General features: G+C 37.7%; 3 protein-coding genes across 3 annotated transcripts; 1 reads left to right on the forward strand and 2 right to left on the reverse strand.

Annotated features, from left to right (window-relative positions):
• Positions 1-21,523: 21,523 nt before the first annotated feature.
• LOC107822598 (putative serine/threonine-protein kinase PBL7) lies at positions 21,524-27,926 on the reverse strand. The gene is made up of 5 exons (XM_016649145.2): positions 27,716-27,926; positions 25,850-26,016; positions 24,067-24,256; positions 23,152-23,543; positions 21,524-22,278 (listed from the first exon to the last, which is right to left on the reverse strand). The coding sequence occupies exons 1-5, from the start codon at positions 27,798-27,800 to the stop codon at positions 22,015-22,017; spliced, it is 1,098 nt and encodes a 365-aa protein (XP_016504631.1). The 5' UTR covers positions 27,801-27,926; the 3' UTR covers positions 21,524-22,014.
• An 18,275-nt stretch (positions 27,927-46,201) lies between these two features.
• On the reverse strand, positions 46,202-46,708 carry LOC142168231 (uncharacterized). The gene has a single exon (XM_075228889.1). It carries the CDS (start codon positions 46,706-46,708, stop codon positions 46,202-46,204), a length of 507 nt encoding a protein of 168 aa, XP_075084990.1.
• A 15,497-nt stretch (positions 46,709-62,205) lies between these two features.
• On the forward strand, positions 62,206-66,407 carry LOC107759753 (elongator complex protein 6). The gene is made up of 5 exons (XM_016577752.2): positions 62,206-62,576; positions 64,258-64,330; positions 64,789-64,997; positions 65,115-65,261; positions 65,758-66,407. The coding sequence occupies exons 1-5, from the start codon at positions 62,340-62,342 to the stop codon at positions 65,878-65,880; spliced, it is 789 nt and encodes a 262-aa protein (XP_016433238.1). The 5' UTR covers positions 62,206-62,339; the 3' UTR covers positions 65,881-66,407.
• Positions 66,408-72,089: the final 5,682 nt, after the last annotated feature.

Consider the following 72,089-nt stretch of genomic DNA (forward strand, 5'->3'; position numbering starts at 1 on the left):
ATATGGAATACGCGATGCAGCAAATCAAAAAGTTCAAAAGCTGTTGGTACGAAGTATTGATCCCTCACCACCAAGGCGGAATTGTTTCCCCCTTGCTTTTGGCACCTTATGTAACGACCCGACCGGTCGTTTTATTTTCTAGATCCATGTTCTCCTAAATAAGACTCCCTATATGTGATATTATTATTTTATGACTTGCGGGGATGGTTAGTTCGGGAATTGAAAGCGTTCGGGTTGAAATCGGAACACTTGGTTCCTTAAGGTTGGTTAAAAAGGGCTAAGTTTGACTTGAGTCAACATTTTGAGTAAACGACCTCGAAACCGTGATTTGATGGTTCCAATAGGTTCGTATAATAATTTTATACTTAGACTTATGTTCGGATCGGATTTTGGATGACCCGGGAGCGTTTCGGCGCTTAATATTGGAAGTTGGAACCTTGAAGGTTTTAAAGTTATTTAAATTTGGTTTGGAGTAGGTTTTTATGTTATCGAGGTCCGTTTGGTATTTTGAGTCTAGAAATAGTTACGTATGGTAATTTAAGACTTGCATACAAAATTTGAAGTCATTCCAAGTAGTTTAAGTATGTTTCGGCATGTTCGGAGTAAGTTGGAAGAATTTGAAGTTCATAAGTTGATTCTATTGGTTTTGGGTTGCGATTCTTAGTTTTAATGTTGTTTTCCGCATTTCGAGGGTGAGAGCGAGTCCGCTTTATGATTTCAAACCTGTTGGTATATTTGGACGGGGCCTCGGGGGCCCCGGACGTCACTCGGACGATGCGTAGAGGTTGTTTAGCCTTGGGTGAATAGCTGAAGCACCCAGCTTCTGGTGCAATCGCACCTGCAGAGGGCCAGCCGCAGGTGCAAGCCCGCAGAAGCGAGCCAGAAGCCGCAGAAGCGGCCTAGAATGGGCAGCGCAGAAACTGCAGATGCGGGACTTGGCGCGCACCTACGACCGCGCAGGTGCGATGGAAGCAACCGCAGAAGCGGCCAAAGATGCAGGTGTGACACTCACATCGCAGAAGCGGCCCAGTGGTCCGTAGATACGGATGTAGGCCAAGTGGAGAAGGGCCGCATCTGCGATGATATTTCCGCAGATGCGGCTGCCCCTCCGCAGAAGCGATAATCATTGAAGGCAGAATAGTCCATTTAATGCGGGACTTAGGTTATTTTGGCTCATTTTCTTTCATCTCTTCGGCGATTTTGGAGCTCTTGGAAGGGGTTTTCACCTAGCACTTTGAGGTAAGTAACTTCTATACAATATGAGTTTAAAATATATATTAAGGATAGATTTTAACATGTAAATTATAAAATTATGGGTTTAGATGAATAACCCTAGGTTTTGATAAAAATAGGATTTACCCACGAAAATGATTATGGGATTGAGTGAAAATTATATATTTGAGTTCGTGAGGTTATGGGTAACAACGTTCTTCGAATATTTTTGCAATTTGGACACGTGGGCTCCGGAGGTGAATTTTAGAAATCCTTTAATTGAGGTTGAGTAATCACTCTAATAGTTATAATATGGATGTTTGAACATGTATTGATTAATTTATACAACCTTTGAATAGTTTCGGATTGTTCGGCACCGAGTTGAGGCTTTAGAGTAAATTGGAGGCTGGAAAGCGAGCTTTGAGATAAGGTAAGTCTCTTGCCTAACTTTGTAAGAGAGAATTTACCCCATAGGTGAATTAAATTAATATTTGCTTCTAATTGTGGGGGCTACGTACGCACGAGGTGACAAGAGTACGTGCATAGCTACTAATTGTGCTTATGGTTGGGTAGTTTAGGACCCAAATCATAAAATACTTGTCGTGTTTGCACTCTACTTGTTATTTAAATTGTCTAAATTATATTGGAACTCGATAAAAGAATTGCAAAAGACCGAATTTCACTTACTTGAGTTTTGGCGGGTTACTTGACCGCTAATGAAAATTGTGCTTCTTTGTGTATTAGCCTCGTAATAACTTTTAAATCGGATGTTCATAAAGTATCCTCTCTTCTTGTGGAACGGGCCGAACGCCTCGATAGTAGAATAGATTCATTTATGGTTCGTGCCGCATGACCCTCGTCAGTGTACACGTTATTCTGGATCGGGTCGTACGACCTCGGCATAAATCGTGCTTAATAACACTCACAGCCTAACTATACTTGATATTATTTTATGGCTTGTGATGTTTGATTATTAATGATAGGAAATTGACTTGGAAATTACTTAATGTGAAAGAATTATTCATCCCTGCTTGTCATTGAGTTGTTATTATTATTTACATAACTCATGCTTATTTAGAATCTCTTTATTATTATTGTTATCCCATAGTATGTGTCGATGTCGACCCCTCTTCACTACTTCTTCGAGGTTAGACTAGATACTTACTGGGTACATGTTGTTTATGTACTCATGCCACACTTCGGCACTAATCGTGCAGGATCTAAGGCAGGTGCATCTGGCGGTCCTACCGGCGTGCATCCCAGATATCTTGAGGCCTAGTGGTGAGCTGCTTCATGAGCCGTCCTGCAGCCCCTAGAGCCTCTCTTTTGTATTTTTATTCTGTCTATTTTTTTTTCGGACAGTAGATAGAGTTTTGTATATTCTACTAGTTGCTCATACACTTGTGACACTAGGTCCTGGCACACAAACTAGTAGACTTTATGATTTTGGAGGACTTATATTATTATGATTGCTCCTCAGTGGTCTTTGTTTCCTTTATTGAATTTTTCACTCCCTAATTTCTTATTAAACAGAATTTATTTACTTGAAAACTTATTAAAAGAGAATTGACATGGTTTAATTCACTGTTGGTTTGGCTAGCGGTGGCATTGGGTTCTATCACGGCCCATAGTAGAATTTGGGTCGTGACAACATGGAATCAGAGCACTAGGTTCACGTAGGTCTCACAAGTTATGAGCAGGCCTAATAGAGTCTTGCGGATTCGTGCGGAGACGTCCGTGCTTATCTTCGAGAGCCTATAAGGGGTTAGTAAAATACTCTTTCTGTATCTCCTATCGTGCAGTCGATGTGGTACTAAGTATCTTTCTCTTATTCTCTCACGCATGGTGAGAACGTGCGCAATGTTCCAGACCATGGAGGAGTTGCTCCCCCTGTTGCTAGAGGCTGAGGCAGAGGACGAGGGGGGCTCCAGTCCGTGGTAGAGGACGAGGACATCCCAGAGTTGCTCCAGCTATTCCACCAGTGGATTAAGTAGAGGATCTTATTATTGAGGAGTAGGGTGAGGTGCCTGCAGCAGAGCCAGCCCCGATGGATTTCATGTCCGCGCGGGGATTCCAGGAGGTCATGGGCCGTATGCTGCGGTTCATGGATTCTATAACCCAAGCTGGTTTATTTCTAGCAAACCCAGTCATATCTCATGCGGGAGAGGGAGCACAGACCCCTACAGCTCAGGTTCCAGAGCACGCAGCTGTCGTATATCAGACCCCGGGCGCACAACCCGTGGGCGAAGCTCAGCCAGTTGCAGCAGCTATGCCTGAGCCTAGACCAGTTGCGGTCGGCGATCCGTAGAAACTATTGGACAGATGGACTAGGCTACATCCTCATGTCTTTAGGGTGAGTGACATGAGGACCCCTAGGACATTATTGATCAGTGCAGGTTTAGACTACACAACATAAGGATATTGGAGTCCCATGGGGTCGATTTTTATACTTTCCAGCTAGAGGGAACGGCCTGTAGGTGGTGGCAGTCATATCTTCTCGGCAGACCAGCAGATTCTCCTCCCATGGCTTGGGACCGGTTCACCCGTATCTTTCAGGATAGGTATATTCCACCCTCTCAGAGGGAAGAGTTATGGTTTCAGTTCGAGCAGCTCTAGCAGGGTCAGATGTCAATCACTGACTATGAGGCGAGATTATCTAAGTTGTCTTGCCATGAACTTATGATACTTTCTACTGATGTAGAGAGAGTGCAGAGGTTCATTCCGGGTTTGCATACAGGTATCCAGACGACCATGGCCCGAGAGGTTGAGATGGGGACTTCTTACGAGCTAGTTGTAGAGATAGCTCGGAGGATCGATGGAGTACGTCAGCGTAGCTGAGAGCAGGTTACGATGGATAAGCGATTTCGATATTCTAGAGAGTTCAGAGGTGCCCGGCTGGGGGCAGGGGTTAGTTTGTGAGGGATCAGTCTAGCAGGCCCACCTATCCAGCACCACCGCCTCCTCGGGGTGCTCCGGTGCGATCTTATTTCAGCGCCATGCCAGAGAGTTCCTATCCTCCACCAGTTATTCAGGGTTCCTCCAGTGGGTATTCAGGCCATCAGGGTCAGACTTTAGGTCAGCAGTCCACCGTACCGAGAGGTTGTTTCGAGTGCAGGGATCTCAGTCATGTGCAGAGGCTCTACCTAGTGCAGCAAGGTCAGCAGCCTATGATTCCAGCACCAGTTGTTCCACCAGTCATTCGACCACCCATAGGCGGAGGGCAAGTGAGTAGGGGCCATCCTAGAGATGGAGACCAGTCAGGTGGAGGCCAGTCAGGTGGCGCTCCAGCTAGGTTCTATACTTTTTCGGCCAGACCGGATGCAGTGGCCTTAGATGTCGTGATCACAAGTATTATTTCTATCTGCGGTAGGGATGCTTCAGTACTATTTGATCTAGGGTCTATATATTCATATGTTTCATCTCTATTTGCTCATTTCTTGGGAGTTCCTCGCCAGTCCTTGGGTGCTCCTATTTATGTGTCCACCCAAGTGGGCGATTCTGTAGTTGTGGATCGAAACTATTGGTACTGCATTGTTAGTTTCTGTGGTTATGAGACCCGAGCGGATCTTCTGTTGCTCGATATGACTGACTTTGAGGTCATCCTAGGCATGGATTGGTTGTCTCCATATCACGCCATCCTTGATTGCTAAACCAAGAGTGTTACCTTGGCAATGCTAGAGTTGCCTAAATTGGAGTGGAAGGGTTCGCCTGTCAGTACATCTAGTCGGGTTATCCATTTTTTGAAGGCTCGACACATGGTCGAGAAGGGTTTTTTGGCTTATTTAGCTTATGTTCAGGATACTACTACAGAGACTTCGGCGATTGATTCAGTGCCCATAGTCAGGGAGTTCTCTGATGTGTTCCCTTTTGATCTCCCAGGCATGCCACCAGATCGTGAAATTGATTTCTATATGGATTTGGCTCCAGTTACCCACCCTATCTCTATTCCACCGTACCGTATGGCTCCGAAAAAGAGTTGAAGGAACACCTTGAGGAGTTACTAGCAAAGGGGTTCGTCAGACCGAGTGTATCACCTTGGGGTGCACCAGTGTTATTTGTGAAGAAGAAGGATGAGACTATGCGGATATGGATTGATTACCACCAGTTGAACAAAGTTACCATTAAGAACAAGTACCCGTTGCTGCATATTGATGATTTGTTTGACCAGTTGCAGGGAGACAAGGTGTTCTCTAAGATCGACTTGAGATCGGGGTACAATCAGTTGAAGATTCGGGATTCGGATATTCCGAAGATGGCTTTCCGGACTAGATATGGCCATTATGAGTTTTTAGTGATGTCATTTGGCTTGACTAACGCCCCGGCGGCGTTTATGGAATTGATGAATCGGGTGTCCATGCCATATATTGATTCGTTTGTCATTGTCATTATTGATGACATTTTGATCTACTCACGTAGCATGGAGGAGCACGAGCATCATTTGAGAGTGGTGCTTCAGACCTTGCGGGAACAGAAGCTATACGCTAAGTTCTCCAAGTGTGAGTTCTAGTTGGATTCTGTGGCATTCTTAGGGCATGTTGCATCAGGCGAGGTATTAAGGTAGACCCCAAGAAGATCGAGACAGTTTAGAGTTGGCCTCGTCCTACCACAGCGGCTGAGATCAGGAGCTTCCTAGGGTTAGCAGGTTATTATCGTCGGTTTGTGGAGGGCTTCTCATCTATTGCGAAACCCTTGACTGGATTGACCAAGAAGGGTGCTTCATTCCGATGGTCCGACGATTGCAAGACGAGCTTCCAGAAGCTCAAGATCGCATTGACTTTAGCACCGGTGTTAGTGCTGCCTTCCGGTTCAGGGATGTATACTATGTACTACGACGCTTCACGCGTTGGTTTGGGTTGTGTGTTGATGCAGGAGGGGCGAGTTATTGCATATGCTTCGCATCAGCTGAAGCCCCATGAGAAGAATTATCATGTATACAAATTGGAGTTGGCCGCGATTGTTCATGCTCTTAAAATCTGGAGGCATTATATTTATGGAGTGTAATATAAGGTTTACACCGATCGTCGCAGCTTGCAGCATTTGTTCAGGCAGACGGATCTCAATATGAGGCAGTGCAGGTGGCTTGAGATACTAAAGGATTATGATATTACCATCCTTTATCATCCGGGCAAGGCGAATGTAGTTGCTGACTCCTTGAGCAGATATGCGAAGAGTATGGGTAGTTTGGCATTCATTTCAGCAGAGGTGAGGCCACTAGCTTTGGACATTCAGTCTTTGGCTAACAGACTTGTGAGGTTGGATATTTCATAGCCCAGCTGAGTTATTGCATGCGTCGTCGCTCAGTCTTCACTATTCGAGCAGATCAAGGCTCGCCAATTTGATGATCCGCACTTGTTGGTTCTCAGAGAGAGGGTACTATAGGGTGGTGCCAAGGAGGTTACTCTTGGTGAGGATGGTGTTCTGCGACTCCATGGTCGCCTATGTGTTCCTAATGCTGATGGCTTGAGGGGGAAGATCCTAGAGGAGGCATACAGTTCTCGGTATTCTATTCATCCAGGTGATACGAAGATGTATCGCGACCTGAGGCAGCATTATTTATGGCGGCGGATGAAGAATGACATGGTTGAGTATGTAGCGAGGTGCCTAAATTTCCAGCAGGTTAAGTGTGAGCATCAGAGGCCAGGTGGCCTACTCCAACAGATGGTTATACCCGAGTGGAAATATGAGCGCATTACTATGGAATTCGTAGTTGGGTTGCTGCGGACCTTGCAGAAGTTTGATATTGTTTGGGTCATTGTCGATAGGTTGACCAAGTCAGCACACTTTATTCCGGTTGTGACCACGTATTCTTCAGAGAGGTTGGCCCAGATTTATATTCAGGATATTGTTCGATTGCATGGTGCGCCTGTTTCCATCATAACAGATAGAGGCCCTCAGTTTACTTTGCATTTCTGGTGAGCATTACAGAGCGAGTTGGGGACCCGCATAGAGATCAGCACAGCCTTTCACATGCAGACCGACGGGCAGTCGGAGCGGATAGTTCAGATCTTTGAGGATATGCTCAAAGCATGTGTGATTGTCTTCAGAGGGCAGTGGGATCGATTCTTGCCTTTGGTCGAGTTTTCTTACAACAACAATTATCAGTCCAGCATCAAGATGGTTCCATTTGAGGCTTTATATGGTCGGCGATATAGTTATCTCATCGGATGGTTTGAGCCCGGCGAGGCAAAGTTATATGGTACTGATTTGGTGATAGATGCCTTGGAAAAGGTAAAGTTGATTCAGGAGCGACTTCGCACAGCACAGTCCAGACAGAAGAGTTACGCGGAGCACAAGGCACGTGATTTATCATTTATGGTGGGCGAGAAGGTTCTCTTGAAAGTCTCGTTGATGAAAGGAATCATGAGGTTCGGGAATAAGGGCAAGTTGAGCCCAAGATTTATAGGCCCATTTGAGGTGTTGAGACGAGTTGGGGAGGTTGCTTATGAGCTTTCTTTGCCTCCCAGTCTATCGGGAGTTCATACGGTTTACCATGTGTCTATGCTCCAAAGGTATCATACCGACAAGTCACATGTGTTAGACTTCAGCATGGTTCAGTTAGACGAGAGCATGGGTTATGAAGAAGAGCCAATTGCCATTGTTGATAGGCAGGTTCGCTAGCTGAGGTCCAAGAATATTTCTGCAGTAAAATTTTGGTGGAGGGGCCAACCAGTTGAGGAGGAGACTTAGGAGGTCGAGGAAGACATGCAGAGCAGATATCCATACTTATTCAGCACTCCATGTATGATTCTAGACCGTTCGAGGACGAGCGTTTGTTTAAGAGGCGGAGAATGTAACGACCCGATCGGTCGTTTTGCTTTCTAGAACCCCGTTCCCCTAAATAAGACTCCTTGTATGTGCTATTATTGTTTTATGACTTGCGGGGATGGTTAGCTCGGGAATTGGAAGGGTTCGGGTTGAAATCGGAACACTTGGTTCCTTATGGTTGGTTAAAAAGGGCTAAGTTTGACTTGAGTCGACATTTTGACTAAAAGACCTCGGAACCGGGATTTGACTATTTCAATAGGTTCATATGATGATTTTGGACCTGGGCGTATGTTCGGATCGGGTTTTGGATGACCCGAGAGCGTTTTGGCGCTTAATATTGAAAGTTGGCACCTGAAGGGTTTTAAAGTTCTTTAAATTTGGTTTGAAGTAGGTTTTTATGTTATCGAGGTCCTTTTGGGATTCCGAGCCTGGGAATAGTTCCGTATGGTGATTTAAGCCTTGCATACAAAATTTAAAGTCATTCCGAGTAGTTTAAGTATGTTTCAGAGTAACTTGGAAGAATTTGAAGTTCATAAGTTGATTCTATTAGTTTTGGGTTATAATTCTTAGTATTAATGTTGTTTTCCGCGTTCTAAGGGTGCGAGCGAGTCCGTTTTATGATTTCAAACTTGTTGGTATGTTTGGACGGGGTCTCGGGGGGGCCGGACGTCATTTTGACGATGCGCAGAGGTCGTTTAGCCTTGGGTGCATAGCTGAAGCATCCAGTTTCGGGTGCAATCGCACCAGCAGAGGGCCAGCTGCAGGTGCACGCTCGCAGAAGTGAACTAGTAGCCGCAGAAGCAGCCCAGCATGGGCAGCCCAGAAACCGCAGATGCAGGACTTGGTGCGCACCTGCGAGCGCGCAGGTGCGATGTAAGCAACCGCAGAAGCGGCCAAAGATGTAGGTGCGACACTCGCATCGCAGAAGCGGTCCCGTAGAATCGGGCCAGTGGTACGCATATGTGGTTATAGGCCAACTAGGGAAGTGCCGTATCTGCGATGATATATCCGCAGATGCGGAGCCGCAGAAGCAGTTGCCCCTCTGCAGAAGCGAAAATCACTGAAGGTAGAATGGTCCATTTAATGCGGGACTTGGGTTATTTTGGCTCATTTTCTTTCATCTCTTAGGCGATTTTGGAGCTCTTGGAAGGGGGTTTTCACCTAGCACTTTGAGGTAAGTTACGTCTATACAATATGAGTTTACAATATAGATTATTGGTAGATTTTAACATGTAAAATTATGAAATTATGGGTTTAGATGAATAACCCTAGGTTTTGATAAAAATGGGATTTACCCACGAAAATGATTATGGGATTGAGTGAAAATTATATACTTGAGTTCGTGAGGTTATGGGTAACAACTTTCTTCTAAAATTTTCGGAATCTGGACACGTGGGCTCTGGGGGTGAATTTTATGAATCCTTCAATTGGGGTTGGGTAATCACTCTAATAGTTAGAATATGGACTTTTGAACATATATTGATTAATTTATACAATCTTTGAATAGTTTCGTATTGTTCGACACCGAATTGAGGCTTTAGAGTAAATTTGAAGCCGGAAAGCGAGCTCTGAGATAAGGTAAGTCTCTTGCCTAACCTTGTAAGAGTGAATTTACCCCGTAGGTAACTTAAATTAATATTTGCTTCTAATTGTGGGGGCTACATACGCACGAGGTGACGAGAGTACGTGCGTAGCTACTAATTATGCTTATGTACGGGTAGTTTAGGACCCCAAATCATGAAATACCTGTCAGGTTTGCACTCTACTTGTTAATTAAATTGCCTAAATTATATTGGAACTTGATAAAAGAATTGCAAAAGCCCGAATTTCACTTACTTGAGTTTTGGCGGGTTACTTGACCGCTAATATAAATTGTGCTTCTTTGTGTATTAGCCTCATAATAACTTTTAAATAGGATGTTCATAAAGTATCCTCTCTTCTTATGGAGCGGGCCGAACGCCTAGGCAGTAGAATAGATGCATCTATGGTTCGTGTCGCACGACCCTCGGTAGTCTACACGTTATTCTGGATTGGGTTGTACGATCTCGGCATAAATCGTGCGTAATAACACTCAAAGCCTAACTATACTTGATATTATTTTATGGCTTGTGAGGTTTGATTATTAATGCCAGGAAATTGACTTGGAAATTACTAAATGTGAAAGAATTATTCATTCTTGCTTGTCATTGAGTTGTTATTATTATTTACATAACTCATGCTTATTTAGAATCTCTTAATTATTATTGTTAGCCCATAGTAAATGTCGATGTCGACCCGTCGTCACTACTTCTTCGAGCTTAGACTAAATACTTACTGGGTACATGTTATTTATGTACTCACGCTACACTTCTGTACTAACCGTGCAGGATCTGAGGCAGGTGCATCTGGAGGTCCTACCGGCGCGCATCCCAGATATCCCGAGGCCAAGTGGTGAGCTGCTTCCTGAGCCGTCCTGCAGCCCCTAGAGCCTCTCTTTTGTATTTTTATTCTGTCTACTTTATTTCGGACAGTAGTTATAGTTTTGTATATTCTACTAGTTACTCATACACTTGTGACACGAGGTCCTGGCACACACACTAGTATATGATTTAGGAGCACTTATATTACTATGATTTTCCCGTAGTGGTCTTTTCATTTATTGAATTTTCCACTCCTTAATTTCTTATTAAACATAATTTAATTACTTGAAAACTTATTAAAAGAGAATTGACATGGTTTAATTCACTGTTGGTTTGCCTAACAGTAACGTTGGGCGCCATCACGGCCCATAGTAGAATTTGGGTCGTGATAACATGGTATCAGAGCACTAGGTTCAAGTAGGTCTCACAAGTTATGAGTAGGCCTAATAGAGTCTTGCAGATCGATGTGGAGACATCCGTGCTTATCTTCGAGAGGCTATAGGGTGTTAGGAAACTATTCTTTCTTTATCTCCTATCGTGTAGTTGATGTGGTACTAAGTACCTTTCTCTTATTTTCTCACGGATGGTGAGAACGTGCACAACGGATGTTCCAGACCATGGAGGAGCTGCTCCTCCTATTGCTAAAGGTCGAGGGAGGGCTCCAGCCCGTGGTAGAGGATGAAGACATCCCAGAGTTGCTCCAGCTATTCCACCAGTGGATCCAGTAGAGGATCATATTATTGAGGAGCAGGGCGAGGTGCCTGCAGCAGAGCTAGTCCCGGTGGATTTCATGTTCGCGCCGGGATTCTAGGAGGTCATGGGTTGTATGTTGCGGTTCATAGATTCTATTACCCGGGTTGGTTTATTTCCAGCAGACCCAGCCATATCTCAGGTGGAAAGGGGAGCACATACCCCTACCACTCAGGCACCAGGGCTTGAAGATGTCGTATATTAGACCCCGGGCGCACTACCCGTGGGCTGAGCTCAGCCAGTTGCAGCAACTATACCTGAGCCCAGACCAGCTGTGGCAAGCGATCCACAGAAGTTATTGGAGAGATAGACTAGGCTACATCCTCCTGTCTTTGGGGGTGAGTGTCATGAGGACCCCCGGGACTTTATTGATCGATGCAGGAACAAAATGCACAACATAAGGATATTGGAGTCCCATGGGGTGGATTTTTCTACTTTCCAGCTGGAAGTCAAGGCCCGTAGGTGGTGGCAGTCATATCTTCTCGGCAGACCAGCAGATTCTCCTCCCATGACTTGGGACCGGTTCACCCGTATCTTTCTGGATAGGTATATTCCACCCTCTCAGAGGGAAGAGTTACGGTTTCAGTTCGAGCAGCTCCAGCAGGGTCAGATGTCAATGACGGACTATGAAGCAAGATTCTCTAAGTTGTCTTGCCATGCACTTATGATACTTCCTACTGATGCAAAGAGAGTGCAGAAGTTCATTCTGTGTTTGCATTCAGGTATCCAGGCCACCATGGACCGAGAGGTTGAGATGGGAACTTCTTACGAGCTAGTTGTTGAGATAGCTCGGAGGATCAAGGGAGTACGTCAGCGTAGCCGAGAGTAGGTTACGAGGGATGAGCAGTTTCGATATTTTGGAGAGTTCATAGAAGCTCCTGCTGGGGGCAGAGGTCTGTTTGTGAGGGGTCAGTCTAGCAGGCCCACCTATCCAGCACCACCGCCTCCTTGGGGTGCTCCGGTGTGACATTATTTCAGTGCCATGCCAGATAGTTCCTACCATCCACCAGCTATTCACGGTTCCTCTAGTGGGCATTCAGGCCATCAGGCTCAGACTTCAGGTCAGTAGTCCACCTTACCGATAGGTTATTTTGAGTGCGGGGATCTCAGTCATGTGCAAAGGCTCTGCCCCAGACTTCGGTGCGAGGCAAAGCAGCAGGGTCAGCAACCTATAATTCCAGCACCAGCTATTCCACCAGTCGTCCGACCGCTCAGAGGCGGAGGGCAGGTGGGTTGGGGTCGTCCTAGAGGTGGAGGCTAGTCAGGTGGCGCTCCAGCTAGGTTCTATGCTTTTCCGGCCAGACCAGATGTAGTGGCCTCAATTGCTGTGATCACAGGTATTATTTATGTCTGTGGTAGGGATGCTTCAGTACTATTTGATCCAGGGTCTACATATTCATATGTTTCATCTCTGTTTGCTCATTTCCTGGGAGTTCCTCGCAAGTCCTTGGGTACTCTTGTTTATGTGTCCATCCCAGTGGGCGATTTTGTAGTTGTGGATCGGATCTATCGGTCCTACATTATTACTTTCTGTGGTTTTGAGACCCGCACAAATATTTTGTTTCTCGATATGACCGACTTTAAGGTCATCCTAGGCATGGATTGGTTGTCTCCATATCATTCCATCCTTGATTGCCATGCCAAGACCGTTACCTTAGCAATGCTAGAGTTTCCTAGATTGGAGTAGAAGGGTTCGTCTGTCAGTACATCTAGTCGGGTTATCTCTTTTTTGAAGTCTCGACATATGGTCGAGAATGGTTGTTTGGCTTATTTATCCTATGTTCGGGATACTACTACAGAGACTCCAACGATTGATTCAGTGCCCGTAGTAAGGGAGTTATCCGATGTGTTCCCTTCTTATCTCCTAGGCATGCCACCAGATCGTGAAATTAATTTATGTATTGATTTGGCTTCAGGTGCCCAACCTATCTCTATTCCACCGTAACGTATGGCTCCAAAAAAGAGTTGAAGGAACACCTTGAGGAGTTGCTACCAAAGGGGTTCGTCAGACCAAGTGTATCACCTTGGGGTACACCGGTGTTATTTGTGAAGAAGAAGGATGGGACTATGCTGATGTGCATTGATTACCGCCAGTTGAACAAAGTTACCATTAATAACAAATACATGTTGCCGCGTATTAATGATTTATTTGACCAGTTGCATGGTGCCAGGGTGTTCTCTAAGATCGACTTGAGATCGGGGTATCATTAGTTGAAGATTCGAGATTCATATGTTCTGAAGACAGCTTTCCGGAATAGAGATGGCCACTATGAGTTTCTAATGATGTCCTTTGGCTTGACTAACTCCCCGTCGGCGTTTATGGATTTGATGAACCGGGTGTTTAGGCCATATATTGATTCATTTCTCATTGTCTTAATTGATAACATTTTTATCTACTCACATAGCATGGAGGAGCACGAGCAGCATTTGAGAGTGGTGCTTCAGACCTTGCAGGAACAGAAGTTATATGCTAAGTTCTCCAAGTATGAGTTCTGGTTGGATTCTATGGCATTCTTAGGGCATGTTTTATCGGGCGAGGGTATTAAGGTAGACCCTAAGAAGATCGAGGCAGTTCAGAGGTGGCCTCGTCCTACCATGAGATTAGGAGCTTCTTGGGGTTAACAGGTTATTCGTCGGTTTGTGGAGGGCTTCTCATCTATTGCGGAACCCTTGACTAGATTGACCCAAAAGGGTGCTCTGTTTCGATGGTCCGACGATTGCGAGACAAGATTCCAAAAGCTCAAGACCGCATTGACTTCAGCACCGGTGTTAGTGCTGCCTTCCGGTTAAGGGATGTACATTGTTTACTGCGACACTTCGTGCATTGGTTTGGGTTATGTGTTGATGGAGGAGGGGCGAGTTATTGCATAAGCTTCGCGTCAGTTGAATCCCCATGAGAAGAATTACCATGTACATGATATGGAGCCGCGATTGTTCATGCTCTTAAGATTTGGAGGCATTATCTTTATGGAGTGTCCTGTAAGATTTACACCGATCATCACAGCTTGCAATATTTGTTCAAGCATAGGGATCTCAATTTGAGGCAGCGCAGGTGGATTGAGTTACTAAAGGATTATGATATTACCATCCTTTATCATCCGGGCAAGGCGAATGTAGTTGCGGGCGCCTTGAGTAGAAAGGCGGAGAGTATGGGTAGTTTGGCATTCATTTCAGCAGAGGTGAGGCCACTAGCTTTGGACATTCAGTCCTTGGCTAACATACTTGTGAGGTTGGATATTTCAGAGCCCAACCGAGTTATTGCATGGGTAGTCGCTCAGTCTTCATTATTTGAGCAGATCAAGGCTCGCCAGTTTGATGATCCGCACTTGTTGGTTCTCAGAGAGATGGCAACTACAAGGTGGTTCCAAGGGGTTACTCTCGGTGAGGATGGTGTCATGCGACTCCAGGGTTGCCTATGTGTTCCTAATGCTAATGGATTGAGGGAGAATATCCTAGAGTAGGCACACAGTTCTCGGTATTTCATTCATCCAGGTGCTACGAAGATGTATCGCGACCTAAAGCAGCATTATTGGTGGCGGCGTATGAAGAAGGACGTGGTTGAGTATGTAGCGAGGTGCCTAAATTGCCAGCGGGTTAAGTGTGAGCATCATAGGCAAGGTGGCCTACTCCAGCAGATGGTTATACCCGAGTGGCAATGGGAGCGCATTACTATGGACTTCGTAGTTGGGTTGCCACGGACCATGCGGAAGTTTGATACAGTTTGGGTCAATGTCGACAGGTTGACCAAGTCGGCACACTTCATTCCGGTTGTGACCACGTATTCTTCAGAGAGGTTGGCCCAGATTTATATTCAGGAGATTGTTTGATTCCATGGTGTTCTTGTTTCCATCATATCAGATAGAGGCCCTCAGTTTACTTTGCATTTCTGGTGAGCACTACAGAGTGAGTAGGGGACCCGCGTAGAGCTCAGCACAGCCTTTTACTCGCAGACCGACGGGCAGTCGGAGCGGACAGTTCAGATCTTGGAGGATATGCTCGGAGCATGTGTGATTAACTTCGGAGGGTAGTGGGATCGATTCTTGCCTTTGGCCGAGTTTGCTTACAACAACAGTTATCAATACAGCATCGAGATGGCTCCATTTGAGGCTTTATATGGTCGGCGAAGTGGTTCTCCCATCGGATGGTTTGAGCCCGGCGAGGCAAAGTTATATGGTACTGATTTGTTGAAGGATGTCTTGGAAAAGGTAAAGTTGATTTAGGATCGACTTCGCACAGCACAGTCCAGAAAGAAGAGTTACGCCGATCAGAAGCCGCGTGATTTATCATTTATGGTGGGCGAGAAGTTTCTCTTGAATGTCTCGCAGATGAAGGGAATCATGAGGTTCGGGAAGAAGGGAAAGTTGAGCCTACTCTATTACATGGGAACTAAATTTACCCACTTAATTCTTTTACAATATAATGGGTACAATCATCCTTGATAACATTATCAATAATATAATATAATACGTAGTCAAAGATTTCATCTTTTTCACTAATTTAAACCTTCATTATCAATTTATCTCTTTACCACTCAAACCTTAACTCCTGTTTGCAACTAAAATAACGATCTCAATAATAGAATAAATAATTTAATATGATAGAAGTGAGGAAAAACTAAAAGGAAGAAGGAATTTTTACGGTTTGTTTGGAAAGAATGGAAGCAGCGAAAAGGAAAAACTTTATGCTGCCTTAAGCATTGGCGAAAAGAGAATTGTTGTACCCAATTCCTAATGTTTCATTGTAAAGCTTTTCTTTAATTGTTTCATTCTATATGTATCACGTGACTATACACGTGAATAGTCCAATTCTTTTTTTTTTTTTGTAAATTTTCATTCTTATATCTTTTTTTTGGTCTTTATCAGTTTATCATTTCACACCACTACTAATTCATATAATATACACAGTGATATGCTTCAATTGCATTATTTAATTCTTTTTTTCTTATATAAATATATTATAGGCCCATTTGAGGTGTTGAGACGAGTTGAGGAAGTTGCTTATGAGCTTGCTTTGCCTCCCAGTCTATCATGAGTTCATCCGATTTTCCACGTATCTATGCTCCGGAGGTATCATGCCGACAGGTCACATGTGTTAGACTTCAGCACGGTTCAGTTAGATGAGAGCATGGGTTACAAGGAAAAGCCAGTTGCCATTGTTGATAGGCAGGTTTGCCAGTTGAGGTCCAAGAAGATTTCTGTGGTAAAGGTTCGGTGGAGGGGACAACTAGTTGAAGAGGCGACTTGGGAGGTTGAGGAGGACATGCGGAGCAGATATCCACACTTATTCAGCACTTCAAGTATGATTCTAGATCGTTCGAGGACGAATATTTGTTTAAGAGGTGGAGAATATAACGACCCGATCGGTCGTTTTACTTTCTAGATCTCCATTTTCCTAAATAAGACTCCCCGTATGTGATATTATTATTTTATGACTTGCGGGGATGGTTAGTTCGGGAATTGAAAGGGTTCGGGATTAAATCGGAATACTTGGTTCCCTAAGGTTGGTTAAAAGGGGCTAAGTTTGACTTGAGTCAACATTTTGTGTAAACAATCTCATAATCTGAATTTGATGGTTCCAATAGGTTCGTATGATGATTTTGCACTTGGGCGTATGTTCGGATCGGGTTTTGGATGATTCGGGAGCGTTTCGACGCGTAATATTGGAAGTTGGCACCTTGAGGGTTTTAAATTTCTTTAAATTTGGTTTGGACTAGGTTTTTATTTTATCGAGGTCCGTTTGGAATTTTGAGCCTGGAAATAGTTCTATATGGTGATTTAAGACTTGCATGCAAAATTTAAAGTCATTGAGAAAGTTGGAAAAAATTGAAAATCATAAGTTGATTCTATTGGTTTTGGGTTGTGATTAATAGTTTTAATGTTTTTTTCCGCATTCCGAGGGTGCGAGCAAGTCCGTTTTATGATTTCAAACTTGTCGGTATGTTTGGACAGGATCTCGGAGGGCCCGGACACCATTTGGACGATGCGCGGAGGTCTTTTAGCCTTAGGTGAATGGCTGAAGCACCCAGCTTCTGGTGTAATCGCACCTGCGGAGGGCCAGTCGCAGGTGCGAGCTCGCAAAAGCGGGCCAGTAGCCGCAGAAGCGGCCCAGCATGAGCAACCCAGAAATCATAGATGCGGGACTTGGCGCGCACCTGCGACCGCGCAGGTGCGATGGAAGCAACCGTAGAAGCGGCCAAAGACGTAGGTGCGACACTTGCATCGCAGAAGCGGTCCCGCAAAAGCGGGCCAGTGGTCCGCAGATACGGATGTAGGCCAAGTGGGGAAGGGCCGCATCTGCGATGATATTTTCGCAGAAGCGGCTACCCCTCCGCAAAAGCGAAAATCGCTGAAGGTAGAGTGGTCCATTTAATGCGGGACTTAGGTTATTTTGGCTCATTTTCTTTCATCTTTTGGGCGATTTTGGAGCTCTTGGAAGGGGGTTTCACCTAACACTTTGAGGTAAGTAACTTCTATACAATATGAGTTTAAAACATAGATTATGGGTAGATTTTAACATGTAAAATTTTGAAATTATGGGTTTAGATAAATAACCCTAGGTTTTGATAAAAATGAGATTTACCCAAGAAAATAATTATGGATTGAGTGAAAATTATATATTTGAGTTCGTGAGATGGGTAACAACTTTCTTCAAAAAATTTCGGAATCCGGACACGTGGACCTGGATGGTGAATTTTAGGAATCCTTTAATTGGGGTTGGGTAATCACTCTAATAGTTAGAAGATGGACTTTTGAACATGTATTTATTAATTTATACAACCTTTGAATAGTTTCGGATTGTTCGGTACCGAGTTGAGACTTTAGAGTAAATTTGAGACCGGAAAGCGAGCTTTGAGATAAGGTAAGTCTCTTGCCTAACCTTATAAGAGGAAATTTACCCCATATGTGAATTAAATTAATATTTGCTTCTAATTGTGGGGGCTACATACGCACGAGGTGAGGAGAGTCTGTGCGTAGCTACTAATTATGCTTATGTCTGGGTAGTTTAGGACCCAAATCATGAAATACTTATCATGTTTGCACTCTACTTGTTAATTAAATTGCCTAAATTATATTGGAACTTGATAAAAGAATTGAAAAAGCCCGAATTTTACTTACTTGAGTTTTGACGGGTTACTTGACCGCTAATATAAATTGTGCTTCTTTGTGTATTAGCCTCATAATAACTTTTAAATAGGATGTTCATAAAGTATCCTCTCTTCTAGTGGAGCGGGCCGAACGCCTCGGCAGTAAAATAGATGCATCTATGGTTCGTGTCGCACGACCCTCGGCAGTGTACACGTTATTCTGGATTGGGCCGTACGACCTCGGCATAAATCGTGCTTAATAACACTCAAAGCCTAACTATACTTGATATTATTTTATGGCTTGTGAGGTTTGATTATTAATGACAGGAAATTGACTTGGAAATTACTAAATGTGAAAGAATTATTCATTCCTGCTTGTCATTGAGTTGTTATTATTATTTACATAACTCATGCTTATTTAGAATCTCTTTATTATTATGGTTAGCCCATAGTAAATGTCGATGTTGACTCCTCGTCACTACTTCTTCGAGGTAAGATTAGATACTTATTGGGTATATGGTTTTTATGTACTCACGCTACACTTCTGCACTAACCGTGCAGGATATGAGGCAGGTGTATCTGACGGTCCTGCCGGCGCGCATCTCAGATATCTCGAGGCCAAGTGGTGAGCTGCTTCCTGAGCCGTCTTGCAGCCCCTAGAGCCTCTCTTTTGTATTTTTATTCTGTCTACTTTATTTCGGACAGTAGTTAGAGTTTTGTATATTCTACTAGTTGCTCATACACTTGTGACACCACGTCCTGGCACACACACTAGTATATAGTTTTGGAGCACTTATATTACTATATTGCCCCTCAGTGGTCTTTTCATTTATTGAATTTTTCACTCCTTAATTTCTTATTAAACAGAATTTAATTACTTGAAAACTTATTAAAAGAGAATTGACATGGTTTAATTCATTGTTGGTTTGCCTAGGGTGACGTTGGGCGCCATCACGGCCCATAGTAGAATTTGGGTCGTGACACCTTGACATTTTTTGTTACTCCGATTGGCAAGTGAAATATTTATAGGATTTTGTACATGTATGTACATATATATATTTAACGTTTCGATGGAAACTTGTGGGTGGCTTGCCACCCCTTCGAACCTTAGTAGATCCGCCCTTGTTGAGGGATAGAGTGATACAAATTTTGAATTACCGGATTAACTGAAATTAAATCCCATAAGTGGATATGTTTTTACCGTGGCAGAAATGCTCTGGACCCTCTAAACTTGGCAACTTTTGTTTAGTTTCTCCTTAAATTTTATGTGGTCTTTAATACCCCTCTGAACTTAGCATTTGGATAGCCCCCCAACTTGAAAATTTGATAGTCTTGACCCCCTTAGATGCTGATGTGGCAAAGATTTAGGAGCGTGGGAGGGGGAAAAAAAAAATAAAATCAGATTTCAAATGGGGTATTTTTCAAATATTAATTACCACATAATCAAATATAATGATTTATTTTATTCCAATTGTATTTCTCGTTGTTTCTTCTAAATATACATTGCATATTTTATCCCAATTGTATTTTTTAGATATAATGAATATATGTTTCAACTATGTATTTCTTATCTTTTTTTTCGGTCCAAATCTATAAAAGTTAGTTGAAACTCCATTTATTTTAGCCAGGTAAAAAGATGTGGCCAAAGTAATGAAGTTCAAATGCTGTATTTTCTACAAAAAAGAATATTGTATATTTTTATTTTTATTTTTATTTTTATACAATGACTATTAATTTAAACTATGCATTTTTCTTTTTTTGAGTCAAATTCGTAAATATTTGGTCGAAATTTTACTATTTTTAACTAAAATATTTAATAAGGAGTTCCAACAAAGTATTTTTTTTTTTTTAGGTGCAATGATAATGTGTTCTAACTGTATATTTCTTTTTTTAACAAATATGTAAAATTAACTTGATTAAAATATTATTATCTTCTGTCAAAAAAATTATAATCAAAATAACGTTGTTTCAAGATAGTTGGTGGACATAAAAATATAAAAATATATATTCTATTATAAAAAATGCCACATGGACAAAAATAATCCATGTGACAGCGCGTGTGTCACACTCCCATGGATTGTCAGCGTCCAGGGGGAGTCGAGGCTATAAAATTACCAAGTTCAGGGGGGAGGGTGGGTATTAAAGACCACGTAAAGTTTAAGTGGGAACTAAATAAAAATTACTAAGTTTAGGGGAATCCCCAACTATTCTGCCTTTTTATCGTTGGTGGACGAGTAATGTCTTGGAAGTCGTCCAAGCAGATATGCATCGCCCGCTCTACAATAGAGTCTGAGTTCATATCTTTAGACAAAGCTAGTGAAGAAGCTGAATAGCTCCGAAATTTCTTAGAAGACATTTCATTTTTGCCCAAATAGTTGGCACCTATATGCATACATTGCGAGAGTCAAGTGGCAATAAGAAGGGCTGAAATCGTTAGATAACTACTCTCTAGTGAAATTATTACAACTCACAATGTAAAGTCAAAAGATAATTTATCGCATCCACTTACAAAAGGCATAAGAGGTTGTTGAGATATTATCAAGAGGAATGAGACTACGGACGAGGAGAAGTCATCATGGCGGTGACTCTACCTAGAAGACTGGAGATTACAACAAGATCTAAACTCAATCTGATTTAGAAAAAAAAATTATGATTGACGGTTCAATTTTGTCAAATAAGATTTTGCTTCATTCTTGTGATGAGACAATGTTCAGTGATGATGATAAGGCATAAGGTTGTTTTAATAATCTTTAAGTTTGATATGAGATTATCAAATAGTGTATCTACGAGATTACACGTTTAGGAATGACCTATATAATTGAAAAGTGTTAGCCGATTCAAGGAGAATTTTATAATGTCATTTCTCTACGCACTTATGAAACTAGGCAGTGTTCATGGCTGAAACGAATACAACAATGAGAACGTGTTACTTATGTTTTCTAGGTATACATCAAAGCTCGATAGTTCAAAGATATTAAATCTACGACTGACCGAGTATATTCGATATATTCACTATGAAAAGTTCAAAGGAAAACTTACTTATCTAGATGCAGTTAGTCTTTACTTGTAAATCACATATTTTTTCACGCATGTTTCCATCATATAGTCATTCCCCATTCATACGGGAGATTATTAGATTTTAAAGTGTGGATAGAAAAGTCACATTTTGGATGGTACCTCTGTTTCTCACTCTTTCATTGCCTATAAATTCAAAAGCTTGGCCTCAATTTTAAATTACTAAACACACTAGAGAGTAGAGAAGCAGCATAAATCAACAAAGAAAACGAAAACGCAGGCGTGAACCACTTGAATAAACTAAAAACAGTGTCTTTCCTGCTTTTCTTGTTTTAAAAAATTATCATCTGAGAGGACGGGACGCTAGATACAAGCTTTCATCATTACTGTCCAACTGCCAAATGGCTTTCTAATTTACATAATCAGAGAAAAAGAAAAGCAAAGAAAGGAAGAAGAACCTAAAAGAATTCCTAAGAGAAAACTAAAAGCAAAGTCAAGAAGTGAGAGCTAAATTGTTTTTTCTTTTTCTTTTCTGGGCATTCAACCTATTCTCTTATCTTCTTGCTTCGCTTCTGTAAGACATGAAGAAAGATTTATATACTGGCAGTGGAATGCAACCATCTGCTGCAAATGGTATGATAAACAGGCATCATCTGTTTGGAGCAAAAGAAAGAGCCAACTCCACATCATGGAAATTGCATCTATCCTAATCCGGCACTTTGCTGAAAAGGGCTAAAACCATGTAGTTGTCTAATTCCAATATTTGAAGTTTATCATCCACTGCAACAATCACAAATCCCTTCTTGGTCTCGGAGTCGACGCGCCTGAGTGAGGCCTTTGGACTGGTTGAGTTCCAGGGTCATAATTTTGGGAAGCAAGATAGTTTAGGGCTGTAACTACGTCAGCTATGAGAGGGCGCATGTTGGGCTGCTCCTGGACACACATTGCGGCTACTGCAAGAGCTTGATACAAGCCTCTAACTGGATACTGACCTTGAAGCATTGGATCAGCCATTTGTGAGAACTTTCTACGGTCTTTGAACAATGGTCGAGCCTGCAAATATTGAAATGTAGCTCCGAGTATAAATTTCTTACCCATAAGTAGCCATTGACCAACTAAGAGTTTCGAACAAAAAGGCTCTTAACAACGCATCTGTAACAAAACTCTTCCACGCAATTGAGCAGCATATTATATGACATGATTTAGAGCTAAATAATTAGCAACGCAATGACACTTCTAGAGCTATCTCTTCTAAAAGCTTTCTAACAATCTCGAGAGAAGCAAGAACTGGATGAAACTAAATGTACTTTAGGTTGGTATGCATGGGATTTCGAAAAGCAAATAACTGGATAGGGCACCTTTACAACTAATTCATTATAGAAATGTAGATGACTTAATACTAAATGACACTGAGACTGCACAAAATTGCAGCGATGAGGTTCCGACTAGTAAGAAGATTGGTGTGTTTCCTAGGGAATTGTATCTTTTGTAGGTTCTCTAATACTTTGTATTACTAGTATGCAGGAGTAGTTCCCAACATTAAATAAATGATTATTTACCTTATCATAAAATAAAATAATAAGATATGCAAACATGCTGTAATGACTTAAAGACAAGCTGCCCCGTCATTGCATATGGAAACATGCTGTAATGACTTAAAGACAGCCTAGAGGTTCAAAATAATGGAGAACAGCAAGAAATGCCCAGAAACCAAAAGACGACACGGTATATTCAAGTCCAGGTGAAGCATTTGAGTGATTGATTCTCGAAAGCAGGCAAAAAAGATATTTCTGAAACCTTAGGACATACTGAAAATCACAACAGGTAAGGTAGTTCAACTTAATAAGATATATCAACTAGTTGAAGATTTATGAAAAGACACAAATTCCGCAGCTTAACTTTAATAGCAAATTTTTTTTATCTTACCCATGCAACCAGATTCTGCTCCCCAGCAGCTCTTGACGTGTCAATTGCCCTTCTACCAGTAATAATTTCTAGAAGAACAACTCCAAAACTGTAAACATCAGATTTAAGTGTAAGCTGCCCCGTCATTGCATATTCTGGTGCACAATAACCATAGGTTCCCATGACTCTTGTGGAAACATGGGTTTTGTCGCCTACAGGACCCAGCTTAGCCAACCCAAAATCAGATAGCTTCGGGTTATAATCTTCATCAAGCAAAATATTGGAGCATTTTAAATCCCTGTATATAACAGGTGGATTCGCTTTATCATGCAAGTACTCTAGCCCCTTGGCAGCACCGGCCGCAATTTTCATTCTTGTATTCCAGTCTAGTCGTCTTTTTTCGGGTGAAAGCTCTGGATCATTTAAGCAAATACATGACATATTAAATGCCAAAGAAAAGATAACTCAGATATAATGACACATCATTTTTTTAATTAAACAGGCTTAATTAAGGGAAAGACAAACTTCATAAGATTAACGAGAAAAGCCTACCAACTAAGATACTGTATGCCACAATTGAAATCGCAAGTCATATTTTCCATTGGCTTCAAGTTTCTTTACCTTAACAAGCATCTGGAAATGCTTGGGAACACAAACAACTAGCTTCAAGTCCTGGCAGATATCAATTTGTATAAAAAAGGAAACTATGTAATAATATCTCCTTTTGGTTCCGCAAGATTTGATATCAATCCCTTGGATCACTAAGGACTTGACAAACTAACTAGAACTGTCGTCAAATAAATTCCAGATGAAAATGTCATTATCACCTTCTTTGGGTGAATAATGACTTAAGGTGGAAGTCACGCAATTGCCATTTGCATCTTAAGAATGCATTTTTTTTTTTGGAGATCCAGAATACGCAACCATTAAACATACCATGTAGATGGTCTTCCAGTGATCCTAACGGCATGTACTCGTAAACTAGAAGTCTCTGATCTCCATCAGCACAATATCCAATCAAGTTGACAAGGTGTGGATGGTGAAGTAGGCTTAACATCAGGACCTCAACAAGGAATTCCCTGTTTCCTTGCAATCCATTTTGGTCAAGTTGCTTGATGGCCACGATCTACAAAATAAAGCACTTTCAGGTCTCACAAACAATGTAAACAGTACATGAAAAAATCAATTGATTATACTGATCAATGGAAACAGAAGTATTCTACGACCAAGCACGGTATGGAGAGATCGAAGGGAATGACCCTGTGACACATGGAACGTATTAGGTGGATGAGCCTTGTTTTTCTTGAGGCTAGTAAGCTCTAGTATCTTTTCCCACTGATAGTACAGAAGTATAGACAAAAGCTAGTTATGCACAGAGGAAAAATCAATTCAAAGGAGGCAAAACTAAAATGTTGTAATCTAGAAGCACCCTAGTTATGTACAGAGGAAAATCAATTCAAAGGAGGCAAAACTAAAATGTTATATTCTAGTCGTGCTTCTAAAACTTATGCTGTTGATGTAATAATTAGCCTCACAAGAGTGAGAGAGTTGCAGAAATATTCTTTTTTTTAAATGAGAAGAGGATTAGAGGCAGGAGGATAGCATGAAAAAAAAGTGCAGGTAACGAAGATGTTCAATTAAAGCACTATCAGCCGAAGGACAGGAGACGAGGTATCGTGGCACAACATTCTAAGGGTGTAAACCTCAGAGGCAAAATATAAGAGGCAAATCATAAAGGCTTTTCTTCCTCAAAGTCATCGGGAATGGACTTTTGGTGTGAACAGGAATTAGGTGTTGCAAGGACTTTTGGTGCGAACAGGAAGCTCTTCAGCAGTAATATCCATTCCCACCCCCATAAAGAAATTATGCTCTATTGAAAACTGGAATCCAATAACAGAACTTTTGAATTGTTGAACTTGGTCAAGATTTTAGAGGGTGAGGGCTGGTGAAGCTAGTGCAGACGGCAGATAAGAAAGAAGCAGATTGGACTGTTTCATCTCACTAGACTTAACCCTGGAAGCAATTTAGGGGGCTTACAACAGCAGTGTTTGTTAGCATAAAGCTAGTAGGATGAACTAGCTGCTGCTTATTTCTTCTTTAAAATTGCTGCTATTTAATGAAAAAAAATGGCCTACACTGAAATAACTTCTCCTTAAGCTGCTTCTTATAACAAGCAGATGATAACAAGAGATTGGCACGACCTTGAGGTGGAAGTCCATTATGATCATTTAAAATCTTCTATTTGTGCCGAGTTTTGATGAGGGTGCCGATTCCCTTTGTGTCAGTTTTATTAGTCTACCTATAAATGAGAAAAATTAAAAGGTTCTAGCTCTAAATCAAGAACCTGAAACTAGATTAGTTCTCTTCCATTAGTCGGAGTGAGTGGTTTCACAATAGTTGAGCTAAACCGAAGTTGGAGTCACATTTTAAAGACAAACCTTGCATCATCACTTCAAATTAAAGATAGAATATCAAAATCTACCGTACGTGCAGTGAAATCCATGCTGCTGCTTAGAAAGTCAAAACTCTTCCACTATTTTTAAAGGCTTTGCACTTTCCTCTCCAAAAGGAAGGAAGCAAGAAATAGTATAGCATGAGATTGGAGAGTTCCAACTCAAAATTAACTAATAAGAACAAAATATGTTTGAACACATTGATTACAAAAGGCAGGTCACACTCGTAATTCCATTTTAAGAGTTAATTTATGAGCTAAACCAACCTGATTGGTTCTCTCTAACCGCCCTTTATATACTCTACCAAAGCCTCCTTCTCCCAAGAGATAATCTGCCCTGAAATTTTTGGTTGCAGCAGCTAATTCACGAAATGTAAATGTATGTGCTGCGATATGTCCAGATCCACCATTTTTGGAGCTATCCTTCAGTTTTTCTGAAACAAGAAAAGTGAAAATTGTTAATGTTTCTGAGAAGTGAATGTCCGGAAGGCTAATGTTACTTCCAAGCAGCGTCTCATTGCTGAAAGGAAGAGAATTCTGCCTTCACTAACCATTTAGGAGACCGAAAACAAAACAAAACAAACAGAGGTGGGGTGCTTTCTGATCATACATAAAAGCGAAATGCCTATCAGCAGTAATAGTACGTTGTGCTTACTAGATTTATAGTGTCCATAAACATTGCCAGACAAGCAACAAAAACTTAGTACTCCCTCCGTCCCAATTTGTGGCACTGTTTGAATTTCTAGAGTCAAATGGGCTTTTCTTTGACCAGAATTTTTCATGTGCTTTTTTAATATTTTGAATTGTTAATTATTGTGACTCATAGTACTTGTTACATCGTTTTCAAATATGTAATTTATTTCCAAAAACTTAAAGATTCTATGTCCAAATAATTCACGGTCAAAATTAAGAAGTTAGATACTCGAAATCCGAACAGTGCCACATAAATTGGGACAGAGGAAGTGATAAATATAACAGATGCATTGATACTACATTTATTTTACAATTTGACAATCTGATAAGACAATTGAAAAGTCCCAATGTTAACAGCATTCGGTGGCAAAATGAAAAATGATTCATTTGCAGTGAAACATTCTAGTAGAACTTAATTGGCCCTAGTCTCGAGGTGTTATCAATTCACCTCGACACAATAGCTCCAAACAACTTCAACCCCTTTTGAAGAGTGAACTCTTGTGCTCAAAACTTAAAAGCAGCTTGAGCAACATCACTCGAGGATTACAAGTCAGCATTCCGAGAAGGCCAACTTCGTCTGACCAAATTAACTGGACAAGCAGCCAAAACTAGAGAAACACGTTGCATTTAACCAAAAAGACCATTAAGACTTCATTTTTATACAATATCTCAATGTTTCCCTAAATATTTCCTTCAATAGCATTGGCTCGATTCCAGTATAAGTTGAAACCACAGAAGGCATGCACTGCAACAAAAAGCTCCTATTGTGAAAGTTTAGCCGCTTTGTACTATAATCTTGACTCAAAGTCTCGAATTACCTAATACCTATATTAAGTTTAGTACTCCATCTGCCCCATTTTATGTGCACGCTTTCCTTTTAGCCTGTCCCCAAAAAAAGACACTTTTTTATATTTAGAAACAATATAAATTTAAACTTTCTAATTTATATTTCCATCTTATGTGTGCAACTTATTTTAGACCACAAGTTTCGAAAGCCTTTATTTCTTTAGTAACCAGTATGTTACATAAATTATTTCGAGGGGATAGGGTAAAACTCGAAAATGACAACCTCAACAAAGGGAACGACCAAAAAGAAACACATAATAGAATGGAACAAGGCATCTCATAAACTATACTACAAACAAAAATCAGCAAAATAGGACCATTTCCAAGCAAAATTAGTACCAAAAACCAAAAGCAGATTATGCCTCCTGAAAAGCTGATTAAGGTAGCTATGCAAGTGGGTATTTTGCGATGTGCCAAAAGGTGAAAATTCCAAAGAATCAACAAAAGAAATCACCAGAAAAAAAGGGGGGGAACTTTTAAATACTAAGATAGAAGATGGTAATTAAAAAGAAATAAAAAAAAAGATTATAACTTTGGATACTGATAATGAAATGCCTTCATAGTTTACAATTGTACTAAAGAATTTAACAGTACCTAAAGAGGATGGGATCTGATCAGCAGACTTGCTAATTTCTTGCTTCTTTTCTAATTTCTTGTTTGAACAAAGGAAGCATCCCATTTCTTCTTCTTCTTCTGCCTATATATTTTTTTCTCAGAGAAACAGAAGGGAGAGACAACCCTTTGAGAAAAGGGAAAGCAAGAAAGGGCCGACCAAACAGGATTTCTGACAGTGTAGAGAGAGTGAGAGATTAAATTCGGACAAATGTCTCGGGTATAAACCTTTTTGTTTGTGAATCATTTTGCTTAACTGCCCTTTGTTTCTTTGTTTTTATTAAATAGATCCAATATTCTCTATTAAGTGAAATAAAGCTAATATTTCATTATTTCTAATAATGAAGTTCATTATTTGCAAATGTTTGTTAGGCTATCATTATTTGCAAATAATGAACTACTTTATTTGAAATATTGATAAAATGTTGAAAAGCTTGTTTGAGAAGTGTTTCAAGTGAAGTGATGAGGCCTACTATGTTGTATGGAGCCGAGTGATGGTCAGTCAAGAAGATGAAAGTAGCAAAGATCAGAATGTGGCATACCAGGAAAGACTAGATTAGGAATGAAGTTATTAGGTACAAGGTGGGTGTGGCCCCCGTGAAAGATAAGTTGCGGGAATCGAGGTTGAGATGGTTAGGAGAGACACCGATGTCCCTGTGAGGGGGATGCGAGAGGTTGACCATAGCAGGGCAGAAGAGAAGTAGAGGAAGACCTAGGAAGTACTGGGGAAAGATGATTAGGCAGGACATGGCACTACTTCAACTTATCGATGACATGACCCTCGATAGGGAGGTGTGGAGGTCGAGGATTAGGGTTGTGGGTTGACAGGTAGTCAAGAGTCTCTTCTAGTCGTACTGGTGGTAGTAGTACTAGTCTTGTATTCTCTTATTCCGAGTTCTTTGTTGTTAGACGATATGGCATTATTGCCGGTAGTTTTCACACGTCTCTTGTAGTTTCGTATTCCTAGTTCCTTTGTTATAACATGGCATGCTATTTATTTATGTTATCTTATTTCCTTGCCATTGTTACTGTTTATTTATTGTGTCTTTTTCACTGTTCTTGAGCCGAGGGTTTATCGGAAACAATCTGTCTTCCTTCATAAGATAGGGGTAAAGTCTGCGTACATGTTATCCTCTCCAGACCCACTATGTGGGATTGCATTGGATTTATTATTGTTGTTATTGTTTCAAGTGAAGTAATAATTTTACTCATAAGTAACTAACTTCTATCTAAATGAAATTCATCTTCAATCGCAATTGAACTTCCAAATATTATTTTTTAACATTACTTTAAATATTTTCTTATATCCATCAATTATATTGTCTAAAACCTGCCAACTTTTTGAGGAGAAAAAAGTTAAAGTGTTGACAAAATTGCAACTCTTACTTTTGTTGTATTTATGATTCATATTGTAAATTTTATAATTTAAATCTCTAAATTTATTGAAAATTATAATGAAAGTGTGGTTTTACGAATATTATTGGAATTTTAAATTGTGTCATTATTAATGCAATTGAGTGACGAGAATTCGGTCTTCACAAACTTGTGAAACTTTTCCTTAAGCTACTCCAACTACTGTTTACTATAGTCACCCGGATCGTGCTGACTCTGTTAGCAAACATTAATTAAATCATCTCCCGATTTGTTGATCTATTAAGTTGAGACAGCTCTGCATATAGTATTTTAGACTAATACTTCATTATCGCCTGATCCTTGCTATTTTAAAATGCACAGGTCCAATAAAAAGTTATAGTTGTTAAATATGAATGTTATATCAAGCAAAATAATATAATTGATGAAATAATTCTTAACTTATAAGTATAATTTTGTATCTTATTTGTAACAGAATCAAATTCGACACATACATGCATAATAAGATAAAACAATTTAGATGTACACTAAAAACTCTAATAAGATAAGAAATAATTTTATATGAGTGAAAAATCTTTTAAAACAGGCCATAAATTTATAGTCGAATAAAAAGGAGAATAATTGTTTAACTCTATTCAAAGACCAAAAATAGCATATTGACTAAACAAATACTATAACACTTTTTATAATTTTGTATTGTTTGTAACAAAATCAAATTTGATGCATACATGCATAATGCGATAAAATAATTTAAATGTATACTCAAACATTTAGTAAGACAAGAAATAATGTTATATGAGTGAAAACTTTTAAAATGGGCGATAAATTTATAGTTGTATAAAAAGAAAATAATTATTTAAATCTATTCAAAGACCAAATAACATAATGACTAAACAAATACTATAACACCTTTTTTTTTTAATTATATAATAGCAAAAGCAAAACATGATGATCCAAAAGATAAATTTAATACTTTACACAAAATAGATAAAACAATTTATAACTTGAGTCATATTTTTCAAGAAAAAATGCTATTTAGAAGGAAAAACATATGTTATCATCAGACCAAAGAAATATTGAAATGAGGTAGACAAAAGTTATCTTAAATTCATAATTTTTTTTATTGAAATGGTTGCCTACGATATTAAACAACAAGTAACTTGAGAGAAGGGCGTAAAGGTGTAAAAAAAAAAAAAAAAAAAAAAAAAAAAAAAACATGAGAACTTGGGAGTGCATAGTTCAATGAATTAAAAGAATAGTAATAAGCTAAAAGTTACAGGGTAGAAATCGTAAATATGTAAAAGATGAGTACTACAATCCATTTAATTCCTCTTGTCGTCCTTTAATATTTTTAAAAATTGGTCCGCGGAAATCACTCTGTCACTGCCCCAAGTGACAAATTGATAATCGTGGAACCCTCTCCGTACTTTATTGTTGGGCACCTTAGACCATGTCAAAATGACAAATTTAACCTTGTAATTTCTTTTTCATTACTACTCGCATTAAATAGGAGGAAGTTATGCATACAAACTATCCTTTCTTTAGACGGAGATGGCGGCTTGGGAAGAGTTTCTAAATAAGTATTCAATTACTCCAACCTTTATTCTTTTAAAAACTATTCACATTTATTATCTTCTAAACTTTACTCTTTGTCAACAATTTATCTTACACCCTCTGTCATAAATTTTCTTTAAACCGTTGCAGATGATGGTAGTATACTAAAAAAAAAATCAATTATATTGCATTATGCAAATTTTAAATGGGATTCACGTTGAACAATAGGCATTTCAAATGTTATCTTAATTTTAGCGTCATAAACATTTATGAAAAATTAGTTTGGAAGTTAAAGTATGATTCATCAATGGTAGTAATACTGCCAGAGAAACTATTATATGATTGCGGCTGTGTATATCCAAAATTTTACTATCAAAAGGTAACGTTTATCGTTTTCTATCTAGAATTCTCCTACTTAATTCCCCCCACCCTCCACCCTCCCACAAAAGTACATCATGATAGTGGAAATTTAGGTTATACCCCAATCTTTAGATAATCATAAAAGATAAGTACAGGGAGGAGAGTATAAACCATAGCTTTCAAAACATGATAGAGAATGATAGTACTCATTCTTTTGTACATCTAATCAATAAGACATTGCCTAACTTTGGTGGTTACATACTTTACAGTATTAGTACATCGAGCTTCACAAAAAGATGTTATGAGCATAGTTGTAAAAACTATACAAACATCATCACTATCTAAGGTTAGCATCGTTAATTATGAAATAGTTCTTTCTTGGTCTAAATCTGAAGTTTGAAATGCTCTGCTGATCCAATTTCACAATTACCTTCACATAATCTGGTAAGGAGCTCTGATTATCAAAGATAATTATTTCTCCCCTTTTCACCCATGTTTGCTAATTGATCCGCAGCCATATTACCCTTTCTGAATGTATGGACAAAACAAAAATTACCATTACTTACGAGAAAAATAATCTGGTCTATGATATATTGAATGTGCCAAGGAACCTTCATTTTGTTATTAATCATGTCTACTATCAATTGGGAATCACCTTCAACTATTACATTGGAGTATCGACCAGTAATGCACATTTTTATACCCTGAAGCATAGCTTTGGCCTCATCCATGTTGTTATTACAAGTACCATAATAATCAGCAAATGCGAAAATGCAAGCACCTTGACTGTTTCTAAGTATTCCCCCTCCGCCAGAGTTTTCTGGATTCCCTTTACTACAACCATCCATGTTTAATTTTCCTCATCCATCTCATGTTTATACCATCTTAACAATTGGCTGGTAATGACATGTCTAGCCATCTCCATTGTTGTGCATAAAGCATGCCAAGGATGATGAAGAGTAACTTTGGGGAATTGAATATTTTAAAAAAAAGTCATATATTTAGACACTTGCTGAATTATGAACCTTTCGGACATGTGAGTATTTTTAAATCTGGAAGTACACCTACTCTTCCCAATCTCATAACAGATAACTAATGGTAGGCATTGTAACAAAGTAACATGAATTTTATTCTTTATTTTTGCTAGCCACCAACACATTAGAATATGTCTAATATTTTCCATTCTCAAGGTGATACCACTATATCTATCAAAGAATAGCCAAACTTGTGTAGCAATTTGGCTTTTGCAAAAGAGATGAGTGACTGTCTCCTCATTTTGTGATTAGTACAGCAGGAGCACATGGATGGAACCATTCTACCAAAATTCTGAATCATTTCATCAGTAGGAATTCTGGACAGAATCATCCTCAACATAAAAAAATGAGATTTTGAAAAGAATTCTATTGTGCGATATAATAGATGCAGTGAAAGATCTGGCCATTTGTTTTCTCATATTTTCCCATGCCGATTTACATGTAAAGACTCCATTTGAATCAATTGACCAAACTGGTAAATCCTCGCTGCCCCCATAAATCTCAATCTCCAGAATATTGCTAATGCAACTATCATGGATGCAATATGGCTATTATTTTGGCTAATGAAGTCCATATCACATAAGCATAAGTATCTTTGCAAAGTGTAGACTTTGTTGGAAATATTCTTTGGGACCCCAAAAATATTGCATTGTGTGTTGGACATCATTTACACAAGTTGTATCTCTTCTTTTACACCTAAGAGGCCAAGACTTTTTTGCTTATAAAAGGGAAGGTCATTAGTTCATTTTAGACACACCAACAAGACTTGAGTCTTCATTTCTTGTTTCTTCCTTTCTTCCTTTATTAAGAGTGTTTTGTATGAGAGTTAAGTGTTGGGAAACACTTGTATGAACCCTTTCTTTGGAGTGATCTTGTGAGGTTATTCATTTAGGGTATTTGGGATTAATTAGAGTATTTACTCTAATTTTGTACTCTCTTTTGTACTCTTATTGTTATAGTAAATTGCTCCTCTCTGCTTGTGGACGTAGGCCACTTCGACCGAACCACGTTAAATTTGTGTCTTCTTTATCTACTTTAATTATCGTTGTTATCAACTTCAATTATCATTATACCGTTATTTGGTTAAATTCTGCACTACCCGGGTTCCCGATCCTAACAAATTGGTATCAGAGTCGGATCTAACCGGGTTAGTTTCAATAGCCAAAATGACTCTAACAAAGACCTATGTTGAGAAATTTGACCGAAGTGCAAACTTAGGATTGTGGCAATTAAAGATGGAAGCTATCCTAATTCAAGATGGCTTAAACTTGGCGTTGCAAGGAAAGGAGAAGAAGCTGGATAAAATGACGGACGAGGAGTTTGCCATCATAGACAAAAAGACAAAAGCAAGTATCATTTTAAATCTCTCAAATGAGGTTTTAAGTGAAGTTTTTATAGAAACCACAGCTAAAGGGATGTGGAAAAAATTAAAAATCTTATATATGAAGAGGATGGTGGAAAATAGACTTTACCTGAAGTAGAAGCTTTATACAATTTGTATGGGTGAAGGTACCTCTATTCTCTCTCATCTTGACACCTTTGATTCCATTCTTATGGATTTGAGTAATATAGAGGCTGAAATTAAAGATGAGGATCAAACTGTGTTACTGCTTTGTTCTCTACCCCCATCTTTTAAGCATATAAGGGATACTATGCTTTATGCAAAGGATAATATCTCTTATAAGGATATTAAATCTATCTTAAAATCAAAAAGAATAGATAAATAGTGATATTACTGGGGAAGCTAATGGAACTCAAGCGGAAGTTGGCTTGTTTGTTAGGAGAAAATACGACTCCATATCCAGATACAATAATTTACAGTGTCGCTATTGTCATAAGAAAGGTCACAATATCTTCGAATGCTATAAGCTGTAAAATAAAAAAAAGCATAAGGAAAGGAAAATGAGCACAAAAATACTAACATTGCCGAAGCAAGTATAGCTGCTGATGAGACTGAGGGAACTATTTTTTAGCAACTAATAATAGTTTCAAATCTAACAATGAGTTAATTTTAGATTCGGGTTGTTCTTATCATATGTGTCACAATCGGTATTTATTTACCACATATAAATCTATTGGAGGTGGAGTTATCTTGATGGCAACAATGCTGCATGTAAATTTTTGGGAAAAAGGTACAGTCCGAATCAAAATACACGATGTTGTGGTGAGAATTCTCACTGATGTTAGACATGTTCCTGACTTGAAGAAAAATCTCATCTCTTTGGGTACTCTAAAATCTCTTGGGTGCAAGTACACAGGTGAAGGTGGAGTTCTGAAAGTTTCTCATGGTGCTCTTGTGATCATGAAAGCACACATATCTGGTTCGTTGTATGCTTTATTGGGATCCATTGTTATAGGCCTTACTACAGTTTCGGTATCAGACAACTTGTCTGATTTTGATGACATTAAATTTTGACATATGCCCATTGGGGCTTTTGCGGAGAAGGTGGAGAAAATTTACTATATCATCCAAATTTAGGCCAAGGTGGAGATTTATAATATGGCAATTATTTTGGCTAATAGAGTCCATATCACATAAGCATAAGTATCTTTGCAAAGTGTAGACTTTGTTGGCAATATTCTTTGGGACCCAAAAATATTGCATTGTGTGTTGGATATCATTTGCACAAGTTATATCTCTTCTTTTACACTTAAGAAGCCAAGACTTTTTTGTCTATAAAAGGGAAGGCCATTAGTTCATTTTCGACACACCAACAAGACTTGAGTCTTCATTTCTTGTTTCTTCCTTTCTTCCTTTATTAAGAATGTTTTGTATGAGAGTTAAGTGTTGGGAAGCACTTGTGTGAACCCTTTCTTTGGAGTGATCTTGTGAGGTTATTCTCTTAGGGTATTTGGGATTAATTAGAGTATTTACTCTAATTTTGTACTCTCTTTTGTACTCTTATTGTTATAGTAGATTGCTCATTTCCGCTTGTGGACGTAGGTCACTTTGACCGAACCACGTTAAATTTGTGTCTTCTTTATATACTTTAATTATCGTTGTTATCAACTTCAATTGTCTTTGTTATTGTCATTATACCGTTGTTTGGCTAAATTTTGCACTACCCGGGTTCCCGATCCTAACAAATTGGTATCAGATTCGTATCTAACCGGGTTAATTTCAATAGCCAAAATGACTCTAACAAAGACCTATGTTGAGAAATTTGACCGAAGTGCAAACTTCGGAATGTGGCAATTAAAGATGGAAGCTATCCTAATTCAGGATGGCTTAGACTTGACGTTGCAAGTAAATGAGAAGAAGCCGGATAAAATGACGGACAGGGAGTTTGCCATCATAGACAAAAAGGCAAAAACAAGTATCGTTTTAAATCTCTCAAATGAGGTTTTACGTGAAGGTTTTTATAGAAACTACAGCTAAAGGCATGTGGAAAAAATTAAAAACCTTATATATGAAGAGGACGGTGGAAAATAGACTTTACCTGAAGTAGAAGCTTTATACAGTTCGTATGGGTGAAAGTACTTCTATTCTCTCTCATTTTGACACATTTGATTCCATTCTTATGGATTTGAGTAATATAGAGGCTGAAATTAAAGATGAGGATCAAACCGTGTTACTTCTTTCTTCTCTACCCCCATCTTTTAAGCATATACGAGATACTATGCTTTATGTAAAGGATAATATCTCTTATAAGGATATTAAATCTATCTTAAAATCAAAAGAACAAATAGATAGTGATATTACTGGGGAAGTTAATGGAACTCAAGCAGAGGTTGGCTTGTTTGTTAGGGAAAAATCCGACTCCATATCCAGATACAATAATTTACAGTGTCGCTATTGTCATAAGTGACCTCCGAATGCTATAAGCTGAAAAATAAAGGAAAGCATAAGGAAAGGAAAAATAAGCACAAAAATACTGACATTGCCGAAGCAAGTGTAGCTGCTGATGAGACTGAGGGAACTATTTTTTAGCAACTAATAATAGTTTCAAATCTAACAATGAGTTAACTTTAGATTCGGGTTGTTCTTATCATATGTGTCAAAATTGGTATTTATTTATCACATATGAATCTATTGGAGGTGAAGTTATCTTGATGGGCAACAATGCTGCCTACAAAGTTTTTGGAAAAGGTACAGTCCAAATCAAAATACACGATGTTGTGGTGAGAATTCTCACTGATGTTAGACATGTTCCTGACTTGAAGAAAAATCTCATCTCTTTGGGTACTCTAGAATCTCTTGGGTGTAAGTACACAGGTGAAGGTGGAGTTCTGAAAGTTTCTCATGGTGCTCTTGTGATCATGAAAGCACACATATCTGGTTCGTTGTATACTTTATTGGGATCCATTGTTATAGGCCTTACTACAGTTTCGGTATCAGACAACTTGTCTGATTTTGATGGCATTAAATTTTGACATATGCCCATTGGGGCTTTTGCGGAGAAGGTGGAGAAAATTTACTATATCATTCAAAATTAGGCCAAGGTGAAGATTTATAATATGACCATTATTTTGGCTAATAGAGTCCATATCACATAAGCATAAGTATCTTTGCAAAGTGTAGACTTTGTTGGCAATATTCTTTGGGATCCAAAAATATTGCATTGTGTGTTGGACATCATTTGCACAAGTTGTATCTCTTCTTTTACACATAAGAGGCCAAGACTTTTTTGTTTATAAAAGGGAAGGCCATTAGTTCATTTTAGACACACCAACAAGACTTGAGTCTTCATTTCTTGTTTCTTCCTTTCTTCCTTTATTAAGAGTATTTTGTATGAGAGTTAAGTGTTGGGAAGCATTTGTGTGAACTCTTTCTTTGGAGTGATCTTGTGAGGTTATTCTCTTAGGGTATTTGGGATTAATTAGAGTATTTACTCTAATTTTGTACTCTCTTTTGTACTCTTATTGTTATAGTAAATTGCTCATTTCCGCTTGTGGACGTAGGCCACTTTGATCGAACCACGTTAAATTTGTGTCTTCTTTATCTACTTTAATTGTCGTTGTTATCAACTTCAATTGTCTTTGTTATTGTCATTATACCGTTGTTTGGCTAAATTCCACACTACTCGGGTTCCCGATCCTAACAAGGGAAGAGTTCCTTAAGCTTGGTCACATTCCGTCTTCCCTCTTCAATGAAATTCAGGACCTTAGTATGTCTAGATGCATTAGGTAGTTGCTTGAGCTTAGCCAGCGTACCTCTGCCAATCTAATTATCCCACCAAAATGACACATTTCCTTTGCCTATCTTCCATAAAATGACCTTTTCAGCATCTTCCTTGATATCCATGAGCCTTTTCCTGGTGTGAGATTGACCATATGACCACTTTCTAGCTATTGGGTGTTTTCTGACCACTTTGCAACCTCTAGAAAATCCTTTAGCAATCCCATTTTGGTTTTAAAATTCCACCAAACTTTAGCTGAGAGGGTTCTACAAGTGTCATGTAGAGACCTAAAAACAACTCCTCCTTCAATGATGGGATAACATAAATGAGCCAATGATATCTAGTGCACCTTGTTTCTATCTTCAATCTTCCCCAAAAGAAATTAGAGATTATCCTCTCAGTCTGGTATAAGACCGTTTTGAGGATACAGGACATATAGAAGATGGAGTGGGAGAGATGAAGAACATATTTTATTAGAACCGCTTTACCTTACTTCCAAAGGAAAGAAGTTTCCCTTGCCAACCTTGCATTTTTTTCAAAGACTTTAGCTACAATATTGTTGAAGTGGACAATTTTCTTCCTTTCCAAGTAAATAGGACAATCTAAATATTGTACGGAGAACTGAAGGTGTGGAAAGCCACTAATATATTTGACATCATTGACATTATCTTCGTCAAACTGCTCCAACTTAAATTTTGGAGGGAATCTAGGGTATTTGTCACAGGAAAGCGTGGTCCACCTAATATGTCACCAAGGTTTCAGGCAATGAGTACTTTTTCAATTAAAGAATTTGCAGTTTGATTATTAACAATTATAATTGTGATGATCTTGTCTTATGGGTACTGAATTTTCTCTAATATATGACTCTTTGTTTCTTCCCTTTGACAATATCTTTACTTTCTCCCTGAATTATTGATCCCAAGAACGGGAAAAGTAATGATTAGAAAATCAAAATTGTAAAGAAACAAAAGTGAGGGAAGTTTTTGTAATTCTTTAAAGGAATAAGAATACTCCTTTCGCTTCAATTTAGTTGTCACATTTTAATTGATGATAAGCTGTTAAAAAGAATTACTAAATTGTGAAGGAATGATAGAAAAAATGAATATAATATTTGGACTGTCTAAAACGAAATGGCTTTTAAATGGGGTCGATGCAGTGCATAATTGCAAAGGTGATATTTATATTCTTTTAAACTTAAATTGTCAAAATTTAAAATATTTCTAAAAGGCTATTGGAGTATCGTAAATAAATAAATAAATAAATTTTACTAAAACAATACCAATTGAGACGAAGCTATTCATATTTTACTCAAACGGGCAAATTTATATCCTGATATATGGGTAGATAAACTTATGGTCTCTCCACCGAACTATATTTTATATATCATATCAATATACTATATTATAAGTGTGAAAACTTTTAGGTTAAGTCATTTTACTAAAATATCTTTCAAAAACTAAATGACTAAATTACCCTCTACTTAATGATTTATTTATTAATTTAATTTATTATTATTATTATATATGCAATATTATGAAGAACTCAATAGTCATTTTTTTTCTTTTTTCCATTGTCTAATATATCAATAGTTACTTCTTTAATACTATTTCTTAATTAGCCTCCCACTCTTCCTCCTCTTTAATTTTCTTAATTAGCTTCCATAACCCATCAAATTCTTACGTCCATAGTACTTCAACATTTGCACGTAGCAACAAATGGGTATGCAAGGAACAAAGATCAAATAATGAAAGCGGAGAATTGGACGATCGATAACATTTCATATATGAGATACAAAGTGTTTTTAAGGTATCTGAAACCCAAAACATGAAATGGAGTCTTCAAACGTTTGTATTGTTTATGGGTTTGTTGTACTTCTTTTGCACTATTTTTTAGTATTTTAAATTTTCTCTGAATGTTTAATTCATGAATATCCACTCTTTCTGATGATGATCTTGGACTAGACGCAATATTTGATCTTGGTATGTTTATCATGGCTAACATTTACAAAGTCGTACTAACAACCAGCCTTTGCAGTTATTATAAAATATTGATTGTTAAGACTGAATTGCTCACAAACTGCATGCATCTTCATGTCATCATTGCTTGTGTAGAAAACAATTATATGAAATTTAAAAATATAAATATCATGGGATGGGAAAACGTTTATTCTGTCCTATTTCTCCCCCATCAGTAGCTAGCATTTTTTGTTTGTTAATTATATTTTAGGTTGACGTTGACGCATATTTTTCTTTCTTATCCGATGTTCAAGTTGTTATTTCCCCAAGCACTATGTTTGTTTATATCATTTTTTTCTATTGACGTTTATTTGAGATCAATCGTTTTATTTTTAAACTAAGACAAATCACAATAAACCATTTCAAATTGAGTATAGAATTATATGAAATTTGAATTTATCCCTCTAAGTTACCCAGCAAGAGTTATAAACAGTTTATGCTGTTTTTGTTCTTAATATATGTGGATATCACATTTTGATGTTTAATATTCTTTTATGAAGGTTTGGTTTTCTTTGTTTTTTGGTACAAAATCTTCCAGTTTATATTGTTTGTATTTATTGACGTGGGATACACATACAACATTGTTCTTAATATCTAATATATATATATATATATATATATATATATATATATATATATATTATAATTGATCTAATATTATCTACTGGCACCTATGCTCCAAAGAGGTTAAATGGTGCACTTAATTGAATGTTCAGTTATTTACCTAGAGGAGTAGTGATCAATTCCCGCTTAATACTTTTTTTAAGTGTTGCACCCATGTTATAAAATCCTAGATCCACCTCTGTCTACTCAAAAATACACCGTTGCTCCCAAATGCACACACAAATATACGTGCTCAACAAGTAATAAGTGATGAGAAAGAATATCGAACTCATAGTGACTTGTCGTTAACTATCTAATAAATCAACTAAAATTGTTATTTAACTAAGAAGATCAATGGTTGAGTTCTTTTTTTGGCTAGTGTGTGCGCTATACTATGGATGCAAAAGTAAAACGAGAAATTATACTAGGAATGCAGAGAATTATCATTTGGAGTTACTTTATTAGAGATGAAGATTTCAGGGTTGTGATAAGTTCCTCAGTCCTACTGATTTCTAGCTAATTCTCCTTCCATTCGAATCGCTTATGGTTGCTATTTGACTGGATTATATGTACTCGTAGTATTCTTTCAAATTACTACTCGCATGCCCAAGATAGTTTTAATGCATATATTTCTATGGAATTAATCTACCACGAATGCATTAAGATCACAATATTCAATTAATCATGGTAACTAGGTATAATTTTATCTTAACCACAAATTCGCCTCCTAACCTTATAGATACGATCATGCTTTCTTCAACTCTTCTATTTTCTAAAAACGTCTTTTTCAAGCATAATCTAGATAGTTAATTTATAACTTAACTGTTGGCTAAACAATCAAACAATTTAGTACCGAGTAAAAAAAAAATAGCAATATGGAGTAATAGCAATTCTTATTAAAGGCGAAAATAGCAATCAAACATCAATATTCATGGCTAAGCATAATCATATAATAAAGGAGCTTAGCCACACATAATTATTATAATAATTTCACAAATTTCTGAATGATTAAAGTACTAAGAAAAGATGAACGGTAGAAGAGCTCTACAATCCTTGCTCCAACTTGCTCCCAACGTGTGTTTTTCTCTAAAAAGTCTCGTGTCCCCCTCAAAATTATTTTTAGAAACTCTTTTATACGAGTTTGTGGTGCGTAGGAACGAAATAACCTTGTCACATATAAAAATAATTTTTTTTTTGAATAGAGGATCTGGCCAGCGTGCCGCCCTAGGCTGGGCACTAGACCTCCCTGTAGCTTTTGCTCATCTGTCCCTAGAGTTACAGGCAGCACCTACTGGCCTAGGAGAGCAGGTCTTGTACCTCGTCCAGTTTTCTTCTTTTTTCCACTTCAACTCGTGCATATTCATTCCATTTCGTTCTCGAACGATTCCTAGATATATGAACATCAAAATTAAGATCAATTAATCACTAACACGCATGTAAATACACGAGATTGAAATAAAATATGAGGGGATGTGCATACAATACACATATTTTTAACCGAGTATCAAGTACAAAGGAGTTTAAAACGAGAACTATCAAGAAATAAAACACTCGTCAAAGAGCTTTTAGATGCTACAATTCATGATTTGATTACCAAGTTAGAACATGTCTGCATAGTCATTAGAGTCAAAATACTTCTCTTTTGCAGAAGTTATTGTGCTTAATGTAAAAATGAGCTTGCTAGCTAGATATTGAACATTTTTTCAACTTGCAGAGCTCCTCATCTAAGACTTCATTTTCTTTTATCTAGCTAGTTTCTTTGCAATTGGATTTGAACGAGTTTCCTGAGATTTGCAAGCAAATTAAACACTCTCTTCAACTGCTACGGCCTCTTCAAATATCCGGGTTGTATCTAAACCAAGGATGAAGGATACCATCAGAAGAACCACCCGATTTAACCCCTATGAATCAAGATAAGATCCACCAATCTAACTATCCTTTAAACAATAGATACACTATACTATGCCGACGACTTGCATATGGAAAAAGACTTCAGCGATAACGTCGATGATAACGACACCATCCCTCTAACCATTGATGATTGCTCGGAAATTTTCTATTATTATATGTAGTTTCACCCATAAGGGGTGCTAATTAACCCATTAGTTCATTAGTATGTCCTTCTCCTAAACTCTACGTATGTGTATATATATATATCGCGCACACTGGGTGTTGAAAAAGATACGCTTTTCCCATCAATATATGATGGATAAGAGTTTTTATGAGAAAATCTTCTCTGCATTGTAAAAAGGATTAGTAGGTTGTGGAAAAAGGAAATTCATGTGCTTCACGAGGATTCTCAACGACCAATGATACAGTTATTGTAGATCTACTTTTATTAAGGAGAAACCCGTAAGTCTCTTAATTATCAAATCATTCGGAAAGCGAATGGGCTACCGATATTTAAAATCCAAAATTGAAAGATCTATGAAAGGTTTTAGAAGAATTATTTCATAGTCAAACTTCTCAAGGAATAAAGTTTGCAAAATGCCCTGGGCCCTAATTCATCAATGATTTCTTTCTATCAATTAAAAAATGGTACCCTAACTTCATATATCGCTTTTGAGACAAAAGTTACCTACTTAGCAATTTGGGTTCGTTTATTAGAAATTTCTACTGAATAAATACTATGATACTGTCATTTTATCAATGATACTTGTCCATCTGCAACTCTAAGGGACAAATATGCTCGTATATATGTTGAGGTTCCAATTAAAAACCCACATCGATATAGGTAGCGGATAACATGAGGCTAGTGAAAGATGGTAAAATTACTAAAACTACTACTGTTCTTGCTCGCGTTGGTAGTTATGTTCTAAATAGTAAAAGAGATTAAAAAACATAGGATATACTCTCCTTTTGATAATGTGTCACAAGCAAATATAACCACTCCCTTATACCGAATCTGTTTGAAAATTAATTTTTCACCCCAGTAATCCTCATAGATCTTCCTATACAAACTACACCTAACTCCACCGTTATTAGTAAATCGAGTTAATTCCAAAACAACAAATATTAAATATTTTTCCTACGAGTTATAATTTTGAATTTAAACTTGAAAATTCAACTAATACTATTGCTAATAGACGACTCTTTCTATCTTGTTAAAACAATCACCTATTCATAACCCTATGATACTCACAATCAGATGGAGTGATGAAACTTGATCAACCTTCTCCATCCTCTTCAACCTATAATCCTTCAAATAATTCCAATGATCCTGATACCTAAAGAATCTCCGAGAAGAATAGTTCTTAACTTGTATCTCTATTGTTCAAGTTACAGGTATTTATAGCACAAGGTATATGCAGTTACAAAGATATAACTGAATTTATATCAGATAGAATTTACAGATATATGCAGTTACAAAGACATAACTGAATCTATGTCAGATTTGAATTTGAATCTGTTGGATAGGATTATCCTTAACACCCCCCCCCGCAAGATTGAGGATCCATCCAGGAGGTCGTGACACTTGTTGAGCTGAAACTGATGCTTGGACAAGGGCTTACTAAAAAGATTAGTTATTTGATTTTTTGAAGAGATGTGAGATATTCAAAGAGCACCTTTTTGAACTAAATCTCTGACAAAATGGATGTCAATTTCCAGATGCTTCATTTTAGAGTGAAGAACGAGATTTTGACATGTATACATGGTAGATATATTATCACAATATATTTTGGAAGGTGGTATCCAGTATCCAAGTTCTTGAAGAAGAGATTTAACCCATTGAACTTCAGCAGTTGTTGCAGCAACCGCCCTGTACTCGACTTCTGTGGACGATCTAGCAAGTGTCTTTTGCTTCTTTGAACTCCAACTAATTGGAACATGACCAAAATACAGTAAGTATCCAGAAGTAGTTGTTGTCAGATGGATCACCGGCCCAGTCAGCATCATAAAATGCATGAAACTTCAAGAAGGATTGTGGAGTAATATGGAGACCAAAGGCAATGGTACACTTGAGTAGGGGAGATGTTGGGGGTCCTTTAATGAGAACTGTGCTCCAAGAGCTCGGATAAATCGCTGAATTAAGGAGGAATTGTTACCTGTCACAATAAGATCATCCACATACACCAAGTAATAGCAACAAGTGGTACCTTGACAATATATGAACAGAGAGTGATCACTTTGGGATTGACAGAAGCCAAACTTCAAAGTAAATGAACGTAAGGCTTGATACCAGGCTCTAGGGGCTTGCTTGAGCCCGTAAAGAGCTTTGACTAATTTACATACATGGTGTGGTTTGGCACGATCACTGAATCCCGATGGTTGTTTCATGAAAACGTCTTCTTCTATAGGGCCATGTAAGAAGGCGTTGTTCACATCTAATTGAATCAGAGGCCAGGACTGTGTAACAACTAAAATAAGAACCACACAAATTTTGACTGGCTTTACCACTGGGCTGAATGTCTCACCAAAATCAATTCCTGGTTGCTGGCTATATCCCTTCACAACCAGTCGAGCCGTATACTTTTGAAGTGAGCCATCTGCATTTCTTTTTACCCTGAAAATCCACTTACAACCAACTAAATTCTGATTAGAATTAGGAGGAACAAGAACCCAAGTACCATTTTTAATTAATGCATTGAATTCATCTGACATGGCAGAGCGCCACTCTAGATGTAATAGAGCTTGCGCAACTGTCGTTGGTTCTGGTACTTCAAGGAAAAGGATGTTTAGTGACATGGTGTATAGTTTTAGGTTTGTGGATGTTAGTTTTAGAACGAGTGATCATGTAATGAGTATTTTGCAGTGAAGCGGAAGGAGTGTTGTTTTATGTTGAAGAAGGAGGATCACTGTTTGTCATCGACGGGCATGGATAAGAGGGTAACGATGATTGTGCAATAGGTTGACTGGCAGATGGAGACGTCGGAGGAAAGGAATTAGTTTGAAAGGGAATTAGAGTGAGAGAGGAATCAGTAGAAGGAATAGAATACCAATTTGAAATGAAAAAATATGAAGAATGACGAGATTGATATGGAAAGATATGTTCAAGAAAGACAACATGACGTGAGGTAAAGTACTTCTTAGATTTAAAATCATAACATAAATAGGCACTTTGATGCAAGGAGTAATCAAGAAAGACACAGGGAACTGATTTGAGATCAAATTTGGATTTTGTATACTGAGGAAGGCAAGGATAACAGAGACAACCAAAGACACGCAAGGATTCATAATTGGGAGAACGACTAAAGAGCTTTTGATAAGGAGAGGAGAATTGAAGAACTAGTGTAGGAAGACGATTAATGAGGTATGTGGCAGTTTGGAATGCAAATGACCAAAAGGAAGAAGGGAGGTAAGTTGTTTCAGTAACGTGAGGCCAGTTTCTACTAAATGGCGATTGACGACGTTCGGCAGCCCCGTTGTGTTGTGGAGTGTGAGGTGGTGTTTGCAGGTGATTTTATGCTGACATCAAAGGTATTCTCAACAAATTTTTGGAATGTTGGAAAATTTTTATACACATCAGATTTTGCTTTCAAAGGAAAGAGCCAGATGTACTTTGTGTAATGATCCACAAATATGATATAATAAAGGAACCCATCAATTGATTGCACTGGGGCAGGACCCCATAAATCAGAATATAAAAGTTCAAGAGGTCTACTGCTACTTAGAGAAGAAACGCCAAACGATTGACGATGACTTTGATTGCATTGACATGGATTACATAGAGATGCTTTAACAGAAGATACAGGTAATTGAAACTTGGACAAAATAAAATTAAAATCCTAGCGCTAGGATGGCCAAGGCGTTGATGCCAGGAGGCTGATGAAACTCGAATGTTGAAGCAGACGCGATTATGAGAAAATGAAGATGACAGAAGCTTGTATAAGGATTGATCAAGTTGGCCTTTGAACAGAATCTCCCCCGTGAATTGATCCTTCACAAGAAATAGTCAGAAAAGAATTTGATTGACACTTGGTTAGAGTTACAAAACTGAGATACAGATATGAGATTGGTTTTAGCAGAAGGAACACATAAAACATTAGAAAGATGGAACTTTTTAGTGGGAAGAGAGATCGTACCAGATATTGGGAAACGTAAGGAAAAAAATATGTAAAAGAGAAAAGCAACAAACTGTACAAGACAAGACAAGACAAGACAAGACAAGATTTACATGGTTTGGTGCAATTCATCGCTGCCATCATATGGTGAATGAAGAGAAAGGTTACACAGGTCATTAGTGATGTGATGAGATGCTCCAGTGTCTAGCAACCATTGTTGATCAGATCGAGAATTTGCATTAGAGTGTACTTGAGGATTCCGTGAAAATAAGTCCCTGAAATAATCGCGTGCTCAAAAACATTGTTTGACATGGTGCCCAAATTTGTCGCATAATTGACATTGGATTTTGGCTTGAGATCCTGAGCCTCGAGAATATTGTCTCGGTACAAACTTCTGAGACTTATATGATTAGGAATTCACTGGAAAACCAATACTTTCATGGTCAGATTGAAAAGATTGATTTGTCTTTCCAGAATTGCCTTGCCATTGCTGAAAAGAAGATTTAGTGTTTGTGCCCTTGCGAACATGATTTGTTGTGATGGGAGCGGTGTCAAATGTGGGATCTATTTGTTTCAAATACAATTCATGAGCTAGTAACTTGTCTTGGAGTTCATCGAATGATATGACAGTATCTCTAGCACGAACAACTGCAGCAATATCTCGAAATTTAGGGCCAACACCACTAAGAATGTGGACTATAAGATCCACATCGCTAACAGGACTTCCACATAGAGAGAGTTCCTCAGCAATTGACTTGATAAATTGAAGATATTCAGCAACTAGGCGTGAATCTCTCCTTGCTTTAGACAACTTATCATGCAAGGATAGGATTCGAGTGGCTGATTTATTTGCAAATGCCATTTGAAACTTGGTCCATGCCTCCGCTGAGGTTTTGGCATCTGCAGTGGTGTTCATTACTACAAAGGATACTGAAGCAATAATGGCTTCCAAGATTAGTTGATCTTGACAATCCCAAAATTCATAACCATAAGATTATGGCCTCTGAGTAAATGGGTAATTTGGGTTCTCCAAGTGGGATAGTTTTGAGCATTAAGCTTCAAAGGGAGTTGAGAGCCATTGATAGCAATTAACGTTTTTCCTAAAGGGTAAGCAAGTTTGTTTGTGCTAGAGGAAGCCATGAGTAAATTAGGAATTACTGCTTCGGTACCATAAAGAATCTCAGAGAAGAATAGTTCTCAACTTGTATTTCTATGTTTCCAGTTACAGGTATTTATGGTACAAGGTATATGCAGTTACAAAGATATAACTGAATCTATATCAGATAGAATTTACAGATATATGCAGTTACAAAGACATAACTGAATCTATGTCATAGTTGAATTTGAATTCTGTTGGATAGGATTATCCTTAACAATACCATTTCCCACTTCAAACCAACGATACTCATAAAGTCCATAACAAATCAGACGCTATCAATAAGCGATCAACCAAGCGGACTAGTAGGGAAATGATTGTCGCTGGCACCAAACACCAGTAGCGACCCTAAAACTAGGGATAAACATGCGGGAACAAATCATCAAGCTATGACCAAATGGTTCCAAGCAACCTAAACTTTTCTCATACCAATGAACCTATTCTGGCATTACCAACTCCCATATGAGCACAAGGGAGTCAATTTTGGACCTTAATACAATAATATACCCATGAATTCTAAGAAACCGTAACCAACTCTGAACTCACTTAATGAATCACGTTATCTGGAACGCTAAGGGTCTAACTATGGGGAGTTCATATGGTAGTAGAAGTTAATGTTAGTAATTCACAAACCAGAATTGATCGCTCTATTGACAATCAAAAGGGATTATTAGAATGACCTTGTAGAGGAATTAAATTTTACAAACTGCATAGAAATCCCTGCCTCATGCAGCTTATAGAAAAATTCTCTTTCACACCAAGATCAATTCATTGTGTGATTAGGCCAGTACAAGAAAAGAATTTGATCTTACCAATCTGTCACAAGTAGCAGCTCAGTCCAATACCCTGCCGACGTAAGAATACTGATATAAGCGTTTATATCATAAGAATGTCGATGTATTCTCTTACATCATATTTTCATCTCTTTTTGTCTTTTCTTTCTTTTGTTTTGTCCACTTTTCTTTCTTTTACATACAACAACATGTTTTCTTCTATCAATCTCCCCCTAAAACCTATGTTACATCAAGAAAGAAATTTAAAAAAAAGGTTTGCTATTCTCTGGCGGCGCCTTCACACTATCGGCCTTGAAGGCTAACTAAGGCAGTGCACAACCTCAGTTTATCAACACTGATAGCTTTGGTCAACATGTTTGATGGTTCTTTGATCTTGTTATCTTCTACAAGGAAAAGGTTTCTTCACTTATCAACTCTCGGATATGATGATACCTCAACTGGATATGCTTCGATCTTGCATGAAACACTAGATTCTTGGCAAGATGAATTGCACTCTGGCTATCACTGAAAAACTCACAATTGTCCTAGTCTTTACCTAGCTCTTTAAGAAAATTCTTGAGCTAAATCATCTCTTTTCCAGCTTCTGAGATTGACATGTACTCTGCTTCATTGGTAGATAGAGCAACACTTTTCTGAAGTCTGGATATCCAGCTAACAACAGTACTAACCAAGGTGAACACATAGCCCGTGGTAATTTTTTGACTATCTAGATCGCCGCCTAAATTTGCATCAGCAAAACCTTGTAAGATAATATTGTTCTTTTTAAAAACAAAGTGGCATACTTGAGGTGCCTTTGAGATATCGCAATATCCATTTTACACCTTCCCAATGTTCCTTTCCTGGATCTGACATATATCTACTAACAACTCCAACTGTATGGGCTATGTCAGGTCTAGTGCAAACCATAACATCTGTCTTGCAATTTCTCATACCAAAAATTCATAATCGGTGTTAGGAACCAATTCACAATTTATTTCAATGGTGGTTGGAGGTGATCTGGTGTCACTGTTGACATAACCCAAAAGATTATGGCCTCTGAGTAAAGGGGTAATTTGGGCTCTCCAAGTGGGATAGTTTTGAGCATTAAGCTTCAAAGGGAGTTGAGAGCCATTGATACAATTAACGTTTTCCCTAAAGGGTAAGTAAGATTGTTTATGCTAGAGGAATCCATGAGTAAATTAGAAATTACTGCTTCGATATTGTCACGACCCAATTTCTCTGGTAGGTCGTGATGATGCCCAACGTCGCCGCTAGACAAGCCAACGGTGAACTAGCCATGTGTTTATTCTTTTTAAGAATTCCAAAATGGTTGATTTTTCCTTATTTATTAAGCAAGCAAGAGGTGAAAATTTAATAAAATAAAGTGAAGCTAATTTGAGAGCAAGTATGGTGAATTAATTACTCAAAGCCATCAAATGCCTACTAGTATAATTCCAAGACCCGGTGTTACAAGTATATGAGCTACTAGTAGAATATATAAAAATACTAAACTACTGTCTGAAATAGAGTAGACAAAAAGTAATGCAAAAGAGAGACTTTGGGTGCTGCCGAACAGACTCAGAAGAGCAGCTCACCACTAGGCCTCGGGGTATCGGGGGTGCGCGCCGGTAAGACTGCCAGATGCACCTGCCTCAGATCCTTCACGATTAGTACAGAAGTGTAGCGTGAGTACATAAACACCATGTACCCAGTAAGTATCCAGTCTAATCTCGAAAAAGTAGTGATGAGGGGTCGACATTTACACTTAATATGGGCTAACAATAAAACACAAAAATGCTAAATAAACATAAAGTATGTGAACAATAATATTAATACAATAACAACAGTTGGTCCAATAATTCTTCAATAAGTAGTAAATTCCAAGAGTCTTCTATTACCACCGACTAATTCTAGGTAAATTTCGAACAAATAAATAAATTATAATCTCTCACTTCATGAAAAGTAATGTCCAGTATGTTCAGGCTTCAAACATTAACACGCACGATTTATGTCGAGATCGTACGACCCGATCCAAAATAATGTGTACACTACCGAGAGTCGAGCGACACGAACCATAGACACATCTATCTACTGCCGAGGCATTCGGCCCGCTCCACAAGAAGGGAGGATACTTTATGAACAACCGATTTGAAAGCTAATACAAGGTTAATGTACAAGGAAGCACAATTTCTATTAACGGTCAAGTAACCCGCCAAAAACTCAAGTAAGTGTAATTCACTCTCTGCCAATTCCTTAACAAGCTTCAATATAATTTAGGCACTTTAATTAACAAATAAGGTGCAAATATTATAAGTATTTCATAATTTGGGTCCTAAACTACCCGAACATAAGCATAATTAGTAGCTACACACGGACTCTCGTCACTCGTGCGTACGTAGCCCTCATAATTTGAAGCAAATAGTAATTAAAATCACCTATGGGGTAAATTCCCTCTTAAAAGGTTAGGCAAAAGACTTACCTTGTCTCAAAGCTCGTTTTCCGGCCCACACCTCAACTCGGTGTCGAATAATCCGAAACTAGTCAAATATTATATAAATTAATCAATACATGTTTAAAAGTTCATAATTTGACTATTAGAGTAATTACCCAACCAAAATGGAAGATTCCTAAAACTTGCCACCGGGCCCACGTGCCCGGATTCCGAAAATTTTCGAAGATAAATATTACCCATAACCTCACGAACTAAAATATATAATTTTCACTCAATTCTATAATTATTTTCGTGGTTAAATCTCATTTTTATAAATAAAAAAAAAACTTAGGTTTTTCGACTAAACTCATAATTTTTATAATTTTACATGTTAAAATCTACCCATAATCTATGTATTTAACTTATATTAGGTAGGAATTACTTACCTTCAATAGTTTGGTGGAAATCCCTCTCTAAAAAGCTCCAAAATTGCCCAAGAAATGAAATAAATGAACCATAAATGGCCTAAGTCCCGTATTAAATGGACCTCACTGCCTCCAGCGTTTTTTGTTTCTACAGACAATGGGCCGCATATGCGGTGCCACACCTACGAAAAATCCATCGCAGGTGCAGTCCTAGCACAGGCTGGCTGACTCCGCTTCTGCGGACGGGCTCCCACTTTTGCGGAAAGTGGAGCGCACCTGTGGTCCAGGCCTGGCCAGTCTCTTCTCGCACCAGCGGCTTTTCCATCGCAGAAGCGAGGCCGCTTTTGCGGAAGTTCCTCCGCTTCTAGGGGCCACTGACCACTCGTCCCAAACCGCTTCTGCGGCCAAAAATCTCGCACGTGCGGGTACACCAGATCTGGTGCACCATCAGCTCTTTCAAGCCCAAACTCGATCCGTGCATCGTCCGAGTAGCACCCGAGGCCCCCGAGGCCTTTTCCAAACATACTAACAAGTTCATAAACATAAGACGGACTCGCTCGAACCCTCGAAATGCGTAAAACAACATCTTAATTAAGAATTACCCTCCAAATCAAATCGAATCAACTTATGAACTTCAAGTTCTTCCAACTTACTCCGAACGCGCCGAATTATACTTAAACTATTCGGAATGACACCAAATTTTGCGTGCAGGTCTTAAATCATCATACAGAGCTATTCCTAGGCTCAGAATTCCATGCAGTCCTCGATAACACCAAAGCCTACTTCAAACCAAATTTAAAGAACTTTAAAACCTTTAATGAGCCAACTTCCAGCTTTAGGCACCGTGACGCTCCCGGGTCATCCAAAACTGGATCCGAATATACGCCCAAGTCCAAAATCATCATACGAACCTATTGGGACTGTCAAATTCCAGTTCTGGGGTCGTTTACTACAAATGTTGACCCAAGTCATACTTACCCCTTTTAAGCCAATATTAAGGAACTAAGTGTTCCGATTTAAACCCGAACCCTTCCAAACCCGAACGAACTATCCCTGCAAGTCATAAAAAAGTAAAAGCACATACAAGGAGTCTTATTTAGGGGAACGAGGATCTAGAAAGAAAAACGACCGGTCAGGTCATTACATTCTCCACCTCTTAAACAAATGTTCATCCTCGAACGGGTCTAGAATCGTACCTGGAGTGCTGAATAAGTGTGGATATCTGCTCCGCATGTCCTCCTCAGTCTCCCAAGTTGCCTCCTTGACTGGTTGACCCCTCCACTGAATCTTTACCGCAGAAATCTTCTTGGACTTCAACTAGCGAACCTACCTGTCAACAATGGCAACTGGCTCCTCCTCATAACCCAGACTCACATCTAACTGAACCGTGTCATAGTCTAACACATACGACTTGTCGGCATGATACTTCCGGAGCATAGACACGTGGAATACTGGATGAACTCCCGATAGACTAGGAGGCAAGGCAAGCTCATAAGCAACCTCCCCAACTCTCCTCAACACCCCAAATGTATCTATAAACCTTGGGCTTAACTTGCCCTTCTTCCCGAACCTCATGATCCCCTTCATCGGCGAGACTTTCAAGAGAACCTTCTCGCCCACCATAAATGATAAATCATGCGCCTTCTGATCCGTGTAACTCTTATGTCTGAAGTGTGCTGTGCGAAGTCGCTCCTGAATCAACTTTACCTTTTCCAAGGCATCCTTCACCAAATCAGTACCATATAACTTAGCCTCGCCGAGCTCAAACCATCCGATGGGCGAACGACATCGCCGACCATATAAAGCCTCAAATGGAGCCATCTTGATGTTGGACTGATAACTGTTGTTGTAAGCAAACTCGACCAAAAGCAAGAATCGATCCCACTACTTTTCGAAATCAATCACACATGATCTGAGAATATCCTCCAAAATCTGAACAGTCCGCTCCGACTGCCCGTCGATCTGTGGATGAAAGGTTGTGCTGAGCTCTACCCGGGTCCCTAACTCACTCTGTACTACCCTCCAGAAATGCGAAGTAAACTGAGGGCCTCTATCAGATATGATGGAAACAGGCATACCATGCAACCGAACAATCTCCTGAATGTAAATCTGGGCTAACCACTCTGAAGAATACGTGGTCACAACCAGAATGAAGTGTGCCGACTTGTTAACCTATCGACAATGACCCAACCACGAAGTCTATAGTAATGCGCTCCCATTTCCATTCAGGTATAACCATTTGTTGGAGTAGGCCACCTGGCCTCTGATGCTCATACTTAACCTGCTGGCAATTTAGGCACCTCGCCACATACCCAACTATGTCCTTCTTCATCTGCCGCCACTAATAATGCTGCCTCAGGTCGCGATAAATCTTCGTAGCACCTGGATGAATAGAATACCGAGAACTGTGTGCCTCTTCTAGAGTCATTTCCCTCAACCCATCAATATTAGGGACATATAGACGACCCTGAAGTCACAGAACACCATCTTCAAGGATAGTAACCTCCTTGGTACCACCCTGCAATACCGTCTCTCTGATAACCAATAAGTGCAGATCGTCGTACTGGAGAGCCTTGATCTGCTCGAATAGTGAAGACTGGGCGACGACGCATGCAAGAACTCGACTGGCTCTGAAATATCCAACCTCACAAGTCTATTAGCCAAGGACTGATTGTCCAAAGTTAATGTCCTCTCCTCTGCTGAAATGAATGCCAAACTACCCATACTCTCCGCCTTTCTACTCAAGGCATCAGCAACCACATTCGCCTTGCCCTGATGATAAAGGATGGTAATATTATAATCTTTTAGTAACTTAAGCCACATGCGGTGCCTCAAATTGAGATCCCTCTGCTTAAACAAATGTTGCAAGCTACGATGATCGGTGTAAACCTCACAGGACACCCCATAAAGATAATGCCTCCAGATCTTAAGAGCACGAACTAACGCGACCAACTCCAAATCATGTATGGGGTAATTCTTATCGTAGGGCTTCAGCTGACGTGAAGAATATGCAATAACTCGCCCCTTCTGCATCAATACACAACCCAAACCAACACGTGAAGTGTCTCAATACACAGTATACATCCCTGAACCGGAAGGCAATACTAACACCGATGCTGAAGTCAAGGCGGTCTTGAGCTTCTGGAAGCTCGCCTCGCAATCATCATGTAAGGCCCCGTAAAATTTTACTTGAACCCCGGGGTTTCGTGGTGCTGAAGTGGACTTATGTGTTGACAATTGTAGAGATTCTGCATTAGGACTTCATTTTTTCTAATTTTTTACCCGACCCTATTTCGATATATTTGAGTAAAGGGCCATTTTTGAAGCAAAAATCTGATATTTCTAGTGTGAGGAAGTTCCATAAAGTGAGAGGGGAAGTTCCTAAGGTTATTGTTCATCAACTCTTGCTCAAACTTAAAGAATTCACAAGAAACCTTCACTAGGTCTTCATCCTAGAGGTAAGATTCTACTCCCTAGCCCTCAATTTCGTAATTTTACTGAAAATAGGTAATGAGAAAAGAAATTCTTAGGTGTGGGAGTTGTCCATTATGCATGCATGTACTATCAAGGGTTGGAGAAGAATGTTGAGCTAAATTGGGTAGACTTTGGGTAGTGGGATGGAGGAATCCACCATAGGAGAACCTTGAAATCATAATACCCGCCTAGTGTTTGATAAAATACTCAAATGAGCTGGAACCATAAACTCTCTCCTAATTTGTGTTCAATTTTGCTATATTTATAAATAGATCGAAGAGGCTAAGAATTTCGGAATATTGTAGCAATTTAAAAAGCTCGAGGCGAGTTATGTTGGCTAAACTCATCTCTTAGAATTGAACCCCATTATATCCTTGTAAGTCCTAAGTTTTTCATTATGAATTGATTATTACGAATAAGCCTTGTATTGAAAGATATATGTTCAATATGTATTCTGTTGTTCTTGTTATGTTATATTCCATTTGAAAATGTGCTCGAAGCATGGGTTGCATATCCAAATGTTATATCTTTAAGTCGTGATTCAAATGAAGGCTATTATGCCAAATTATGTAAGAAATCTCAAGGTGTTTAACATTCTTATTTGCTCAATATGTGGACTTAAAATTTTGAATAGAAATGCTCTTTTGTTGATGATCCGTGATAATGTTTGAAAGTGAAAGAGATGAATATGAAGTGTGAAATACGACCAACGTACCAAGAGTGACATTGTGTTATGGCCATTGGTGCCAATGAAACGAATAATATATAAAAGATAATTAAATGAGTTGTCAATCCTTTAAATAAATAAATACCCTGGGAGTGTCGTTAGTCACAGAGGAAGGGTAGGTTAAAATGACCTAACCCCGAAACTACATATTTCGGTGTAGGAGCAAAGTGTGATTGTACCCTTTTATGGGGATGAGATTGATGTGATAAAAATATTCCCCTTTATTGGGATGAGATGATTGCTAGAAAAGGGTAATGTCGATCCACACAGTATTGTGGTGAGACGGCCTAGCCGGTCGTGTCATGATCGGACGCCATGACGCACACATGGTGGTGATTGTGCTTGAGATTATGAATAAAACAATGATTTAGACTGAGATGATGACTGTGATTGTGGTTGATGTATTTGGGTGAGATGGCCTAGCTGATCGGGCCGTGATCGGACTCCGTGCTCAAGATCACGGTGGTATATCGGTGCTAAGATCTCCCAAACTTAAAATATGGAAATTTACTTGAAAACTTGTCTTGATCCTAATTTGATGTTTTGGTATTGTTTGAGGCTCCCATTGATTTTATGATTATCCATACTTGTGTTATCATTCGTTCTGTTGAGAGGGTGTTTATTCATTCATACTAGTACTATTCCATATGTACTAACGTCCCTTTTGCGGGCGCTGCATCTTTAATGGATACAGGTGGTTCCGGAACATGTGGCATTGATCATTGATAGCAGTACACCCTTTTCTTAGAAGATTTGGTGAGCCCCACTTCATTCAGGGTCGTGTATCTTTTGTCTCACGTGTATTATATTTTGAGGTATAGCCGGGGCCTTGTTGCCGGCACTATTCTAGTATTTTGTATCCGTAGAGGCTCCATAGACACAATGTGGGTTGTATATGGATGTTGGGAAAGTCAAACTAGCCTTGTATGTATTTTGAGACCATAAAGATGAAGCGACTAATGATAATGAAATTGGCATTATTTGTGATGGTGCCCAACGTCGCCGCTAGGCAAGCCAACGGTGAACTAGCCATGTGTTTATTCTTTTTAAGAATTCCGAAATGGTTGATTTTTCCTTATTTATTAAGTAAGCAAGAGGTGAAAATTTAATAAAAATAAAGTGAAGCTAATTTGAGAGCAAGTATGGTGAATTAATTACTCAAAAGCCATCAAATGTCTACTAGCATAATTTCAAGACCCGGTGTCACAAGTATATGAACTACTAGTAGAATATACAAAAATACTAAACTACTGTCTGAAATAGAGTAGGCAGAAAGTAATGCAAAAGAGACTCCGGGTGTTGCCGAACGGACTCAGAAGAGCAACTCACCACTAGGCCTCGGGGTATCGGGGGTGCGCGCCGGTAAGACTGCCAGATTCACCTTCCTTAGATCTGGCACGATTAGTGCAGAAGTGTAGCGTGAGTACATAAACAACATGTACCCAGTAAGTATCCAATCTAACCTCGAATAAGTAGTGACGGGGGGTCGACATCGACACTTACTATGGGCTAACAATAAAATACAAAAATGCTAAATAGACATAGAGTATGTGAACAATAATATTAACACAATAACAACAGTTGGTCCAATAATTCTTCAATAAGTAGTAAATTCCAAGAGTCTTCTTTTAGCACCGACTAATTCCAAGTAAATTCTGAATAAATAAATAAATTATAATCTCTCACTTCATGAAAAGTAATGTCCAGTATGTTCAGGCTTCAAACATTAACACGCACGATTTATGTCGAGGTCGTACGGCCCGATTCAGAATAATATGTACATTGCCGAGGGTCGAGCGGCACGAACCATAGATGCATCTATCTACTGCCGAGGCGTTCGGCCCGCTCCACAAGAAGAGATGATACTTTATGAACAACCGATTTGAAAGCTAATACAAAGCTAATGCACAAGGAGGCACAATTTCTATTAACGGTCAAGTAACCCGCCAAAAACTCAAGTAAGTGTAATTCGGTCTCTATCAATTCCTTAACAAGCTTCAATATAATTAGGCTAGTAGAAGTTAATGTTAGTAATTCACAAACCAGAATTGATCGCTCTATTGACAACCAAAATGGATTATCAGAATGACCTTGTAGAGGAATTAAGTCTTACAAACTACATAGAAATCCCTGCCTCATGCAGCTTAAAGAAAAATTCTCTTTCACACCAAGATCACTTCATTGTGTGATTAGGCCAGTATTATTGTTCAGTTTGCAATTTTTATCCAAGTAATTGTTCCTATAGGCCAGCTCTAGTGGTTCTATTAGAAACCCGTACAACTTATCATCAACCGGTACGTTAATACAAAAAAGAATTTGATCTTACCAATCCGTCACAAGTAGCAGCCCAGTCTAGTGGCATTGCTCTACTTTGGGATAGTACACGTATAAAATATATAGAAGAAATATCTACGACTAGACAAAAAATTTACTATTTGATAAATTTTTATCTTCCCCTAATAAATGGCTTTTTCAACTATTTTGCGAGCCCATACCTATCAAATAGACTTATTTTATGGCAAAATCCTATGCGTACGTTTGATTCTTATTAAGCCCCTGGTTAGTTTTTGAATGAACAAAGATTTCAAACGTATGTAAGAAATGCACTTTCAAGTATTACATAATGTATATTGGTAAAAAGGGAATAGATAATCACTTCACTTGAGCTTCATATATATAGATTATAGAGTAACCGTTATTGGAACGAGTGAGGTACATGCATGGAATTGTTTAAACTTATAAAATTTACATTTAATACAATTTTGGTATTTGTAAGGTTTTGTGGGGCCGGATAGTTTGTTATTATATACTATTGAAGATGTATGTCTGGCCTTGTGGGGCCTATATGGTATTGTATTATAGATTTTTGATTGTTGAACTATGTTGAAGTTAGTGCCATGCGGGGGCTTATTCTAGATAGGTTGAAATTCTTAGATAGTTTCAATTACAGGGAAAACTCTATCGATTTTTTTGTTAGAATTCGAAGAGTTAGCTAAATTTTGAAGTTGTAAGAAAGTTGGGATTCTGGAAATGTGGTGCAAGACTCGTATGAAGCAATGAATGGTTAAGGATGATAATTTAAGCAATGGGAGGATAACTTTTTGTGTGAGAAAAACTTATAAATATTCGATGACAAATGTTCTTAAATGTGGGAGAATGTAACACCCCAAATTTTTTTGAAGTGTTTAAAGGCCTTTAAGAAGATCGACGTGTGCTATTATATTAATCCACATATGAGTGAGGGCTAATGACATAAATGATATCACTTAAACATGATAATATGTGTACCAGGTATATTAGAAACGATTTATGGTCTAAGAGTCTTAAGACTAAGTCAAGTTGGAAACTATATGATGGGCTAAAGTTTCAAATGAGTTTGTATAAAATCCTACTTCAAATGAGCATATTCCCAACATATGATGAGTTATGTAGTGGACGGCCTATCAAATGAAATATCTATGAATCTAATTTTTAACGCTTCAAATCGTTCATTGTTTAGATATGTTTACAATGAGTTATGGACTTTTTACTAGAGGGTGATAGTGCAGCTACACAGCAGGTTATGTAACCTGCATAGCCAATTCCAAAATCTAGCCAAGAGAAGGCCCTCTGCGTAGCTTTCATGCGTAGGCTACGCAAGGAGGCTACACAAGCCTCAGGATCATTTTAAAAATGGATGAAACATGAGTTTAGAGAGAGAATAAGTTAGTTCTTCAATTTGGAATTGATTTCTAGAGAGAGGGAGGAGCTCTTACACTATGGATGAAACATGATCATTCAAGGTAAGTTATTTTGGTAAAAGGGTAAATATATAACATCATTTAGTGATAACACTAATATTATTATGGATCAAATCCATATGAAATGGGTTGAATCTTCAAGAACACCAAAAAGAGAAAAAGTCTCTTTCTTTCACCGAGAGATAATCACTTCACTTGAGCTTCATATATATAGATTATAGAGTAACCGTTATTGGAACGAGTGAGGTACATGCATGGAATTGTTTAAACTTATAAAATTTACATTTAATACAATTTTGGTATTTGTAAGGTTTTGTGGGGCCGGATAGTTTGTTATTATATACTATTGAAGATGTATGTATGGCCTTGTGGGGCCTATATGGTATTGTATTATAGATTTTTGATTGTTGAACTATGTTGAAGTTAGTGCCATGTGGGGGCTTATTCTAGATAGGTTGAAATTCTTAGATAGTTTCAATTACAGGGAAAACTCTATCGATTTTTTTGTTAGAATTCGAAGAGTTAGCTAAATTTTGAAGTTGTAAGAAAGTTGGGATTCTGGAAATGTGGTGCAAGACTCGTATGAAGCAATGAATGGTTAAGGATGATAATTTAAGCAATGGGAGGATAACTTTTTGCGTGAGAAAAACTTATAAATATTCGAGGACAAATATTCTTAAATGTGGGAGAATGTAACACCCCAAATTTTTTTGAAGTGTTTAAAGGCCTTTAAGAAGATCGACGTGTGCTATTATATTAATCCACATATGAGTGAGGGCTAATGACATAAATGATATCACTTAAACATGATAATATGTGTACCAGTTATATTAGAAACGATTTATGGTCTAAGAGTCTTAAGACTAAGTCAAGTTGGAAACTATATGATGGGCTAAAGTTTCAAATGAGTTTGTATAAAATCCTACTTCAAATGAGCATATTCCCAACATATGATGAGTTATGTAGTGGACGGCCTATCAAATGAAATATCTATGAATCTAATTTTTAATGCTTCAAATCGTTCATTGTTTAGATATGTTTACAATGAGTTATGGACTTTTTACTAGAGGGTGATAGTGCAGCTACACAGCAGGTTATGTAACCTGCATAGCCAATTCCAAAATCTAGCCAAGAGAAGGCCCTCTGCGTAGCTTTCATGCGTAGGCTACGCAAGGAGGCTACACAAGCTTCAGGATCATTTTAAAAATGGATGAAACATGAGTTTAGAGAGAGAATAAGTTAGTTCTTCAATTTGGAATTGATTTCTAGAGAGAGGGAGGAGCTCTTACACTATGGATGAAACATGATCATTCAAGGTAAGTTATTTTGGTAAAAGGGTAAATATATAACATCATTTAGTGATAACACTAATATTATTATGGATCAAATCCATATGAAATGGGTTGAATCTTCAAGAACACCAAAAAGAGAAAAAGTCTCTTTCTTTCACCGAGAGATAATCACTTCACTTGAGCTTCATATATATATATATATATATATATATATATATATATATATATATATATATATATATATATATATATATATATATATATATATATATATATATATATTGAAGTATGAATAGCATGTTAATAAAATTTATTTAAAGTTATATTGAAGTATTGTAGGAACCCTAAGAGTGTGTCTTGAAAATTACAATTTGAGCAAAGAAGAAGATGAATAGTAATGAATTAATATAAATAAAATTGTTTTGAGTTTCTAATGATTCCAATAGAATTGATAACTTATTTGATGACCAAATTGAAGTGAAAATCACCATTTGGATAAGAAGCAACACTATTTCTTGAAATGGATGTTCTTGAACTTAGAATTTTGTTGGAGAAAATAATGAATAATCACTTGATGATGTTGGATAATACACTTAGTACATATCATTAATGACTCTAAATGAGTATTAAATAATAAAAATTAAATTGAATAGGCTAATGGGTGAACCTATTGGATAAATTGGGATGGTTGAAGGCTCGTTGCCGACTTGTGAAGCTTAAATGAATATTTATAAATCTTTCGGGTTGATTTTGATATAGTTGGCATATTTATTGGTAGATGTCGAATTGTTGGTCACATTTGAGCATTTTAATCAATCGGAGCAGGAAGTTTGAGGTAAGTTGATTAAAACTTACTCTTATTGAGAGATTCTCTCTAAAAGCTGAATTGATACATGATAATTTTTGTAAATGCATCCTTAATTGTCGGGACAAGTGGAAAGGATATCACCATGTGTTTCTAAGTTATGTCGCTTATGAATTGTCATGTGATTTTATAAATTTTATTTTCAGAACTTGTTAGCAAAATAATACTTAAGAAAAATATTATGCGTTTTATTAAAATTTATAAGAGTATCATATGTTTGAGTGATAAAGATGTATTTTCATGGACAAACACGTCTTTTGAAATTTAAATAATGAAGTAGTACTTGTTGTATCTTTAAATGATTGATGTTAAATTGCTAAAAGCATTAACATGAAAAAGGTTATTCATTTGATTTTGTTCAAATGGTTTGGATTGGCTATGAAAATCACGATTTGGATGAAAAATAGATCCTTTGAGGCTATTAGGTTATGAATCTATTTTGATATATCAAATATTTTAGGAGTTACTAGTGGAGACCATCGAGATTGGTTCAAATGCTGAATTTATTACCATGGAAATACACGTGTCGGTGTAGGTACATATTCCAAGGCTAAGCTAAGATTTGTGGGATAAGCCCCCTATTGTGCGGGCAAATGATCATTACTTAAAGTAATGAGGTTAAGTCAACTCGTACAGCACTACGGAAAGTCGTCCAGACAAGTTGGGTCAAATACTTGTTGCTAGTTTTTTACCTAGTAGTTGTTTATTATGTCAATATCGGTAGTACTCGCGGTAAAATATAATAATTTTTTTAGTTTAGGTCTAAGGAGCCAAAAGAGATTTCAATGACTTAATGCAATTAAAATGGTTTATGTGATTTTTATTAAAATCTTGGATTGATATAAAAATTTTAAAAACTTATATCATAGTTTACCTTTTATTTGCCTTTTCATTTAAAATGTTAAGAAGCATGATTTATATAACTGTTTATCACTTTATATCAAATATTAATTGCATAATTTTTTTTTGGTATAATCTTGTCCCAGGAGCTTGAGTGAGAGAGAATATTTGACACTTATTAACTATTGTGGTGTACTCAACTCTCAGGGACCCTAGGGGCCCACTTGACATATTTCAAGATGAAATATGATACGTGACATGCGAACATGGTTAGAATGACTCTCTTTCTGAGGTATATGGTGAGACACCACTCCTATTTTGTGATAGTTATCATGTTATTTTCTTAATTTATGTTAGTCGAGTGTTAGCCCAAGTGTTTAGTTTTATTCTTTGGTATAAAGACTCCATAGATAGTTGTGAAGAGTAGTAGTAATGGGATTAGACACGACGTACATAAAAAAATATTTATTTTACTTAATCTTATTATTATTATTATGAGATGCTTCATGTATTGTTGAATTGAAAAAATATTCTATTATTTAATTTGAAAATATATATTATGATTTTCAAAGAGTTTTCGAAATTAAATTGGTTTTAATATATATGGTTTTCATTCAGATAGTGTGCTGGTACTGGTCACGTGTGATTGAGTCGTGACAGGTGATAAAAAGGCATAAGAATTATTTTTTAAAATAGTTCAACCAACCAAACAAATAGAAATTTTCATCCCAAGCATACACAGACGAACGCCCTCTTACTCTTAACTAAAACCCCTAAAAAAAACCTTGATTTGATTTGGGTCCTCTGGGATTGTGATTCAAGACATGGATAATTCGCGTCCGAACCTGCTGGAGGAAGCGCTAGTGGAGGATGGCATCGGCAGTGTAAAGATCCAAAAGCGGGGGCGAGTGGTGGTGGTGGAGGATTGTGTTGAGACCAGCGCCGCTTTCGTGCTCCACCATTTCCTTAAGCGCTCTCTCCAACCTGACTCCTCTGATGTCGTCGTTTTCATCGCCTTTGCCCACCCTTTCTCTCACTACGAACGCATTCTCCGCAAAATGGTCAGCTTCCTCTCTGTCTCTCTCCATGGCATGGCATGGTTGTGTTTATTTATTTGTATGAGAAAAAAAAAATACTTACCGGTTTACGCGGATAATTAATTTGTGTTTTTACCTCAATTTATCACTTAATTATTGTAAATTAACATACTTTGCTGCATTCAGAGAGTTGGGTAACTATTTTCTCTAATTTGTAGAGACTCTAGTTTACTCTTTTTTGTTTTTCCTCTTCTATACGTTTATAAAAAAGAGTAGAATTAAAATGAGATGTGTGTATTACTCTGTTATGTTTCGGAGGCAGCTTTTCAAAATCATTTTAGGAAGAGGAGTTATGGAATTAGAATTTGGCATTTGATGTGTTTGGAACCTCACTGATGGCTTTTAAGTTTTAGCAATAGCAAGTGTGATGGTTTTTAAGGGGGTGGTGAAAGGAAATGGGTATAATAGCCATAGATAAATTCATTTCGATGCTCGTATAAGCTCTATGCTGGATTTTATGTATCTCCAACATCCTTTCATACTATTAACTGGATTTTTGAATTCACGTGGACTTGAAATGCGGCTTTTTGAGTGTGAGAAGGGGTTTCCTTAGATGAGGTTGGAGATTAAAGAGATATGTGAACAGACTTGTCATTGTTATTAAATTGTTGTTGACATTTAAGATATAATACCAGTAGATGCACCCAGTGAAGAGGATCACACGGATAGGGCGGCAACAAGCGAAGGGAAGTTAACAGGCATAGTTCTAAGGACCACAAAAAAAGGGAAACACTGAGTCTAAATAATATTAATTGTAAAGTTTGTTGATCTCAAATTCCAATGCAGAGATCATGCACATTGCTAGTTGTTTTTCTATTCTAGATGCTTTTGCTGGTGATTTGAGAATTGGCTAGAAAGAACTGAACTTTGATATGGCAAATATAATGCAAGAAGAAAGCTTATAGGTAGGGTCTGTGTTTATGTTGTTTCCTACCTTTTAGGCATAAATGTTAAGCTGCTGCATTTCCTGGAACTTGTTTGAGATTTGTCTTGTAAGAATGCCGTAATCGTCCAAGATCCATTCGAGATTGCTATTTCTGTAAAGTTAGCCCTTTCATCCTTCTAGTGAAATGAATGTTTTCAGTAAAAGCTTGAGGAAATTTTCAAATTTGTTGGAGTGTCTCTTAGCTGGTACAATGAATTCTGAGAATATTTATCATTTCCTCTATGTAAAAATGGGAATGATTTCCCCATTAGGAAGATCCTTCCTTTTAGCTCAAACATCCTAGCTTTTCCTTTAAGTGATCAAAATTCAGAAACTTCTCCGTGATGTCTGATCATATTTAACAGTATTGGGATCAGTTTTTTGATTCTTTGTATATTTTTTATGCTCTATTGATCTATCAAACAATGCACAATCTGTTGTCAATTCATGTAAAATAGTCGTGCTGGTTTCAGTTCTCAGTTCTTCCATGTTTTGTCTCAGCAACAGTTGTGTGCAGCTAAATTTAATTAAGCAAACTTCCTCATGGACTGGGACTGTACTCAGATTTGCTTGACATCTAGCATCATCCTTTACTGGAGGATATATGTTCCGGAGTTTTTAAAATTCCAAGTTCTTGTTTTTCATTTCAGTAATTTTAATGGATATTTAATCCTGCATACTTGTAAAGCATCTCAGTCCTTTTTCCTCTTTCCTGAACAGGGTTGCAACTTAGCTGTGCAGAGGAAGAATCAGAGGTTCTTATTTCTTGACATGCTTATACTGGAGTGTCCAGGTGAAGATGTCAAGCAGCATAGATTAACTTTAATGATATTATTGTTTGCTATTTTCGTGTAATCTTGCTTTGCCCATGTCTTGACAGTAGTCTTTTTGTGTATACGTTTAATAAGAATTTTAGGTACCATTAAAGAGGAGATTAAAGGACCTAAGTTCAAGTGATTATTAAAAAAAAAGGACCTAAATTCAAGTGATTTAGTTTTAAAAATGTTTTGGTGCTGCTTGTCCATTTTGAGAACTTGATTCTTAGGAATTTGGGAACTCAGGCATCTCTATGGAATAAATAGAAAAAAGTGGTTCTAAATTGCACTCAGAAGAGTTCATTATAACGTCACATGTACACTGCCGTACTTTTTTGTGTCTAAACAATCTGTTCTTTATGTGAATGATCTTAATCTACTGAACTGTCCATCTTTATTTGCCCCTCTTAGTTTGATGCACTCAATTCATAATTAGACAGAAATGGAGGGGAAGCAAAAGAAGATGGATTGCTTACATTGTACGGGGAAATTGAGAAAGCAGTAGAAATATATTCGTCGCTTGAAGGCAGTAGAACCATTACAATTATGATTGATGACGTCTCCCTTATGGAAGTGGCGGCTAATGGTTCATCAAATCACATGTTGGATTTTCTGCACTACTGCTACACTTTGAAAGCAAAATATGTGAGCAACTGTATCCGCTTTTACTTCGTGTCTAATTTACAATAATGTGAGCTACAACTTATCAACAAAAAAAGAAAATGTTGTTTGGGGGACTTTCTTAATATTGTTTTCATCCAGGGCTGTTCCCTTGTTACTCTTAATCACAAGGATATCTATTCCAGTGCAAATACACTGCCATTGATCTTGCAACTGGAGTACCTTGCGGATGTGATAATCAAGGCAGAACCTTTGGCAACTGGTTTAGCAAGTGACGTGCATGGGCAGGTTAATCTTTATTTTATCCCTTTCCCTATATTCATAGTTCGCTCTTGTTCTTCCCCCCCCCCCCCCCCAAACACACACACAAAAAAAAAAGGAACGAAAAAATTATCCAGTGCTCTTAAAAAGACGAGATGGGATTTGTTTGTGTTCTGAAAATTGACAATCCTTACAAAATAACCTGGCCGGTCAGTTGTATGGTCCTAATGATCAGTTTACGAACTTCAACCTTTGAAGAGCTAAAAGGAAATCTGGAAATTGTAATAACCTTCTCTGTTTTACCTAGAATTACTGCAGTATGTGTGGTGGCGTTTTTCTGAAGAGCATTATTATTTTTATGATTGCTTGCATTAATCGAGATTGCTTAAAAACATATAGATCATGGAATAAGCATGCACTTGATATTTGAATTCCTAATTTTGTGTAACTTCAAGTTTTGTCTCCATTACTGAGTCCATTTTGTTAATTCATTTTTTGCTCTTTTTGTCTTTTCTCCGTTCAGCTGACCGTTTTAAATAAGGGAAGTGCTTGTGACTTGGGAAGCTCAAATTCTAAGGTTCGCAATTTTCACTTTAGGGTCAAGGAAAATAACGTAGACTACTTCTACCCGGGAACTCAGACTTGAAGAGATGTCCTGTTCATTGAATTTGAACGTTGGCCAACATATCAAGTTAAGTAATTGATGTCCTAAAGCACTGGCCGAAAATCTAAGGCGATTTAAACCTTGTTTCATCTCTTTGCTGATTGGTTAGCATATGCTAAAGTAAATTATATACCAGCTATGGAAGACCAAGAAGCGAGGAGCAAACTATATTTATCCGTGATCGATGGCAATTGGCAAAGCCTCCTGACGTGGTTATCTTGCTATAAAGGCATTTAAAACTTAGTAGAAAACAAATTTTACCTTGCAGTTTTGCCCTTCTTGCCCTTGTATGTTGATGCCCCCATTCAAGTTTAGAGAGTTACTCCTGAGTTTTATTGATATAGGAATTCAGTTGCTTTCTGTTATGTTGAACTGCCTCTTTTCTTACGTCAAGCTTTGTAGAGACAAAATTTTGGTTCTTTACGCCATTTCAATGGACTCTACTCAGTTTGGAACTTCTTCATTTCTCTTAGAAAATTACTGCACAACTCTTTGATGATTTTCATATGCTATGTGAATGTGATAAGCTATGGTGTATGTTTAAGTGTGTAAGTGAAAACGAGAGAAAGTTTATGTAAATTCCCAATTATTTAATTTATGTACTGTTGACTTCAAAATACTTTATACATTATTCAATCACTTCAGCGTCAAATACATACCAGATAAGTCATTTTTTTTCCCGCCCGAATTATCTGGAAAGAGGGAAACAAACGTACTAATGTTGGCATAAATTGTTAGTGTAAAAATTCTTTATGTTGGCAAATACATGATGTAAAATCCTTAGACAAATCTATATATATCTATAATTGAGGGGCCTAACGTTGTTACGTGGCGCTCCAATTCAATAGGGACTGCAATTATCTTTTTCTATGATTTTTTGCTATTTTCTCTAATTTTTCACTATCAAAAACCAAAAGTCACCCTAAACCAAAAATATACAACGCTTCAAAAATAACTGTTTCTTTTCCTTCCAACAGATGCTTTACTCTCTCTGTTTCCTTTCCTCCCTCTATCTCAGTATTCATCCTCCTTTATCTTTCTATTTTCCTATTGTTCTTTTCGTTTGCCTTTGTTAAAATTCTTTATACTCTTTCTCCTCCCTCTTTTTTATTCTACACTGCTTTTGCTTCACGCTTGTTGATTTACTTTAATTCCTCTACTAATCTCTAAACTCTTTCCTCACAGTCATTTCCAATTTGCGTTTTCCAGTTACTTTCACTTTAATTTTTAATTCCCCTCTGACTTTGATTCACTCCTTTGTCACCATAACAACTGCTTATTTTGACGCCCATGAAGTGTTCGAAAATATGCCCAATACCTTACCCACGGATTCAGGAAATGCTGCAAATTTACTCAACACTTGCCAGTATGTAATCCTTCCTTACGGTCATTTCCAATTTGCGTTTACCAGTTACTTTCGCTTTGATTTTTAATCCTGATGTGTCTTTGACTCACTCCTTTGCCAGCATAACAACGGCTTATGACACCATGAAGTGCTCGAAAATATGCCCTATAGGTTGACCTTGCCCATGGATTCATGAAATGCTGCAAATTTACTCAACATTTGCCGGTATGTAATCCTTTTAAAGTTAATCTTTACCAACTATGCCTTCTTTCCATATATTTTCAGCCTTTTAAATGTTAGACCCTTTAAGTTCTAACAATTGAGTTGAGCACATGTTTTGTTTTTCTTTTTAGGTTGATAGATGGTAGTTTAAACCAACAAAAGGCCGTGAAAAAATTCAGTTTGACCTTTCTCCATTCGTATTTGAGGTACGCTCCGGAGATTCTTAACTTATTTGCTTTTTGCATAAGGGTGTAAAGATTCTAATATAAATAACTTTTTCAAAATTGATAACTGAGGGTGTGTCCGATATGGAGTACAAGAATTTTGCTTTACTGATACTTTTAATGGTAAAAGTGTTCGTCAACGATGTCTACAAATGTTGATTGTAGTTTGCTGATATGGAGCTTAAACTATATTAGACTGTCATTATAACCTCAAATATTGGTGTTCAAACTCAAAGCATTACGAACTGATTTTCAAAATAAGATCGTCTTGACGTAGACACTGAAACACGTAACTTAGAAGGCTAAAGAAAAAATAAAACTCAAGGTCAGAGAGCATTAATGGGAGGTTATAAAATTAATAGTACTCCAAAATTGCCAAGAACCAAACAAAATTAACATATTTTCCTATAAAACCTTATGATACTGAACTTTTGGTTGATGCCCTCCTCTGTTATGCTGTAATTTTGGTTAGCAATATAAGGACTACGCCTCCTAATGGCGTAAATTATATTTTAAAAAAAAAAAATTATGATACTGCCTAAATCTATTCTGCTCTACCAAAGTTCTTTCCTTATTTTGATTACAACAATTTATTTCAAGAACACGCACTTGAACTAACTTAAAATCTGTGAGAGAATTTGCAATAAGAAACATCTAAAACTTCTATCTAATCACGACACAATTTTATGTGGCATAAATGATTGCATAATTGCTATACTATAAATTGGTCATTATTTATCCCTAATCGGTTGCAATTTTTTCATGCCTTTTAGCTCAACTTGATAAAGATTGATCATATATGTGTATATAATTTATTTATGGTTGAATAAAATTAAGGAGAAAGAAAACTAACTACCTTGTTATCCATATCCATGTAAATACCAAATTGGAAAAAAATATGAAGGAAAAACAAATGAAGATTAAGACTCACCAACAGTTGTAGCAGCGATGAAGAGAGGAATGAAGATAGTGAAAATACAAAATCAATATCACATAAATAGTGCTAGAAATAAGAGAGAAAATAAAGCACAAAAGCCAGAGAAGAAGATGCTCACAAAAAAACACATATAGGAGGCGACATAGGCAGAATTAAGTGCAATTTGTCATTATTAAGGGTTAGGCAAGAGTTTTAATTTAATAGTGATGACTGATGACCATTGGACTTATTTTATGTCTATAAATATTGATTATAGTTTACTGATAAGGAGTTTAGAGTACGTTAGATTTTCATTGTAACCTCAGATATTAATATTGGTTAGATCCTGTTACTTCTCATTTTCATTTGACTATACAAAGTTCTTGCTATATTAGTATTATTAACTTAAAAGCCTCATTAACTTCGATTGTTTCTTGGTGATGTTTAAATGAATCTTCCGCTTATCCAATCTTCTTCTTAAAGTTTGAATATGTTATGTTCAATTTGTCATTTTGTTGATAGGTTGGATTATCCTCTTGCCTAAGTATTTCGCACATGACTAAGTCTGAATGTATCATTGCTTTGGCTTAAGATTTTGTTTCGGTCGCAATTACATTTGATCTTTTGTTAGGTAATTTAGCAAATAGTAGTTCTTCCTTTTTCCATGGCTAAGTTTCCTTTCACACGATTTTTGACTTGTATAAGCTTATTTGCATTGTAATGACCTTCAGTTTTAAGATTGTGTCCATTATTTCATAGAAAACTTACAAAGGTTGTCTGACACAAATTACATCCCGATAAAGGTATGAAAATGATGTTAAATCATGTATTTTCTTGGGTCTTATATAGCGGTTCTATATAAGTTAAAATTTACAACACTCTTTTCTAATAAAATACAGAAAATCTACATGCTTTGTATATGCTGTATAATTTTAAACTAGAAGGACACCAGACATTTACAGGACTTTATTGAGAAATGAGGCTGGTAATGTGAAGTGATTAAATTTCCGCTTTGAGGAAAGCTCTTCTCAACCTCAACGGGTTTCACTTTTCAGGACAAGGATCAGTGATGTATCTTAAGAATAGATTGGTGGACTTTAAAACCTTTAGATGGCATCACTTGACAATTATGTGAAGTTCATAGCAAAAAGTTTGGAAAATGAAATGTGTGCCTAAATAAGATATGGAGGGAGACTGTATATTGGTGAGCTTATACAAACGTGTGCGGGCTTACTGTTAAGCATAGTCATAATTTTTTCAGTCTATCTGTCTATTTATTAAATAAATATTATTTCTTTTAATTTAATCAATATGTATAGTCTTGGATCATCAATAATGATACATTGCCATTTTCACGACTTAAACTACTTATTTGATATATTTAAACTACTTCTCAATTTGTATTTAACTTAAAAAATGACTGTGATGGAGGAACTGTTCAATAAGGCTGAATGCTTATCATGAGGAGGTGCATTTATGGATTTTTTTGGTCAAGATTTATGGAGATTAAAGATATATAAATGCAGAAGGAAAATGCATCACCCATTACATGCATTTAATAGCTTTAAAGATTTAATGTAAATGGAATGTTTCATAGTAATCTCATTCTTTGTTGAAATGCTCATATTTCCTATTGCCAAGGCTAAATACTCCGTATTGAGGATATTAACCAATTCATTCTTTTTTCCAAAGATAACTTAATACTATAAGTTTAAATATTCTTCCTCAAGTATTGTCTATGAAAAATAAAAAGACATCTCCTTTGGCAGGCGCGGACCTGCATAACGGCAATGAGGATTATTGTAGGCAGGGTACTTAGGACCATATTTTAATAGGTTGCCTAGAAGTAGGAACATTTGCATGCCCTCATACATAGATTGTGATGTACGGTGCTTGAAGGACCAAAATTGCACTCATAGATAACATTGAAAAAAAATTATGATTTTATCAATTTATAGAAATTATTTATGTTTGGCTACTTATGATATTTTTATCTTTCCTATTTTAGCTAAATTCATTAAAACACAATTTAGTAATATTTTTAATGTGGTCCAATTAAAATTTTCATCTCCAAAAGTGAAATTGTTAGTAGTTCCCTTCAATTTAAAATAGCTGTACTTTGCTTTTTACTTATTAATATTTGCCATATGTTCCTAACGTGATTGCAACTTGCAACATCAAAAAACAGAGAAGTAACACCCTTTCATTTTGATAGAGCACCATTCTCATTCAAGTTTTTACCCTCCAATGTTTCATTCCTTTTGGACATATCAAATCTACATGAGGAGAGATCTCAAACGAACAAAAAATAGTCGCGGTTTGAAGTGATTGTGATAACGACAGACGGTAGACATGCAGTGGTAATGGTTTCTCCCCACAAAGATTTGTGTATATTCGTGGATTTTACATGTATGTCATAATAAGATTTCTATATTTCATGAATAGAAAAAAAATACCTATTCACTTTAATTTTTTTATATATAAAGATAAAAAAGTGTGTACCCGTGTCAAGCAACTAAAAGAGTAAATTGTGAATAGCTTATGCCAAGAAAATAAAAAGAAATTTCTCTTCTTTATCTTTCTCCTTTCTTTTGTGAAACCCAACATGATATAAAATAACAAGGTAAACAATTAGGTATATATAACCTATTTTTATTATTTTTAATATTCAAATATTAGAAGATCATTTCATAAAGAAGTTTTTCTTAAACCGCGCGAAGCGCGGCAAGTTCACTAGTTATTATATATAGAAAAGGAATTTGTTTTCCAGAAAACCAGACTCCTATCAAGGTGTTGATTTAATGTAACACCTACAGTTGTAACTGCATTTGTAACCTTTTCCTGTAAAAGAATTGCATACCTTGTGACTCTGGCACACAATCGCAAAAGATTTGCACGTAGTAGTCCAATCTGCGTCAAATAAAACATCTTTTCCCAAAGACAAATAAAATATATCCTTGAAAATGCATAGCACGAGCATGGTTGCCTTGACCATTTTATCCTACACATCTGAAGGGAACAAGCCGCACACCAACCCCATACCTTGAATAGCATAAGCAAATAAAATAACAAGACATATAATTAAGAAAAGTTATCATGAAGGAAAAAAGTTGTGCTTTCATATTATTAGATATCTTGAGCATATAATATATTACATAACAGAAACTATGTAATACAATAGTTTTAACTGTATAACCAACTACTGGTACGGTGGTACCCCAGTAATATTTTCTTATTCCAACGCTCGTCCTTGGCTTCAACACAAGAAAAGATTTGGCTTATCATCGTTTGTCGAGTTGAAGTGAAGACGGAACTTGAACAGCAAAAAGACCTTCACTCAAATTGATTCTTTGTAGTTCGATATTGTAGTGTTGCTGGCGTGATGCACTTGCAGCCAGGGGCGGATTTAGGGGGCTTCGTCGAAAAATTACACTGTTTATATAGGGGTAATTTTAGTTTTTTACGTATAGATATAATATGTTGA

The sequence above is a fragment of the Nicotiana tabacum genome, chromosome 13 (genome assembly GCF_000715075.1).
Source record: "Nicotiana tabacum cultivar K326 chromosome 13, ASM71507v2, whole genome shotgun sequence".
In the NCBI taxonomy this organism is placed as follows: Eukaryota; Viridiplantae; Streptophyta; class Magnoliopsida; order Solanales; family Solanaceae; genus Nicotiana; species Nicotiana tabacum.

Excerpts from the sequence above, each read along its gene's own strand:
- LOC107759753 (XM_016577752.2), top strand. The coding sequence starts at position 62,340 with ATGGATAATTCGCGTCCGAACCTGCTGGAGGAAGCGCTAGTGGAGGAT. Across the intron at positions 62,577-64,257 it reads AACGCATTCTCCGCAAAATG|GGTTGCAACTTAGCTGTGCA; the intron begins GTCAGCTTCCTC and ends TTTCCTGAACAG. Across the intron at positions 65,262-65,757 it reads CAAGTGACGTGCATGGGCAG|CTGACCGTTTTAAATAAGGG; the intron begins GTTAATCTTTAT and ends TTCTCCGTTCAG.
- LOC107822598 (XM_016649145.2), bottom strand. The coding sequence starts at position 27,800 with ATGGGATGCTTCCTTTGTTCAAACAAGAAATTAGAAAAGAAGCAAGAA. Across the intron at positions 23,544-24,066 it reads ACTGGAAGACCATCTACATG|AGCTTTCACCCGAAAAAAGA; the intron begins GTATGTTTAATG and ends TAAATGATCCAG. Across the intron at positions 22,279-23,151 it reads AGCAGAATCTGGTTGCATGG|GCTCGACCATTGTTCAAAGA; the intron begins GTAAGATAAAAA and ends CAATATTTGCAG.
- LOC142168231 (XM_075228889.1), bottom strand. The coding sequence starts at position 46,708 with ATGAACACCACTGCAGATGCCAAAACCTCAGCGGAGGCATGGACCAAG.